Raw genomic sequence first — 72,089 nt, 5'->3', positions numbered from 1 at the left:
ATGAGGATATAATGTTGAAACCTAGTATTTATACGTGTACTCACCTATTTTACTTTGAGCTGTTTGACGAGAGTTTTCATTCAAATAGTCTTTCTGAACCATCCTTATAATGTTATCACTCCTCTTAAATTTCTTTGAAAGATATGAATAACTATTATCATTATTAAGAGGCGCACCGTCATCTTCTTTTTCTGGCAAAACAAGAAAATGTAAAGAGGTGAAAAATAAGTAAGAACGGTCGACGGTATAGTCAGATAGCAGGTAGGTTAGTTCCAAATAATTTAAAGTTTTTCTGTCTTTCTAGACACCTACTTATCAACTTGTTCTGAATTAAAAGTATAAGTAGCAAGCCGGGCATAAAGTAAATTTAACAGACAAGTATAGGTAGGTAAATACCTAAAAGTTCATCCACACATAAGTAGATAATGTCACCCGCACGCACAATGCGATCGTAAGTATAATAGGTATCTACGCGAAGTGAATGATTATTATGTACCATTAGCTACTTATCTACAATAATAATTACTCACCACCATCTTCTTTTTGGCCTGCATTTGTTCTCTTACGAACACTTTTTAATATTGAATCTTTTCTATTCATTTCGAGGTTAAAGACTAAATTTATTAAAAAACTCGAATTACCTACTTAAAACCACAATATAACAAATCAACAATAACAATAACAATGATGTATTATAATAAATTGCACTTTTCTTTATTTTTACTATGTAACAAATTTTATCACAACCGTTCAATACACGAGATCATTCGAAATGACGAGGCGCACTCCCCACTCCGCCCGCTGCAGCCGTTATGCGGTACCGGCGGCGGCGGCGCGAGTAGGCAAGTTTCTTAAAGTACCTACCCACAACCTAATAATGTTTGCAATGAAGGCAATTTTTCGTTTTAAAGAATATTTAAAATTATCCATTTTTAGTTAAAACTTTGCGAAGTGAATCGTTTTGTTTATACATTGAAAGTATAATATGATTTTTATTTCATAACTACAAAAACGTTTCAAGCTCTGAGGTTCATTTTTGTGTTAAACATTTTATGAGAAAATCGCGTAGCTAAGCTTTATTGCAAAAATGATTCAAATGGTGAGAATCGTTTTAGTAAAATTTTAACAGTAATCTTTGATTGCGCTTAAAGTTTTACAAAAATGATCCAGCTCACTAGAATCATTTTGGCAAAACTTTAGCGCAATTAAAAAGTTTGATTTAGGAATATGCATAAATGATCTTCAATAAGTTTAAATATTATTTGCAGTCGTGTACTACAAATTAATTGTAAATTGTGTGCAATACATACAATTTGATTGAAGGTACAACTATATTGCAATAAAAATAGCAAGTTTAAATAAATAAATGCCTACTTAATTAAGGTTTTTGGCTTAAAAATAATATTTTGTTTACTTTAAAGGAAAGATATTAAATGTAAATTTTAGATTTTACCGTGAATCGTTTTTAAGATTTTTTTTTTTTCATTTTTCTATATTTATATAGATATTCATGTGGTCTGATTCAGTATTTCTGAAGTCGGATGTTATTAAGAATTGGGTTAAAATGATTCAAGGTGTCTGGAACATTTAAGCATAATGATTTTCGTAATATTTCCCATATTGTATAAAAAGCATAAATGTTCCAATTAGTTTGAATCATTATAGCAAAAAAAAATAACACATGTCAGGGCAGTCAAGAAAATGCAAAAATGATTCTAATAGCTTGAAACACTAATACATAATAAAAAATTATTTTTGCCACAACAGCTGTGGTTTGGATCATACGGATTTTCCTTAATTATTAACATAGAGATCTGAGTCTTTGATATGTTAAAATATACCTTATTTAGAGTCCATAGGTCACAAAATCTCGAAAATGTCGAGTTTGTGGGTTGGATCATTTTTGCAGAAAGCGGTCCAAATGATTGCAGTTACGTTTCCAAAGGCATATTAACAAATAAATGCCATTATTACAGTAACAACCTTTCATTCTTCTGTTAAATAAATATAATACAGCCTAAAATATTTAACCTGTTTTAATAAATGTGATTTTGTAGTCAATCACTTAGCCTGATTAAAACGAACCGAAGATCGGCTACCAACTGTATTTAAAAAACTAGCTTCTAGAATAAACATAGTAGCTGTCCGTAGAACATAAAGTTCGAACGATTTTTACTGCTAAACTGCTACCAAGCATGTGATATTCAGATTTACTTTTAAAAGAAAATAGTTCTTGCGAAAAACACCAGGGGCGCTGACAAATTAACAGTCAATAGTTTTTCAGCAGCAAAAATCGTGCTATGGAATAATAATTAAAACATTAATTGCTTAAAGAACACGTAAGTTGTTCCAACGGAATCCCACACGTTGTTCCCCAACAAAATAAATCAGTATTCACATTACCACCAAAGTTAACAAACTTACTTATCACAATTCATGAGAAATGCTAATACTAACTTAGTAGCAGTTCTTCAAGTTGCTCAGCGCTTCTACAATTAACGCTGATGTTTATTAGAAAATATAATTTTCCCACACACTCAGGCATTCGAGGCACGTAATACAATTATATGACAATACACTTTGAATTACTCCAAGCAGCCCGTGCCAAGATGTCTCCCAGTATGAATATTAAAAATACCTTCACTGTCATGCGAAAATATACTCTAGTCCACAGATATAGAGTTGAAATTCTTTTGTGTAAAATTTTGTTTTAAAAGGTAGTATCTAAGTGAGGAGCGTACTGAATTTTAGGTTACATAAACTGAGCTTATTTTGAGTGCTTAAAAATGATAAGTTGATATGAAAAATGTTGAGAATGAAAAGGAAACATGATAGTGGTATTTGTCGAGACTTTTGTTTATGTTGACTGAGGAGATAGTGGTTGTATTTTTATATGCTTTTAATTTTCGGGAGAGGTAATTTGTTTCACAAATATATTTTGAAATTGGTTGCTTAATTGTGTTTTTCGATTATAATATTGTTCAACTGTTGAAAACTGTGTTCACAAAAGAGACTGAGACTAAAACTTAAAAAAACTAATGACAGAATTAGTTCTTGTGGGATGCGCTAGGGGCGCTAGTTTATTATTATTCAAAAATCGACTGCTGCGTATACAAAAACTCATTAGCAGAACCTTTTTATATCGCTAATCTCATATACATATATTTTAATGTGAAAATAGTAAAACATCTAGTATCTTCCGTCTTTCTATGACGTAGGCCTATTTAAAACAACATCTTGAGATGTCGTTGTAACAGTAATTTATTATTGGAGTTTTTATCACCTTTTAAAGAATAGTACTTCATCATCTTCACGTCAAGTCAAGTTGACGGGCGGAATATAGAAAAATTTATTTATAATAAACTAGAGTTCAACGAACTATCAATAAGGTTTAGGATAGAGAAGAGATATATTATCGTGGTAGATTTTGAATACATATTAAACTAAGAAAATCTGTTTCTTCATAAAACGTTCAGTAAATTCATAAAGAAACAAATAAGACGGACATTTTTCTACCCCTATACTTTGGCTGTTACCCTTGATGATGAATATCATCATCATCATTGGACAACTCACACACGTTTATTTGATTCCAAACTAAGCAGAGCTTATACTAACCTGGTAACCAAATAGCTGATAAACAAACTTATATACTTCTAAATACATAGCTATATAGATAAATTGACAACCAGGCACAGAACAGATTCTGATACTCGTGCTCATCACACAAATATTTTGTCCGGGTTGGATCCGAATCCACTACACGCGGCGCTACGGTTATTGCAGCGAGGCGACTGCTTTAACCACTGCGCCAAACATGCAGTTAAAATCTGTCCGTTAGTCGGAAAACTGGTTCAAAATCTATGATTTTACCGAACAACACTCTCCCGTCAGCAAAACAATAGCAACAAGAACTTACAAATTTGGGCCCACAGTCAGCAACTACCAAGTGTGAAATTAATTTAAGAACCAAGTTGGTCCAACTTCGTCAGCATATTGGGTTCAACACCCGTGCGAGTTAACAATAACCTGCCTTTGCTGTCTAAGAGAATAGGTGCAAGTTGGGATACGTTTATTCAAGGTGATATGAAAGTCTTTGTGGAAAACGTCTTGAAGTTAATGTTTGGGTTAATAAATTGTGTAGTATTGATTTGTACAAGAAAAAGTTTTTAAAATTGTGTATTTTTTTTCCTTGCACATAAATGGACTGACTGAATTTGTTTGACATTTTGATAGGATTCTGATTGATTGCATTCACCGTACTATCATACTAATAAAGAATTTTAATTTGAGACAGAATCCGTTTACATTCAAAGATTATATAATAGTAGTTTTAAAAAAAAAATACCGGGCTGTATGAAACTGCCTAACGTCTCCTCTTATTGCATAATGTAAAAAAGTATACTCCTGTCTCCAAGGCACAATACTTTTCACAGTAACACCCAGATTAAAAACAAGCAATGAAATCAATTTAAATATTCCAAAATACTAATCACTGTTTACCTTAAAATGTATCTTGGAAGAGAACACAAACATAATAATTAATAGGTCCCAACCCTTCCACAGGAAGATAAGCTAATAAACTTTTTTCCAACATTTAACACCGGAGAAACAAATTTAATATACTTTTTAACCCTTCGCAGCTCTCTCGATGGTAATTAACATAAAAACGCTTATATTTTATTATTTGCTTGGACCCTCGTGCGAAAACGTCTTAACAATTATCACGAGCATTTAAGTAGCCCTTTTGATTCGGAAGAAAAACAAAATAATAGAGGATTTTTTTAAATATATTTATAATAGGCTTTGAATATGAAGGTGATTTCCATCTTCGGGGACACTTATAATTTTATTTAGCGGTGAAAAGAATCGTACACATCCGCGCATCATTATCATGATGTCAAGAAAGCCAAGGCATATATTTACACGAGGCCAGATTCCAAACGTTTAATTTTAAGGACCAATTCACTGCTTATGTCAAAGTCCAACGTAACTAGGATATTAGATAATGACTCAGAATAACTCGGAAAAACTAATAGGTTCAAATTCTATGAGCTCTTTTTACCAACTTCCTTATAATCAAAGTTGATCTTGATACTCAAAATGAGGTACAAAAAACCAAACAAAACCACGAGTTTTCATCTATAATGTTCATAATTTTAAACCCCAAAAGTTTGTCCATTTCGTTCCGAACATAAAATGTTGTAATTTTATTAACGTAACAATAAAATGTACCTCCTAGTACCTAATTAAGCAGAAGGGATAAAGCGTTAATTTTTATAGCAGCTTATTCCGTAATTTTAATGGCCGTAAGAAATGTTCAGCAAATACTCTTGTTTGAAGAATGATAAATTAAGTAGTAAGTATCTTGCAAACTGCTTTACTTTTATACTGCGAATAAAAGTATCAAGACGCTTTTGTATAACTGTTTATAGAGGGAACTAATGATCTTGATGTATTTCAACAGTGCAGATTATGTTATGTTTTTTCTTTAAACAATACGAAGATTTTTATATACGATATATATTCGTTGTTATTATTTATCACATTGTCAGTGGTCAATCCAGTGTTAAAGCCGCTCGACGACTTGTGCCGAGCCTTTATGCCTTTAAATCTTAACTGGCAACCTTTTTTTTCGTACCTTCTGAAGCTCCAATCTAAGAAATAGCCGTAAAGGAAGTCGCTTACCACTAATAGATTACCAGTTTGATAAAATATGAAATTTATCAGATTGAATTTTTACAGCTCCGTAACGTTCCATCACTTTGTCTAGCAGATAAGTTATCTGGCAGTTAGTTTTTTTACCCAGAGGTTATAAAACTAATCCTTAATTTATTTAAATTATCTTGTTTCATACTGAACTCACCATGATATTAAACGCCAATTGACGACACACGTTAGACCTTCATAAATAATGGTGCAGCCACTTACAAGACTTAGCGAAGTTTGCATGTAGTTCCAGTAGTTATGCGGGAACGATAATCTTTTGACTATCGAGCTAGTATGTAGGGGTGCTGTTGGTTCTAATCAAAAATCAAGGATATACACTCGATAGAAGGCTAGGCAGTTCAATTCAATATGCGTTAAGTCTGCTAAGCTTAGTTAACAACAGCCGCGCGGATCGATCTCTGAGGTTAAGCAATGCTTGCCGAGGTTGATTTGTGGATGGGTGACCATCTTATAGAAATCGAGTTCCTCCGTGTTTCGGAAGGCACGTTAAATTGTGGGTCCCAGCTGTCATTTTCGAAGATCTTTGACAGTCGTTAACAGTAGTCAGAAGCTTGAAAGTCTGACAACCAGTCCTACCGAAGGGTATCGTGCTATCCCAGGTAACTGGGTTGCGGAGGTCAGACAGGCAGTCGCTCCATGTAAAACACTGGTATTCAGCTGCATCCGGTGAGACTGGAAGCCGACTCCAACATAGCTTGGAAGAAAAGGCAAAGCTGATATATATGCGTTAAGTCTTTTAATAAGTACTGCTCCGTCTAAAATAAAACTAATATATGATTAAAAAAAATGTAAGCTATGTGAAATGTGCGTATCGCCGTCACAATGACATAGAAAAAAACATCCTCTGACCAACAGCTTCCGTAAAAGAAACTTATTAAATATGGCACCCGAAAAATCCCAATTACAATCAGCGCAATAAAAAATTACCAAGAGTAAAAGAGATAGAAAATAAAAGATAAAGACCCAAACACCTCTAAAATTTCGCAACACCAATAAATTTACTTTTCACACAAATTCTAACCCTTTTTATACCTGTACAACGTTCAACGAATCTTTATAGCGAAACATTATCTTAATTAGTAAAGAGGTGTAAATTTTGTCGTTAAGACGTGTTTTCAATGGTTTCTTATTCAATTGCGGCTAAAAGACGTTTTTGTGGTCGATTCGGTTTTGTTTTGTTGCGAAGATGGTTTTTATACTTACACTTTTGGGACGAAATTAATGTATGATTATCCCTTAACTGTAGTCGTGGGTCCAGTGGACCCATATTCAATCTTCAAACGCGTGTAAAAAATAAGGCGCGTGCCTTAGCGACTCCCACTTCTAGGTACCTTCCGCCAGCACGCCGGTACGCGCAGGGGAGAACGGACGCGTTTCGCTCGCAACTGCTAAGGTGAGTTTTGATGAGCTCGTGGGTCCATGGGACCCACGACTATAGAAACGTAACTTTTTAGTTGTTACTCATTAATTTTACTATTTTATTTTTTTCGGTTATTTGTGATGTCAGACCAAAGAGATATGTCTACAAATATAGATAATATAATAGAGCAGTGGTTGAACACAGAATCGAATTATGATGAAGATGAAACTAGTGGAAATTCACCCATATATCGAAATAATGCTCCAACGACTGTTTTGTTTAGAGTATTGGACATGAGTGCGGTGAATGCTTTTATCATCAAGCAAAGTCATGAAAGAGCTGCAAAGATGACAAGGATGATGTTTTCGAAAGGACTCGCAAAAATATTGTGTGAGCTTACATGTAAGAAAAATGCTATACCTAACCAAAAACTTCCCACACAACTGAGGACAATTTGCTACAGCTCTCAATCTAAAACCAGCACCAACTTCGTCATCTGCAGATAAAGAAAGCCTGAAATTGGAGAGAAATAAAGGGAACAGGTGTTCTGTCTGTCCACCCAACAAGAGAGCGAAGAGCCTACACTTATGTCCTAAGTGTAAACTACCTATTTGTATGACTTGTGCAAAGAATGTATGCAATTCATGCTTATAATTTGTTCTTCAGTTTGATATGTCAATTTTTTTTAGGAAGAAGATTTTTAGTTTTTATGATAACTTTTTCTAAATTTGTTATTTTTTGTACACGAAAAAAGTTGTATTTAGTTTTTTTTATGTTACGTTTATATTTTTTACGATTTTTAAAAAAATATATGTTTTTAGGTTAATTGAATAACAACTGATTGTAAAAAAGAGCCATTTAAGGAGAGAATTAAAGTTCCTATTGTTGATTTTCTTTAAGATTCTGATTCTTAAAGTTTCAATGTAGAGTTTAATAAATATAAATGCGTAAAATATAAAATATTTTTTGTTTTATTACGTCAAAAGTAGAATATGGGTCCCCTGGACCCACGACTATAGAAGTGTGATTATTTTTCACGACTTCAGTTAAGAGTTATCGGTGTAGAAGGTTTTTGTGAAATATATTTGGGCATTTTATTAACGCTTACCTGATTCCAAACTAAGCAAGGCTTGTATTATGGTAACCAAACAAATTCAAATTGATATTTATTTATTTTAATGCATACAGGAAAATAATACTGCGGGGTCATAAAATATCTCTATGCCAAATGTAATTTTATTATAATCTGTTCTGTGGTTTAGCCGTAAAATACATGTAATAAAATATATACCTGACCAACAGTGTTTTTGTGGATTATGTTTATTATCCATCCATAAAATAAAAGTACGGTTACAAATAATAACCACTTTAAAATACGAAAAGTACTCAAAATTTTCACATTTTATTACCACTAAAATATTTTAAAATAGTATCGGAAAATACCGGGAAATTTCATCGTAAATGCATCAAAATCAATTTCACGTAATAACATTAACGTCGAACGAAAATTAAATCTGCGTCGATGTACACTCAGCCTTACGTCCAACTCGCTTATTGTTGCTACACGAAAAAAATACAAAAAGTCGTTACAATAATAATTTTCACTGGCAATCCTTTGTTTTTTTAGAAGAGGCGCGATAAAAGTTTTTTTTTTCTTTCAACAGATACAAAAGTAACATTAGAATTGAATTAAAGAAGTTTTTTCTGAACAATGTTTTAATTTTATTTCTCAAAGTAAGTTTTTATGTAATAAGTTTATGTTTTGGAATACGATAAAGGTGTTTATGGGGCTGTTTCGTAAATTTTATGTTGAGTTAAAACTAAGAATGTAAGAGAAGAGTTTATTTGTTTTATTTAATAAAATATAGGTAATAATGAGTTTATGAGTCTAAGAGAAACGTAGCATTAACATACAAATTTTTAGTAAGGTCGAACAAAGATAATGTTACCATATTTTTTTTAATAATATTATGTCGTCTTATTAATATTACTTTCTTAGCTAGTGGTACATTCAGTAATTGTAACGACTGTCATTAGTGTCAACATTCAACCATTTCTTTAACATTACTCCTTTATTTAAGTAATTAATTGTAGGCAAAGGTGTGTGCAATACATCCACGTTTCACAGATAGTATTGTCTCATAGTTCAATAGTCTCATATTTATTTATTTATTTATTTATTTATTTAGGACAACCAACAAGGCATACACCAGGAAGCATGCATAATACGATACATTCATAAAAACTTAAACTAGGTGTTGCCTCAAATAAAGGCTGCCACGGCATGCAAAGTAATAAAATATTACAAAAGATCAAAGCAGATCGTGAATACAGATTTATGTTACTGATCGATTAATAGTTTTTTTTGTTATTATTTAAAAAGCCGAAAAAAGTGCTAGTAACAATTTTGAAAAGCATGACATCAAAAGGTTAACAATGTCGATTACATATTTTTTAGTTGACTTATTAATTGTTTTTTAAATTTGTATAGGCTATTAAACATAATATCATTATCGAGGCTGCAGGAGCGTGTCAAGTGATTATATTGAGCTTGTAATCGTTTCAAAGTTGAGAAATGACCCAAGTTAGTTTTAGAACAGCCAGCAAAGAACGGTTGGTACCTTGATAGACGGGCGAGCCTGTAGGGTACATTGATATTTATTTGACTTAATAAATGTGAACAGTCTATGTAGCCATTTAAGACTTTGTAAAGAAACAAATGATCCAGGAGCAAACGACGGTCCTCCAAACTCGACATATTGAAGTGGTGTAAGCGAGAATTATAGGAGGGCAATTGTTTGGCCAGATTGCACTGATAAGAAAGGTGCCATAGAAATCTTTTTTGAATGGATTCCAGACGGTGCTTGTAGACGTCATAGTAAGGAGACCAGACTACGCTACTGTATTCTAATCCAGACCTAACTAAAGAGTTAAAAATGCAAATTTTACTTGAGGCATGTTTGAACTCCTTACTATTACGTAAAACAAAACCCAACATTTTGAACCCCTTCTTAACTATGTGATCAATATGAACGTGAAAACGAAGCTTGTTGTCGATATGCACACCGAGATCACGAATAGCTTCAACTTCGCTTATTGCTCTGTTGTTGATCAAGTAACCTTGGAAATGAGAACCTTTTTTCCTTGAGAAATGAATATGATAGCACTTATCTGGGTTAAGCAGCAATTTGTTATCTGAACACCATTTAGAGAAACGATTGAGATCTTCCTGTAGTAGACCAGTGTCACAGCGTTGCTCGATTCGTTTTGTAATTTTGAGATCGTCTGCATACAAATGTATACGAGAGTATAAAAAGCACTGTGACACGTCATTTATGAAAATGTTAAAAAATAAAGGTCCCAAATGCGACCCTTGGGGGACGCCAGACGGCGTCTCGAAAGAGTAAGAGGTGAAACCATTAACGACGACCCTAGAAGACCGGTCAGCAAGATAAGAAGCGCACCATTGTAAAAGGCTACCTGTGATACCATAACTATGTAATTTATGAATTAGTATATTGTGGTCCACCTTGTCAAATGCCTTGCTGAAGTCTGTGTAGACTACATCCATAGGTGTTCCACGATCAACAGCGTCCACTACTTCAGATATGAAGCATGCAAGATTAGTTGCTGTTGAACGTGCTTTGACAAAACCGTGTTGGTCGGGCATTAATACATGTTTTACATGCCACGATATTATAGGGTAGACCAAACTTTCAAAAACCTTACCAAATATAGACAACATAGACACGGGTCGATAGTTACTGGCGATAGTTTTATCACCCGATTTGAAAATAGGTACGACTAAGGCAGCTTTCCAATCCTTAGGAAAATAACCTGTACTTAAAGATGTATTATAAATCATAGCTAGAGGTTCACCTAGGACTTCACTACACCGGTAAACAAAAATTGATGGAATTCCATCTGGGCCGGCGCCTTTGGGTGTGGCAAGTCTTTTTAACGCTGTTATGACTGAGTCTATAGAAATTGTGAGCTGATTTAACACTAGAGGAAATTGGTTCTCGTTCGCTGCGTTACTTATTGTCGATGTTGTATAGCCTGAATTTACAACAGAGCTAGAGTTGGAATCATATACTGAAGAAAAATAGGAAGCAAATAGGTTACATATGTCAGATCCTTGGTCAGCTACCTCGTCACTATAATGCATTTTTGAGGGGTAGGTACTCTTTCCGTTACGTTTTTGTTTAAGGAATGACCAGAACAATTTTGAGTTACTAGTTATGGATGATTCAATGGCGGCAATATATTTTTTGTAATTCGAACGAGCTAACTTTAAGACTCTGTCCTTAAGAAGACGATAGGAAATATTATCCAAGGGATTCTTATATTTAGAAAATAGTATACGGTATTTATTTTTTTCTTTAATTAATTTAATAAGATTTTGGTCAAACCATATTGGATATTTATGAGATTTAGGTTTAAATTTTGGCACGTGTTTATACGTGTGCACTTTGTATAGTATATCATAAAATAGTTTCGACATATCATCAACATTTTTACAATCCGAGAAAGTATCCTGCCAGGAGATTTCCTTCAGTTCCTGAATAATGTCACAATAATTTGCTTTATGAAACTGAAACAAAGGCTCTTGGTTGGGTTTTAATCTATGTTCGCACATATTTTGTTTTATTTGAAATTCTAAGGGCGGATGGTAAGCGTCAACATTACTTAGTGAATTCTCAGATGTAGTTAAGTTGCATAATGAAGTATTACTCAAAACTAAGTCAAGAATTTTATTTTTATTATTTAAAATACAATTAAATTGACTCAGATTGTTTAGGGATATAAAATCCAAAAAAAATTGTTCAAAAATGCCGTATCTTCTTAGGGAAGTAACGGAGGTTGAGTCATCTGTGCGAGTCCAATCTATGTTACTAAGATTAAAGTCACCAATAATTAATACTGGGTTAGAATTTTCTAAAATGCGATTTGTGTTGTCTAGAAATGTGTCGAGTATATGTTTTTGAATTGGTGGAGGGATATACACGGCACAAATTAAAAATTTTGTTATCCTATTATTCAAATAAATATCAATGCCCACCCACAAATCCTCACAGGCACTCTCATAATTGCTTAATCGACACGATGAATAGCGCTTAGACACAGCTATCAAAACACCACCACCTGATTTGGTGTTATGGAAACCACTTGACTCGCGATCACGCCTATATACAATGTATTTATCGCAAAATAATTCGGAACTATAAATGTCGCTTGCTAGCCAAGTTTCACTTAAAATAATAACATCATAACAACATGTTAACACATTCAGATAGAAATCATTTGTTTTGGTTCTCAAACCTCTGACATTTTGATAATAACATTTTATATAATGAGAGAATGTTTAAAGTTAAATAGTTATAAACACTAGAAATAATAATAGCATAGTTACGAACAATTAAACACTTTTTAGGTTAGTTTATTTAAAGTATCCGAATTACGAATATAAACCGATTCAAACTCGGGACCTTTACGAACATAAATTCGGCCTCCGCGTACCCACACATATTTATAATTTAACTGCTTCGCACGAAGTCTGGCTGCAGCGTGTAAGCTTTTGTTCTCCATCGTGAGATTTTCGGAAACATAAATCGCCGACTTCTTGTCATCGATTCCTAGGCTGCTGGAGTTCAATTTCTCCTTCGGATGGTCCTTGTTATACATTATAGTAGAAGCTAGCAGAGAGTCTCGGAGACGCGGTGTAATTAGTTTTACAAGAATGGTCCGCGGGCGTGAAGATTTGGGATTATTTTTAGCAACACGAGAACAGTACAGGATGTCACTATCGTTAATGGGACAATTTACTACTCGTCCAAGTTGTTTCACTGTGTTCAACAGGTTCTCGGATTTATGTTCAGGAACACATTGAAGTTCTAAGTTCGACGACCGCGACAGCTGATCCATTGTTCTGACTCGGCTAGAGAGAATATTTAATTCAATCCGCAAAGACTCATTTTCTTTCTTTAAATGTTCCGTCACCGATCCATGTTTATGCATTTCAGCCTTTATATCGTCAAACTGAGCACTCAGAAAACCAAGCGACTCCTTGAAATCAGTTAATTGGTCACTCAATTCCCGTAGTTGTGTATTTAGCGAACTTTTTATTTCACTTAGGAATTCACCCATGACGGCGCGCATTTCCTCCCGTATCATAAGTTGTATGTCGGAGCGCGAAGCCCCATCCAGCATTTTGGGTACAGAAGTTTGCGAATTATCCAGTTTATTAGGAACCTTCCGACGTGTAACGTTAAACGTTAAGTCCGCGAGCTCGGTTGGTGTTGACGGACGCGCAGGATCATTCGGGCCCTTAGCCTGTTTGTTGCAACAGCCATGGCACAACCATTTCTTGTTGGGGTCAAGAGCGAGGTTTTCGTAATCCTGCGTCGTAATGTTTAGGCAAGGATAGTGATAAGTCTCAGCACAACGAGAACATTCCAAATATTCGTTTAACACTTTGTTATGGCACGATCCGCATAGCTTCATTCTTATTCGGTGCAAGCGCACTGATGCACCGGTAACAAGGACAAAAAATGTATACTGTCTCTTATCGCAGGGGGGTTGAGGTATGACGCCCCGCGGCCGGCACACACAAACTCACTGTTTTTATTAGAATTATGAGATTACGTTGACACCCGATAATGACCACTACAGTAGTGTAATAAGTATCACAATAGCGTATTCGACAACAGTAATTTACGGAGCAACGAGTAGCACGTCTGCTTCAAACTGTGATTACGGACGAGAGTTTTGAGAGAGAGAGACAAGGGCGAGCCTTTTATTATGTTTATGTTTATATAAATTAGAAAACTCCAATCGCATTTTTCACACACCCTACCGTCTTCACCAGAAAGGTAAAATAAAACATTTGATTTTCATAAAATTCATAATAATAAAGTTTAATTGATACATATAACCAATTACTGTTCCACTGCTTGCCAAGGGTCTCCGTCCGTAATTAGGCTTTGAGTCCACCACCGCCGCAGAAATGCAGGTTGAGAAACATTTACATAAATTATGATTTAATAAATAAATAATAAAATGTTCTTAAACTACTTATTTCTCAACAACAATACCACAACAACGTCATATTTTCTAACAAGTCTGTTTGTACACAATGATCTCTGAACTCGTAATAGCACAATTACTAGGTCACGACTAGCGCTGGCCTAGAACTAACTAGTTTGTACCTTGACGTACAAGACCTTAGCGGTCAATCTTTTTTAATAAGTGGATAGAATGGATGTAAGATTTCCTAGATCTGTATCAAAGAAACGTGTTTTTTTGTTCCTTGATTTTTTGAATAAAAATGTGTTTTATCCCACTCTGGTGGGATTTCTTTCCGGAATGAATAAAGGGTTGGAGCTCATCACGCTAGCTTAGTTTAGATAAGAGAATAAGTTTTCGAAAGTATTTAAATTGTAATAAAAAAATAGTAATCTTATTCTAATAGCTTAATAATAGATAGAAGGATTTTGGATAGTGGTCAGTATCGCAATATTTACTAACAAATAAATTCAAATATTCGTAAAACTAAAGTGAGCATCAAAAACAGCTGGACCGATTTTGAAACAATCATTTTAAAATTTAACTCTATAAAAGAACAAAATAACAAAGCTTACACATTTCGTCTGAAAAAAAACAGCTTAACTTGATTTTGATTAAGATGCCATGAGATTAATGCCCCACATAAAACTAAGAGAAGTTTTAAATATATATACTATTGCTTTCTTGAATTTTATAATTATAGTAATAAATGATTAAACAGGTTATAAATAAATAAACCGTATTAATGCATAGTTGCACTTCAACGTGCTTCTCAAGGGCTATAGTCAGTGGAAGTAAAGTACAAATATTTGTGAGACTTAGCTAATGTTTACATTGTGCTCTTTACATAAGACTTACTTTAAGGTTAAAATGGAATCACGCCTTGGCTAAGAAATCCAAATAATGTCATGCTTGCGGCTAACTGCTAAATAAAAAAATAAACACAAAAACATCTGCAATTTTGTGGTTGGCCAGCAAAGAGTAAGCCTCGTGCGATGTATGTATTTGCAGGAAGTGTAAATGAATATAAATATATCAAATTATTTATAGCGGTATTGACCATCGGCGTAAATTTTTCATATGTTTTTGCGTGCAACACGGCAACAAAATTAATCGTAGATATCATTGTTTACAGTTGTATTTTGAGAAGAGCAAAATTCACGTTAAAAATACACCTTAAAGTGCGTTTATACTGGGATACTCTAGAGTTTTGGAAACCATTCCTAAAAGGTGCGAATGCTATAGTATCAATGTGATACTTTGATTTTCTTTTGATAGATTGTTTGTGCAGGTAATATCGTCATGTTTGGTTCGTGCTTATGAAGCGACGTCGAAACAGTTTTTTCTTGTTAGAATTATTACAAAAATCAACCCTTAAACGTCTTTTTGACTCTACTTATTTATAACGCGAGTGCAACTGCGCGGGTTACCTAATGTTTATCCTTATAAACTTGGCTGTATACTTCATGTGTCCATATAAACAATATCACAAAGTTGCACAGTTTAATGCATCGCCAAGCGCCAAGTTTTGGAGGTCGCATTCATTATTCATTTGTAGGTGCTTGGGGTCTAATTGAGCCCCATAACTCGTCCCTAGGGAGCAAGTATGGGAACTTGGCAATTTTCGGTTAAAGGCAAACATGTGTACAGTGGAGGTACGAGTATATTGTGTATTTTACATGGTAGTGACTCAGTGGCGCAGTCGTTAGTATCCGACTGCTGATTATGAGGTCTCGAGTTTTAGTCCCGGGTTGGGCAAAATACTTTTGCTATTTTTTTATTTAAGTATATTAGAATATTTCTTAATAGTAGCCCGAATTTTGGTAACTTATCCGGTAAATTGCCCCCTATTACATGGGACTAATATTGTTAATGACGGAATGTACATAAATTTCATGCACCTCTGCCTACATCTTCGGGCATAACAGCCCTCATAATTATGTATATGTAATGAAATGACATTTCATTCAAATTTGCCTAAGTTATCTGTGGTTTTCAATGGCAGATGATTGTCAGATAATTTTGTGCAATTTATTGATATAAAACTTTTGATTGTATAGATTCCATTTAAGAAACGACATAATTCAGGAAATGATATAAGTAAACTTTAATTGTCGTTTCTTTGTGTTTTCAGGTGAGATAATTGTTATAGTGTTAGAAATTGATAATTGTTTTGTTATTGTAAAGACGTATTAAATAAAACAAACCTTTGTGTTTTCAGAGAAACAAATTATGGTTTATTTTTGAAAATCCTCAATAATATATCTTATATATATATGGAGATAGCCAACATCATAAGCAACCACTTGTATACGCACGATATTGTTGCCTCTAAACTAGAAATAACTGTTGCATGTAAAAAAAGAAATCAGATAATAAATATAATTGAATTAACAGTTACTATATTTATTTGCGATACTTCTTATGCGGTCAAGAGTTTAATCATTAGACCAAATATATTGAGGACCATTCACATAGATCTTAATAAAAAAGCACTCAGAGTGAAGTAGTTATTTTGTGTCTGATGTGTCTATATAATATAGTATGTAGTGACTAGTTTTTGCCTGTGGATCCACCTAAATGCATGACCGGGTTTGGGTAATAAGTAATATAAATACATTATTATGTAAATGATTACTTATACCTTCTGTATTGGACGATGTGATGTTATGTATGTTTGTTTGACTTAAAAGTAACCTGCATTCAACCCTGGAAGATCCATAGTTTTGTCGTGAAAGCATAACAGACATACACATTTAATATTTTATGTATTTCCGGTACCGCTTGAGCAATTACAATTTTTGAATTAAATGCATGTAGCAATTTGGCTTGCGGTTGCAAAGGTCCGTAATCAAAACTAAAAAAAATGTCTTTGTCTAGACTGACTTATCTAGTTTCCTAAAGTGTTTCCAAAAATCTAATACTTGTTTTATAAACCCGTTTATCGTTGCCTCAAAAACATTTCATTTTATTTTCATAGCTACACCAACGTTACTTGAGACAAAAATAAATAAATCACTTGACCTCTAAAACTCTCAGAGCAGTTTTTAGTCATAACGAAAGCAGCCAAACTACTCAGTAGTTTATAGTGTCCCATATTATGGTTTTTAGAGTCTTCCTAAATAGTCTTCCTCCTCTGTGAAACGGTATATAAAGTGTTAGAGTACAAATCGGTCGGACCTAAAAAATAGTCCTAAGTTTTTCTGTCAAGAAATTGTCAGTTACCCGAAATTAGAGTGTTAGTCGACGGATTCGGGTACAAATCAGTTGGACCTTATATATAGTACTATGTGTTCCTGTCAAGAAATTGTCAGTTTTCCGAAATTAGAGTGTAACTGGTCGTTGAGATCGAAGTCTTCCGTGCCTTGTAAAGCAAACGGGTTTGCTTCTACGCACGACTTTCCAACGATTTGATTTCCACTCCAACGGGCTACGAGAGTGATGGAATAGAGAGTGCACCTGTATTTTGTACATACACTTCAAATACACACACCATAAATTAAGCCCAAAAGAATTGATCCGTTTCAATGAAACCGCCCTTTTAAACCGACTAATTAGTAGAAGGACATTATGAGCGCCCCGACATTATGGGTTAAGCAACCTTTGGCACGGTCATTCCATAGATGGTTGATTGCGTAGTGGTATTTAAACTGAGCGTCTCTGTGCTTCAGATGGCTCGTAATACATTGGTATCAGTGGTTGTCAATCAAGATAAAAGTCGTTAAGCCACGTCAAGGACCTGTCGGGCGGCTTGAACAACTTTGACACTAGGTTGACCACTAACCGTACGGTAAGAAGAAGAAGAAGAAGTCAGAATAAAATCACAATTTCCAACAATTTTCCTCAAAATGTCATGGCCGCGAAAAATCAGCTTCACCTAGCGTATAAATTACATTATTATGCAGTACTTATTATCATTAATGAGTTCTCTAATACGCTCAATTAGTATACTTGCAGTTAATTTCCTATATTTATTTTCATAACTTATAATTATGAGACATACTGTTCTGAACTTTACCTCCGTTTATTCAATAATTTCTTAAAGAAATAGGTATGTTATGACTGCCTATGCGGCTTGGTCGATAATGTATCCGAGGGCTCAACATGCGGTCTCGCATACAATTCTCGGTCAGGCAAAGTACTGTTAGGATTTTCTGATTTGTACTGGATATTTTTTTATTCGCAGGTAGTGGGGTGCAAACCTTAGCTGAATAAAAAATCTAGTACCCCGGGGCTTGATTGATTATATGCCATTCTATCCCGCACTAAGAATTTCTATTAATTACACTAATTTGTTTCGAGGACGTCCACAAATCTACAAACAACGGATACAAAGTACAAGCATACCTGAAAGATATTTACATTTGTGGATTGCAAAAAAATATATTTATTTAATATATTTTATTATATTTGTTCCGTGTGGGAATCCTCCAGATCCTTTCAGACGCAATTTTAAAACCATTTAGATCAAAGATTATGTGGACAGATACGTTAATGTACTAGCTATGTAAAGTAGTAGAAGTAGAGCAGCTTAAACTGCTCTCGAGTCCATAGTTTAAGGATGCTTTTCTACAAAATAAGAGATGAACAAAGTGGAAAGTAGCAGACCGCGAATCGCATTCTCTACAATTCTATACCTACCTTGCTCTATTGAGTTCAGCTTCTACGAAAATGCTCCCTCATTCCTATAGTCCAATTTTCTACTACTATCGAGCATCGACAACCGGCGATATATCGAGAAAAATGTATAAAAATCGAATCAGCGCCTCTAGCGGGCGTCGTAGAAACTATTTTGGCAGTATATTTATTTTAAATATCAAACTTGCGATACTCGATGTTTCCAATTGTAGAGAATTGCGCTACTGTTGTGCAACCATTGTTGATAAAATATACTAAAAAGGACTTAAAATGCTTTGTTAAATATTTTAATATATTCACCACAAATTATGGAGGTATTTATGTTTTCAATACAAATTAATTGTTTGTGACAGTAACGTATTGATAGAAAATATTGTTTATTTATTGAATAAAGCATATTTTGTGGTTTTGTTCCTGTCGTTTCAACATTTTGTTATTTGTTACAAAATATTGTATAATATATAATTGTTGGAAAATTGCCTAGTTTTAAATCGGCAGTACATACGTCAGGTGGATTATGAAAAACTATTATATTATTATACGTATTTTTCGGTTTTACTCTAATAAAAAACACGCGATAGATTGAGTTGCAAAGTCACATGACGTCACGGTTTTATACTTTACTAGCTATCCGCCCGCGGCTTTGCCGCATGGATGTTTCAAAAATCCTCTTTTCGTGCTCCTCTACACATTCTAAGGAATCTTCATATCAAATTTCAGCTTTCTACACTCGGTAGTTTTAGATGTACGTTGTCCATCAGACAGTCACTCACACACTCACTCAGTAAGGGAAGAGTTTTAGCTTATTTAAAGGACATTGGCGCCATTAGCACCCTCTCCGTTATATTTTATTGTGAGAAAAAATACCTGTCCTTTAATACAGTTACCTGACCGTCACACTAATAAGAATTCCGGATTTGTAAACATCCTTAGTATTACATAATTTGCCAATAAAATACCAATATTTACAAATTTACATATTATTATAAGCTTTTTATTCGCATTTTAATTCATAACTCACCGAACAATATTTATTACTGGTTAAACTAGTTTCTACTATTTAGGGAACTCGTTCCCAAACAAGGTTGGGTAAACAATTATTTTTTATTCTTATACTCTAATTTATAATATAGCACGTGCCATTTTATATTGTATGTCTGAAAATAGCAAAGATTCGCTGTGGAAAAGATGTATCTGCTGAGTAAATTGGGAGATGGAAGAGATATTTCGTGCCTACGCCTTGGGGTATAACAGTCGTGATGCTATTTATGTAGGACAATGTAGGTACCATTTCATCATTATTTTCACCTTACCTCAGGTTGCTTACAGCTTTCACAACCAGCCGCCTGTCTAACGTAAACCCTTCTTGGGAATCCTATGTGTAACGCAAAATTTTGAATGTAAAGGGCGAGACCTCTGGACAGGGCATCTGTGGGAAAGGCTGCAGTGGCTCAGTTATTTCTACGTTACGACTGATCTCTTGGTAATGATATCCCTGACCTTAAGTATGTATTTGTATTTAAAGCTGAAAACCAGCGGTCAAACAGGTTACTACTATTGAAAAAAATACCCAGAAGCTGCTGCAATATGGAGCGCGTGACCGGTTCGAATATCTTGTACTGTCATATGACTTCTAAAACCACGAAGGTTGTAGGCACAATACTAGTTTATCCTCATTCGTATCTACATACATAATCTTTTCTTATTGACCGGTGTCAAGTAGTTGACTAACATTGTATTGCTTATTCTTGTGACAGCCAGTCGTAACACATCAACCGGTGAGTGTTCTTTATTTTAATTTATTTTTAAAAAATATAACAGACATTTTTGGAATGTTTTTAAACAATTATTTTTAAAAAAACTGTCATTTGAAACTTTTAAAGTGTGTTTTTTTACCAATGGTGAATTATTTTTTACATTGGTCCTCCAAAAACTTTTTTTTTAAGTTAACGTTAATGCAAACGAAAATATGGTCTGAATATAGACCATATTATATTTGTTTACTTTCACCAGTTTATAATAATTTTCTATATAAATATAGACTGCAAATATTATTTTGATTGTAATAGCTATTAGAGCAATTGTTTTTTTTTATTACTGGTTAGTGAGGAAATGAATATTATATAATATATAATATGTAAGTGACTAACGTACACTTGTATTAAAGAAGTGAAATTCATTAATTACAAAATTGGTTTCAATTTTTCATGAATTTCTGAGTAAAAGCCTTTTTCGTGCAGGTAACAAAAAAATCTCGTCCCGCTTATGTCTATTTAAGGTGTTTTACAGGACATTAGGATTTTCAAATAACTTTTACAGATTTCACTGCACAAGTGAATTAAAATCTATTATTTAATTATTTTATTTTTTGCCGTTAAATATCCATTAGAATATTATTAAGAAAAAAAATTGGATTAAATTTTGCATAGAGAGATTACTAAACCTCCGCTGTCTGTTTATCCGTCAGTTTTTAAACTTTGGTTGTCCAAATTACACACGAGTCCTAGCGGGAGTCAACTAGTAATTCTTGCAGTTCTGTGTTATTTCACATTCTTTCGTATTTATAGTATAAGTATAACTGCAGTATACAGCACTATAGACATAAATCGTCACATAAAAGCCTATTAAATAAAAGTAAATAAACATGAGAAATAGAAAACCTATTGTTCGTCTGTAGTGTCTTATTATTGAGAAATGTTGCATATCACAGATTGTATCGGTGATGTCCTGCACAAAGGCGAGGTGCGTAGTACTCGTGACCGGTGATCCTAAATGAAGCGAAAGACATTTGTAGTGATTGTAACAAGTGACGTTCTTAGCCGATAAAGGATTGGCGGAAAAAATAACTATTCAGTTTCGATGTAGTCAATCCACGAAAATCCGTTTAGAGGCCTTGCAACTGAATGTTTCTGCATTTTGGGTATAATCATAATATAATAAATATAATTTGACTGCTTCCGTGGCGCGGTTTAGGTCGCCACGCCGCTACCGCCGTCGAGAGGTCGTGGGTTCGATTTCCACACGAAACAAATATTTGTGCGATCCACAAATAATTGTCTGGATCTGCTTGTACTTTGTGTCCGTTATTTGTATGTTTGTAAAAGTCCCGGCAACAGTTGTCTATGAAAAAAAAACAATTCTGGAATAAATAACACTTTTGGAATAAAATTATTTCTTCAAGAATCGGAGAAGTTAACAATATATTTTTAACCTTAAATACGAAATGATGCAACCGTGTAAGAGTAATTCAAATATTATGAAAAATAAATAAGTAATGCAATTTTGAATCTGCGCTTGCAAGAATAATTTTGCTTTTCTCAGTGCGTCAATGTATGACGTCACAACGTTTAAATAAATGGATTCCCATTTAATAAAAATATTATAGTATCCGGTAGCCTTTAATATTTTACTCAATTATATGATAATTACCGCAATTTATAAGTAAATAATACTTTCGAAATTACTTGTGGATGTAATTAGCAGTTGTAATTTCTATCATATTTTTCGCATTTGGCGAAACTTAAGCTTTACGACAACCAATTTTAATTTAGTTATATTCGCCTTTGAGGAGTTAATCGAACTTCCTTTAAACCTTATTTCGTTATTGTAGAGTCTCTTGCATCCTTCCGTATGCTGTCGCGATCATTGAACAACGTTACTGATTGTGACATTTTTTTGAGTAGACCTTAAATAAGGTATCGCTTGTTTTATGACAATAGGAACCGTATTTCTTTAAATAATAATTATGGTCGAAATTCAATGGGACACTAGTGACACGATATGGAGCACAAATGATGCCAAAAACTAGCTATCTTACGTCAACTAACTATTAATTTATTTACCGCATCCCTGTTTGCCACCGTCGTGGTATAAAAATAAATAAATATAAAACTAACTAGTACCTCTTCTAAGCAATTCAAAAGCTTTGTTTCTATCAAAAAAAAAAAAAAAAAAATTTAACCCATTACTGTCCCACTGCTGGGCAAGGGTCTCCTCCCGTAATGAGGGAGGGGTTAGGCCTTGAGTCCACCACGCTGGCCAAGTGCGGGTTGGGGACTTTGCATGCCCTCAAATTTTAGGCATGCAAGGTTTCCTCACGATGTTTTCCTTCACCGTTGGAGCATGTGACAATTATTTCTAATACACACATAACTTCGAAAAGTCATTGGTGTGTTGCCTTGGTTTCGAACCTGCGACCACTTGCGTGGGAGGTGTCAACTTATACCACTCGGCTATCACTGTCTATTACACTATCAATTAAAAAAAATCTTTTAGCCCATTTTTTTGAGCATATAGGATTCTCTGAACAAGGTTTTATTTTAGCTGTATAAATTATAAGTAAATAAGAAATTTACTGAATTTTATTTCGTACACCCGAGACTAAATCGTGGTTTAAGAATTTGACTAACAAGACTTCTAAACGGAAAAGTCTTTAGGAAGCCAACTCAAGGTCATTTCAATTCGTTTCGTTACAATATATAATGGGTTCTATGCAAAAACCATACAAATGGGCATTAATGATCTGTGTAATAAAATTGTAATTAAAGCATGTTTTGTGAGGATTCATTATGGATATCGTAATATTAATGATTTAATAGCATCTTAGGATTCCGTAACCGAAACTTATGTAGGTATATCCATGTATTGTTATATTAGGTCGGGTAAAAAGTCTTTTCGCATTATAGTATGTATGAACCTGTAATAAAACCTTTTTTCTACATAAAAAAGCTCGATATTTGGGTACCTCACGAGCTCACTGAAAGAAACCTAATGAACCGTGTACTCATTTGTGATATTTGAAGCCGAGGAGATTTTATTACAAGTTCGTCATATACTATAATGCGAAAAGACTTTTTCCTCGACCCAAATACGTTCGTCCTAACGTTTGATATATGATTGACCGACGAATTGAAATCTTTGTAACCGAATAATCGGCAGGATGGCCAAAAACATAGTCATTTGTAATAAGCTAATTTTCAAAAATACAGCCGTGCGGGTCAGTTTATACTTATGTTATACGGAACCTGTAGCAATAGTTCAACGCACACTAACGATTTCATAAATCATTTATCATTAGTTTTTTTTTATTTATATGGAGTCTCATACTCATTGTTATTAATTTGATGAATGTTCAAATATGCCATTGATTGCCGTTATCCATAACAATATTGTTAAGAAAAAAATAATTGGATTAAATTTTGCATAGAGAGATTACTAAACCTCCACTGTCTGTTTGTCCGTCTGTCACCAGCATGTATCTCATAAACCGTAATAGCTAGGAAAGTGAAATTTTCACAAATGTTTTATTTCCGTTGCCGCTATTAGAACAAATACATTTTTTTATATGTATTTTTCGTATTTTGTGGTATGGAACCCTTCGTTCGCGAGTCTAACTCGCACTTGGCCGGTTTTTTAAACTTTGGTTCTCCAAATTACACACGAGTCCTAACAGGAGTCAACTAGTAATTCTTGCAGTTCTGTGTTAATTCACATTCTTTCGTATTTATAGTATAAGTATAACTGCAGTATACAGCACTATAGACATAAATCATCATATAAAAGCCTATTAAATAAAAGTAAATAAACATGAGAAATAGAAAACCTATTGTTCGTCTGTAGTGTTTTATTATTGAGAAGAAATATCACAGATTGTATCGATAATGTCCAGCGCAAAGGTGAGGTGCATAGTACTCGTGACCGGTGATCCTATATACCAATATGATGATCGAGATGATTCGAAGATGCGAATGAAGCGAAAGATGTCTGTGATGATCGTAGTAGGTGGCGTTGCTTATTTGATAAACGATCAGTAGGTAAAGTAACCATTGATGCAGACAATCTATAGATGTCCATTTAGGGGTCTTATAGCCGAACGATTTCGCGCATTGGCTAAAATTTGTAAAATAATAAATAAGGAAATAAATTATTTCTTCAGGAAACGGTGTAGTTTTTAATATATTTTACTTCTGATACAAAATGAAGTAAAAAGTAATTTAAATATCATGAAAAATAAATAAGTTGTGCCATTTTGAAGTTGCGCTCACAAAAATAAATTTATTTTTCTCAGTGCGTTAATGTATGACGTCACAACGTTTGAGTAAATGCATTTTAAAAAGGATTTCCATTTAAATAAAAATATTATAATATCCGGCAACCTTTAACATTTTACTCAATTATATTATGATAATTACCGTCATTTGTAAGTAAATAATACTTTCGAAATTACTTGTGGATGTAATTAGCAGTTGCAATTTCTATCATATTTTTCGCATTTGGCGTAATATGGCGAAACTTAAGCTTTACGACGTCATAGCTTTAATTAGGCTATATTAGCCTTTGAGGCGTATATCAAACTTTCTTCAATACTTAGTAGTTATTTTAGAGTCTCTTGCATCCTTCCGTATGCTGTCGTGATCATTGAACAACAGTTTACTGATTGTGACATTTTTTTTGAGTCGACCTTAAATCTCTTGTTATATGACAATAGGAACCGTATTCCTTCTAATTATGTCCGAGATTCAATGGTGGACTAGTGACACGATATGGAACACAAATGATGCCAAAAACTAACTATCTTACGTTACAAACCTCTTCTAAACAATTCAAAAGTTTCGTTTCTATTAATTAAATAAATCTTTTAGGCCACTTTTTAGCAATATAGGATTCTTTGAACAAGGTTTTATTTCACCTGCATACATTATAAGTAAATTAGATATTTATTGAATTTTATTTCATTCATCCGAGACTTAATCGTGACTTGAAAATTTTGACTAACAAGACTTCTAAACGGAAAAGTCTATAGGAAGCAGATTCAAGGTCATTTCAATTCGTTTTGTTACAATATATAATGGGTTCTATGCAAAAAACTTACAAATGGGCATTAATGATCTATGTAATAAAATTGTAATTAAAGCATGTTTTGTGGAGATTCATTAAGGCTCTCGTAATATTAATGATTTAATAGCATCTTAGGATTCCGTAACCGAAACTTATGTAGGTATATCCATATATTGTTATATTAGTTCGGGTAAAAAGTCTTTTCGCATTATAGTATGTATGAACTTGTAATAAAATATTTTTTCTACATAAAAAAGCTCGATATTTGGGTACCTCACGAGCTCACTGAAAGAAACCTAATGTACTCATTTGTGATTCTTGAAGCCAAAGAGATTTTATTACAAGTTCATACATACTATAATGCGAAAAGACTTTTTCCTCGACCTAATACGTTCGTATTAACGTTTGATATATGATTGACCGACGAATTGAAATCTTTGTAACCGAATAATCGGCAGGATGGCCAAAACCATACTTATTTGTAATAAGCTAATTTTCCCAAAAATCAGCCTCTAAGTGACGAACAGCTGATAAAACTATACATAAATACAGCCGTGCGGGTCAGTTAATACTTATGTTATACGGAACCTTTGGCTATAGTTCAACGAACACTCTAACGATTTCATAAATCATTTATCATTTGTTTTTTTTATTTATATGGAATCTCATACTCATTGTTATTAATTTGATGAATGTTCAAATATGCCATTTATTAATGTTATCCTAAAAAAATATTTAAGCAATATAATATAATTGGCATGAGCCAATACTTACGGTAGCAAAACTGTTTTTTTATAATAATAATGTAATAAAAAAAATGGTATATTATGATGATTTGGTTATATAAAGAGCATGAAAAAATGTAAAATGCCCAACAAAATGTACTGTCGGCAGTAAATTTAAGCACTGAGGGAGGATACCTTAGAAAGACATGCCTACAAAGATCATAATATATGAGTAAAGTCTTTCAAAAAAGTCAGGTGGGTCTTGTATGGCAAGCATGGATACGAATGAAGCAAAAGAAATTTGCAGAGATCATAGCAAAGGACACTTTGGAATGGAATGATAGAAAATCATGTGATTTTATGTATTTGATGTCAAAATAAATAATCCCTTGAATAAAAGCCTAACATGTCAGAATTATCGACACAAAATAGCGCTAAAAATAAAATAAACATATAAAACTAGAAAAAAGCCGTGACGTAATGATGACGTCAGTTCACAAGTTGGTCGGACACCCACTTGCGATGTTGACACAGCCATTAGAGTCAAAGCCATGGTCAAGCATAAACTGTTTGTCTTTCAACTAGCAAGTCGGCAAATGTTTGACATAAACACGTGTTTGAACAAACGTAAAGGCTTGATCATGATTGGGCTAAAATTACGTACATATGTAAATAATCTTACGCCTTTTTCGATAGTAGTAGAGACTAAAGAACTCTATAAAGTTCGCTTGCTTAATTTATATTTATACATCTTGTCATATAGGGTTGTAGGTTACGAATGCTACGCATGTGATCCTTTTCAGGACATCATGTGTTAAAATGATCGTACTAATATTATAAATGCAAAACTTTGGATGTTAGGATCGAAGAATGATACTCCATGACTTCAAAACGATTGTACTCATTTGAATGAAATTCGGTACAGAGATAGTTTGAAATTCGGAAAGAATATAAATTAGTTTTATGGACAAATCATACGTGATAAAAAAAGGGGAATATTAATCCGATAATACAGGCAAGAGCGAGTATTATAAATGCAAAAGTTTGGATGGTTGTTTGTTAACCAATTACGCAAAAACTACTGAACAATTATTTTATAAAATACACGCTTAGCTTTCATACCAGATTACCACATAATATTATATGATATTATATGATATTTTTACCACAGAAAATGGGCAACAAAGTGAATTTTTTTCCCACTTTTTATGAAGAAATTAAATGTTAATGATGAAGAATTTCATGCTTTTTAAGAGTCATAAGATATTCAAGGAAAATGTTTCTAAATGTGATTTGGCAAATACCTTGACCGTTAGCAGTGCAAAAATGGTGTTTGTGACGGTCTTACCATGTTAAGCGCTATAAGGAAAATCTACATGGTCATGTTAAGTTACAAATGTAAACTATAATGTCTTGGACACTATAAACGAATTCTTGCACAATTTGCTTGTTTCAATGAAACTGTCTACTATAGTCCAACAACTTAGTAAAGAGTCTTGTATGTAAGTTTCGCGGACGATGTAGATAAAAAAATGCAGCATTTAGAAACATCAGTGACCCGCAGGTTTTTGCAGCTGATGGTGGCTTATTTGTTACAGCTGCGTTATTTGAGAAGTAAATCAGGCTTTCTATTGAGTTGTCGAACCTGAACTACACATCGGTAAGGAGGACTTTATTACTAGCAGAACATTGTACCTGCAAAATATTTTGGATAAATGGACGTTTGAACAGCTATTTGTTACTTAATCACGCCAAAACTACTAAACATATTTTCATGAAATTTCGCACACGTATAAACTAAAGCCTGGGTTAATACCCAAGATCTTTTAATCCTGGAAAACCGGACGAAATCGTGAGCAAAAGCTAGTTTTTAATTCGAGTATATTATAATTTCTTGTCTCCATATAATGCAAATAAAAACAATTTACTAACGGAAGCATAACACAACTTCCTAGAAATTAGCCAGTGTACAAGTATTTTAATTACGCGTGTAATTGTTGTAAATCCCCAGTGTGGACGAGAGCCAACTAATTAGTATTGTTCGCGGTACCGATGTCATCTCGTATCGGGTGAATAGATCACGATTCGATTGTATCGTTGAATCTTAGTTGCTTAGTTTTATCGTTATATTTTGATATTATTTGTAATTATATTTGTTACATTACAAGGGTACTATGTTCCAAATCATTCTAACAAATTGATTTTTGAAAAAGAAACTATTTTAACTCGGCTTAACCATCTTTTTACCTACTATTACTATTATTTATTTATTTTTCAGTGTTTTGGTACATAATCGTATATTTACATAGTTATTAGTTAACATTTTTTATAGTTCACCTTATATGATTACCACTAGGGCTGACCATGTAAGTTTTTTTTGAAGCATGAAGTCACTGAGCTCATATATTATACCGTATTGTGGTCACCCATCTATATAATACCAGCAGTGACGTAGCTTAACCCACTAATCGTTTTGTTGAGCACGACTAGGTAAAAGGGCCATGGAATTGAACCATGTCAACTTGCAATCCCATACTCTACCACTCGGTCAATAGAGGCAGTTAATAAATAAATGTTTCAAGGTAAACAGGTATAATTACGCAAACCGACATACATCCTTGTGACATACTTTATTATTTACTTGTCACTTGTCTTGTGGACTCTAAAGCTTGTAGCACACATAATCTGAGGCACATAAAACAAAAGCCTAATAACTTAGTAGAGAATCTACACCTAGGAGCAGGATTAGTCTATAGTATAATTGAGATTCCGTTGTATTCACGATTCTTTGGGCGTAAACGAAACGTCGGACCATCGTGTCGAGCAGTTTGAGCTATTTGTACTCAAATGTTGGAGGCAGGGGTGTTAAAGCATCCTCATTTAGCCATTTCAAATGTTAGTAACATGTAAAAACTGGGGGACCCTACGTTTCTATACCGGACAGGGGCTGTCAAGCAGTCCTCCTCAAATTTACTGACAGACAGATACTATTACTACACTAAATTTGATATTGTTTGATTTCTACAATACCAGAATTGCTGAACTGTTGTTCACGTGTGAATGTGATCGTTTCCTATCTGCTATGTGTACAACGACCTTTACATGTCATTGTTCTTGTGTATGTTTATAATTATCGTATTAATGTCCTATTGATAATCAGAAAACACTTTATAGAAATGATATGGTATGGTCATAGACACTACACGTGTCATAACGTACTAGGTATAATCTGTGTGTATGTGTGATAGTATGTTTGTTGCTACACATAGGCATTTGAACCTGCTTTATGCCCAGTTCCTGAGGCACATTTAGCGATAGTTTATCTATTCAAACAGTCTTTTATATGAACTTAAACGCTATTGAATAGATAAACTACCGCTAAATGTACATCCGAAAACGGGGGATGATAATGTAAAAAGTTACTCTGAAAACCGAAGCGCAACGACTTTTTTTTAATCCTCTTTCGTCCTCTAAGCGTCCAAAAATTGATTTGTGCATACTATATACATATGGTTGACCTTTATTACCTACCGTTATTTGTATGTTTGCAAACATTCCCGCAATATAACATTCAGAGTACAGTAGATTTTAAAATTTTGAGGTTCCTGTCCGAACTATAAAAATCCTCCTAACTGCCTCTGCTGGCCAGGCTGTGTCTCATGAAACGTGACAGCTAGATTGTCGGAATTTCGGTATATTATGTATTTCTAGTGCCGATATAAGTACTACTACTAACTAACATAGTCTTAAGATTTATTTACTAATAACAATATGATATATTTAATATATATGTTAGTTTGTAAGGTATATATCTATGAGCCATTGTAGCTTGAAAATAAAATGATTTATTATTTATTATTATTATTTGTATGTCTGTTCATTATCTCGGGACTATGGAGTCCCGGACTTTTAGAAGGCTTGCGTGGGGCCGAAGCCAACACGTAGAGGCCCATTTAGACAGCTTTAATATTCAAACGATGTGTAAGGTGTCACAATCCGGTGACTATCCCTGTCTACACTATAAAATGCACCCAAGGACAGTCACCGGACTGTGTGGGACTATGGCAAAACTAAAGGGAAAAACTACTTGGACTATTGGATGAGGTGCTTATGGACTGGGAAACTGGGAAATTACGGGAACTATGGCGCCTGCCGACGACAATGTTGAAAACACGTGAAAATGGCAGGCGGAGACTTGCCAACTCACAAACTGGGCCACCCTAAACAAGTCGCATCAATAGCAACAAGGGGGCAACAGGGACGTGAGCGGCTGAAGGACGGAGAGGCCTCGCTGGACGTTAAACTCAGCTCACGCGCCTTTGCTAGGCTCAGGCATCACTGGCCCACTAGCCATCTTACGCTCAGCATCCGTCCTCCGAACAGAGTGGGAGCTCTGCTCTTGCGACTCCACTCTGGACGGCCAATGAAGGCAAGCCAGAGGCGGGGGACCGCTTCCTCGTCAGTTTTCACTCCGACCAGCCAACTAAGGCAAGCCGGAGATGAGGAAGGGTGACTTCCCCCTGGAGCACTCAGGTACCGCGGGGTCGCTACTCCCCGTCACCTCGCCTCAAGGTGCCCTGCGGCCTTATTATTATTATTATTATAAGATCATAATATTAAACTTAAAACCTAATAAAATAGATTTCAAAAGACGCTCCAGTACAACGAACTTGTTTATTGCTATTTTATATACAGAAGAATAGTATGGGACCCGCGCAAGTCTGTCTAGTACTTGACTCATTTTTTTTAACCCTAATTCCATTCAGTTACAATTTTATCCCTATCTAAATTTTATTCATACATTTTATCGTATGTAAATCGAATGTCACTGCACAAGCTTTGAAAGCATATTCGTATAAAATTTAATAACCCAGCCATTACACGCCCGTTGTTGGCGAATTTCTAAACTATTGTTGCGGTAAAAGTTTTAACTAGTTCATAACACCATCAAAATATGAATAGATTTTAAACTGGTTAAGGAACAAATGTGATGCATTTAAAAGTTTAAGGGTATGTTTGTATGGCGTTTTTGGAATAATAAACGATTCATATTCGAACAACAAATATCGTTGTTGCGATATCAAAACCACTTAATGTTTAAAAATGTTTTTTTTATAATTTATTTATTATTTATGCACATGGGTGCTTTTGCATACGAGAAGCGGTCAAATTTTGATTTGAAAGGTGCTACAATACGGATTTGGACGTGAAAAGTGACGCATGAGCTATTTTATAGCTGAAACGACAAAATGCTGTATTTACTAATCATATGATTAATCAACCTAGAAGACTGACCAACTATGACATAGTTGGTCAGTCATAGTGTCATAGTCGTGTTATCGATAACAACCGAGACCAAATTTTTACGTGTCCAAACGAAGCGTGGGGTCGCAATAGGGGAGTTTGTTTTATAATAATGTAACATTATTTCTTCTGATTCCAGTCCAAAATGGAGGAGATCCCTCATCATCCTTTGATAATAGTGACAAAAGAAAGCATTAAGAAGGTTCGTCAATTATGTGAAGTTGATGATCCGAAGCGCATCAAAGAAAGCGTGGATGCTGTTGAAGAATGGGTTAAGAAACAAGAACATCTGGCTGGAGCCATACCTTATTTAAGTAAGTATTTATTTTTGCATGCTCCAAGGCGCAGTCAGAAATCATTGACCCCCGGTTTCTGAGATACATTTAGAGGTAGTTTATCTGTGCAATAGCATGAAAACTCATATAAAAAAACGCTTTTGAATAGATAAACTACCTCTAAATGTACTCAGAAACCGGGGGTGAGACTGCACGTTTGTGGCAGTGGTTTAAGCAGTCACCTCACCGCAACAACCGTAGCGCCGCGTGTGGTCGAATACCACCCGGGACATATCTTTGTGTGTTGAGTATCGTATTTGTTCTGAGCCTGGTTGTCAATTTATCTATATAATTATTTTTTTAGAAGTACATATTATATAAGTAGCTCAGCTTAGTTTGGAATCAAATGACCGTGTGTGAGTTGTCCAATACTAATTATTTATCATTATTTATTTATTTTTTGAGACTGCTTGACTGGATTCGATGGAACAGCGGGCTTATCACGTATCATTATATAACACCGACTTGTCAATCAGGTTTTTCCGGGACGGCTAAATATTTTGAAAACGTAAAACTTGTTTTGAATATTTTAGCATCTGCACTTTTATTTATGTGTCTTGTGATCTGGAATATCTCTTTCTATTGATCTTCCCGACGCGACAATATAATAGACACCGAACCGAAACTCGAACCTACGACATTCCGACACAGTATGAGATGCGACCCCCTAAACAGGGACTTTCTGGTCGTCAAAATTGTTTTCTAAAATGTAGCTACCTACCTAAAGAGTTTTTCGAGATAGTAATAAAATCTTATTAATTTCCAGCCAGGAACATAATAGAGCGAGTGTTCATTATCGCCAAGGGATCTGTGGAACTGACGAAGAGAAGGCTGGAAAGATTGCTGACGTCACGAGGCATGATGCCTGAACTCTGTCTGAACAGAACCGTTGAGGAATTTGAACCACAATGGGAGGTTGTGTAAGTAATTTTGAGTATTACCTACTTACTACCGGAGATGCAGTGCATGTCAAAAATGTTTAAAAAACAAATTATATATTATTATATTTCAATTCAAAAAAGGAATCTAGATTCAAAAACATTGCCATAAAACTGTGTGGGTGTTTGAAAAATGCAAATTAATTTATTGAAACTAGTTTGGCAGAAATAGAAATTACGACTTAATTTTCAAAAATTGTAGCAACTTGAATGTCACTTGATATAAAAAAGAAAGGTTTTGCTGTTTTTATTTTATCGATAGATTATTAAGTATTTATGTTCGTTTTTAACCAAAAAAGAATAAAAATATCAGAAAAATCTTATTAGAAGCTTTTATTTTACGCATACTTTTACATTTCCGATGCTTTATGTCGATGTTCTATCTAACTGCCTATGTTGCTTGGTCGGTAGTATACGACTACTGATCACGAAATTTCGGATTCAATTTCCGAGTCGGGGAAAGTGCTATTGATCTTTTCTAATTCTTATTTTTTTATAGTAGCCCGGAGATTGATAACGTGTCCGTTATATGCCAATGAGTTTTCCCCTAATTACATGGGACTAACATTGTTAATGGCGAAACATAAGTACCTCTGCCTACACCTTCTGTTATAACATGCTATGTATGTTACACTGTATTTAGATAAGTTCTTACAAATCCCGTTCCTTATTGCAGAAACTACGTCCCCCTACCTAAGCTGAACCCGTCAGATCAAGCGAGAGTGATGGTCACTCAATTCACCACAGACAAGCTGGAACCCTTCAGTATACTGACATACTTCAGATATTGTTTTCTGGTAAGACATTTTACAAACATATAACTAATGGAATTGTCCACGGGAGTTTTATAAAATGTTTGTTGTCACCTTATTTGTTAGCCTAATAGCGTACTGTAAAAAAAGCGAAAGTGGCCTTTTATATTTACTTTTCTCTGTTTATCATACGAAGTTTCAATAAAAATAAACGCCTTACATAAAAGTCATAGCTAGTGCACTTTACACGCAAATAGTACTATAATTTAAAAATAGATATAAACATCACTTCTATTGTAAAATTACCCATAAAGACATAAAATAAATAAATAAGTAATTATTTCTAAATTGTTATTTTCTAATGACTTATTAATTTCAGATTGGAGAATACAGAATAAACTTCGACTACACTCCCTCGGAACGGTTCGTGATTGACCTGACTAACATTCACTTAGGTCTACTTAGTAAAGTGAATCCGATAGTCATAAAGAAAGCTGAAGTTTTGTGTACAGTAAGTCAATATTTTATTTATTTATAATCCTAGCCCCTTTTACCTCGACAACGATATAATGCGTTCAGCTACCATTTTTTTCGATTTGGGAAGAAAACAATGATTATGATAACACTGCTCAACAGAGAGACACTTCAGACCAGTAAAGTAGAGAAGAAGGAAAAATTGTAGGATTTCAAATTTTCGTGTATAGTAACGATTATTGTTTAAAAGAATACAAAAATAAACTTGAATAAAATGTCTTGTTTTTGAGGATTTGAATAGTTTCGGCGATGATTTTAAAATTGTGATTGCTATCATTTTATTATCAGGCGCAATAAGGTTTAAGTTTTCATAAAGCAGTAGTAGTAGTAAGCAGTTCTGTTTAATTTTAAGTAAAAAAAACATGTGAACAACAACATACAAATATATTCTTATTTACAGGAGGGCATCGGCACCAAAATCAAAGGCATTCACATCTTAAACGCTCCTCCTTTCATCGACAAACTGATCTTCCTCTTGAAGCAAGCTCTTCGGGAGAAGGTGGCTAACAGGGTGCATGTCCACAACAGTTACGAAGACCTTCACAAGCATATACCAAGAGAGATATTGCCGAAAGACTATGGTGGTGATGAGCAGTCAGTCTCCAAGTTAAGTGGTAAGTGACTTCAAAACTGTCTGGTTGTACCGGTCTCTCAAACCGTTTTAAAATGGAAGTATTACTAAGATTCCGTACTCAAAAGGGTAAAAGGGGAACCAAATTTAAGCCTAAGGCTTTATTTTTGTCTCTATGTCTGACGTTCTGTCTGCCTGTGTATGCCTATATTACCGAATAGTACCAAGTTAAATTGACGTATCCTTATCTTCAATAATATCGGATTTTAACTAGTAAATACTTAAATAGGCATTTTTCTTAACTTTAGTACCTTTTCTTTCTTAGCCTTAGTCCTTTCTTTACCCCTGTATTATATTCGTCATATTCTTTTTCTATAACAGTATTGTCCATATAATATTATAATGTATTAAACACTTAAATATAACGGTTACATTATAATATTATGTGTACACGTCGCGAGCGTTTAAAATCGTTAATTAATAATGTCCATATTTTCAGATCAATGGAAGGAAACGCTCAGAGGAGAGGATGCAAAGAAAATCATTAAAGACTCCGAGAAATTGATCAGTGATGAGTCTAAAAGACATACAGCGAAGTTCAACGAGGAATACATGGGAATGCCCGGTTCCTTTAGAAAATTGACAGTGGATTAAAAAATAGTTCCTTTTAAAAGCTTTAGTATAATGGGGTAGTTATATTTTCAAGGACGGACGGTACCGGCGGGATAGTTCTGTTAAGAAATTTGCATGGGCAGTATTACCTCCCAAAATATCTCCAGTTATTATGAAAAGACCCTATATTTTTGTGGTCAATTACAAGATGTTGTCAAACTATTGATTGTCGATCAATATCATTATAGACTTTGATTGACGATCGATTGACTTATTGTGAAAGAAACTGTGGATTGTTTTACTATCCACCATAAGTCTAAAATTTTAATTTCTTATTCTATATATGGCCCACATAGAATGGTTTTGTTTATTATAATGAGTACAGTAAAAAAATATATTAGTTAGATGAATTACAATCCAGTGTTATATTTGTGATTTTTTTTTTTTTTTTTTTCTGAGTTATTAATGTTTATAAGGAGCACTTCCAATAAAAACCGTATAGCTTTGGTAAATTATCTAGATGGTATTATATTATTTATACTTCTTAAAACCAGTGCGATTTGTTAAAAAAAAATGTAAGGTGTCTGGAAAGTATTTTATAAAATAAAAGTATTGTTTTTAATTAATTCTTTGATTGACAATAGCCCACTACAGTTCCATTACTCAAAACGTCTAAGATCTCCTTAAGTAATAATTCATTCATTCGTATGGTTTTAAATTTAAACCTTCAATCACTGCGTGTGAAGCGAATGCTTAAATATTTTTTCTATACTTAACTATTTCAAAATTAATGTCTTTTAATGATAACGACGGTTTTTTCTCGTCTTCATACCTTTGTTGAGCAAAAAAAATCTGCCTTATGGTTCACATTATACTTTATCACTTTATACAAAATAATAATAATAAAGATCTATTTATAAATATTTTTTGAGAAATAACGTAGGCATAAATAGTTACTTAGGTAAAGGACTTCGCACGTTACGACTTACAACTAAACTCAACGTCAACTTAAGTTATAGTGTGAAGTTCAAATAATACAAAATAGTGCATTTTCTACTATCTGAACTCAGTCAATGACTAAACAGGGAGTGGACCATTTTTTGTCATCTTCTCACCGTCGCGTCGTTGGGAATTGCACCCGTTCAGCTTTTACAGCCAAGCTCAGATAACCACATATATTATACTATTATGCTACTTAACTGTATTATGAAAAATCACGCAAGCTATGTCTGCTAGTAATAAAATAAACAAAATATTTGGACAGGTCACACACGGTCATCTGATTAAAGACTAAATAGAGTGCTGTAAACAGATAACTGATAAAAATTGTGTATTTCTTTAAACTAAATGATTTTATATAGCTAAACTTAACTATATGTATATAACCATACTATATTACTATACTAACTAGTAACTATTATATTTTATAATATGAAAATCATCGTTTGGCGGCAGTGTATATATATGTTGTTTACGAGGCTTAATAATAATAACGGATATATTGTAAAGTGCGTATACGTACATAATTTTGTCCTGTTTGTTTATAACATCCTGACTCGAAACAAATGCTAGTGCTTACACATAATTATACATAATAAGAATAAATATATAAATGTAACCCGTGAATGTCCTACTACAAGGGCCTCCTTCCATAATTAGGGAGGGGTAAGGCCTTGAGTTCACCACGCTGGCCAAGTCTGGGGGACTCCAAGAACACATAAATTTTTATTTAGTTTTGAATCCAGAAAAAATACCATAGCACCAAGCATTTTACCCTAAACATATTATTATTATTATACGTACTCGTAGAATACCTTTCTTTATAAAATATCCATCCAAATGAAGTCGTTTACAAAAGCTAGTATTTTTAGTAAGTATTTAATAATAATTATATTTAAATTTATTGTTTCATCTTGTCATGCGAACATTGATAACTAGGCTATTACGTAATGTACAAACAGAATTTACTTACTAATGATTTTGTTCATTAATGTACCTAAACTACTCATATCAGCAGTATATTTGAGTATTTCATTGTGTACGGATTTCACAATCGGAGCTGGGAATATAGTAAGTACCTATTTATTTTATACTTTTATTATTTAAGTCTTCTTTGTTAGAAATTTTATTAAAGTTAGTGTCAAGGTTGAAATAGTGTTACCTATTACTTTTTGTAAACTAATTATGGAAGTAAAATACGAACGATTTTTTTTCTATTTAAAGATAAAAAATAGTTTAAAATTTTAATTTATTTCAATAATATTAATTCATATTTGCTCGGTAGCAAGACACGTAATTGACATTTTAGATTGTCGTGTATCTCTATCGCTGTGTTAGGAAGCCGTGGGTTCGATTCTCACGAGAAAAATATGCAATCCACGAATAGTCGTAGTATGTTTGTATTATTGTAAGAATATTACCTTCATACTTAAATAAAACAAATTGTCAGTATTTGTAGCAAAGACTTTTACAAACAAACAAACAGTTGACACAAAATATAACTAACACTAAAACCTCTTCAAACCACAACTTTCTAGATAAACAGCAAATCTTCAAAACATATATATAAAGAACATCTAAACATTTTATACCGTTACTAAAGAGTTCTATACGTTCTCTATTAATAGAATTGAGGTACATTTGTATCAAATTGCGAAACCTGTTCCAAGGCCATAAGCTTGGCCTATTCGTCTAATAAAACCGACTCATTTTAATAACATACTTTGTGTAGGCAACATGGAGCGGTTGATAGAGACCCCTCTTTTGAAATTCAACCCTAATACCCTGGAGGAAGTGAGGAAGGAGCTGAATTTACACCAAGCAGGAGTCCTGGATCAGATGATAGCGAATTTTGAAGAATGGATCTCTAAGCAAAATCATTTTACTAGGAAACAGTTCGGTAAGTTTGTTTTTGTGCGTTTTTATTATTATCCTATCGTTTATTCAACAATAAAAAAGGTAAGAGCATGTGATCATTTTAGATATTAATTATGGTGAAGGAAACAGCATCGTGATGAAAATTTGCATGTCTAAAATTTTTTAACACACTTCCTGAGCACATATACAGGGTGTCCCAAAACTCAACGATAATCCGAGACACGATAAAAGGCCAAGTCATACTGGTTCTAGGAAAAATAAAAAAAAAATTCCATATCACTTAGTTTAGCAATAATAGACATTTTTCAAAAAGTTGAAATTCCACCCCCTTGGTCGCATTTTCAAGTCCTGTGATCACCAATGTCACAATTTCGCTGTGTTTTTTTGAATTTCGTGATCTTTATTAAATATGCTATGAATCGTAAAACAAATTAATGCACAAAACATTGTTAATTTAATAAAAAAAGTTAAGTTTTAGTGACTCAACAGAAAATTGACACAGCGTCAGAGGAAATAAGCAAAATTTCTTGCATTTATTTCCTCTGACGCTGTGTCAATTTTTTGGCGAAGTTCTGATAGATTTTGTATTGATTTTGAATAGACTTTTTCTTTTATGCATTCCCAGTAAAAAATGTCTACTGGATTTAGATCGGGGGAACGAGGAGGCCATAAAATTGTACCACTGCGTCCGATCCATTTGCGAGGATACTCTTCGTTCAAATAAAAATAACATTTTTAGCGGCAAAAAAAGTGGCAAGTGTTGCACCATTTTGAAATCTTGATTAAATGCGCCAACTTTTGAAATAACTTGCCAAGGGTAGTGTAGTACATTTTTTTTTCAATATGAAGCGTCAAAGTTAACTAACGATATTTTTGTGAACCATGAGTCACTAAAACTTAACTTTTTTTATTAAATTAACAATGTTTTGTGCATTAATTTGTTTTATGATTCATAGCATATTTAATGAAGATCACGAAATTCAAAAAAACACAGCGAAATTGTGACATTGGTGATCACAGGACTTGAAAATGCGACCAAGGGTGTGGAATTTCAACTTTTTTGAAAAATGTCTATTATTGCTAAACTAAGTAATATGGATTTTTTTTTTTATTTTTCCTAGAACCAGTATGACTTGGCCTTTTATCGTGTCTCGGATTATCGTTGAGTTTTGGGACACCCTGTATAATACATTTCTTGATGCATACCTAATCCTCACTTGAACATCCTGGTGGTCTCTAGGCCTAACTTCTTCCTCGTTGGGGAGGATACCCTTGCTCAGTAGTGGAACAGTAAAGTGTTAATATAATTTCACTCGAAATTTTTTTTTACTTAAAAGATAATCTCACGGCAGTAAATAAATATGGGTATGAAAATACACTTATTTCTTCTTTTTTGACTTGTTCTTATCCCATGATACAAAGGGTTGGGACAATATTTAGTTTTCTTAAAAGCTTGCTATGAAGGGGATTAATTTGCTAATGTTTTATTGTTTTTTCAACTGACGTCAACCTTCCTTATGATGCGATATGGAATTATGTACTTATTTAAATCAAATGTTTACACCTATGATAGTAACATAAACTTTGACTTGAACTCAAACGTGATGTTTTGTTTGTATGTTACGTATGATAATAAAGTTAAAGTTATCTCATCATCAACTAGGGGGCTATTGTGTATCTTAATTGTAAATTTTCGATAGCCAGTATTCTGTTCATTGTTTCTTTTCTAAAGTAATCGTGAGTAGGTAATATGTTGTGGAAAGCTGTAATGTACTGCACAATGGCTATCAAATTTACAAACACTTATGTTAACTAGGATACAATATTGGACAACATTATGGGGCCCAAATTCTGGGGCGACTACAACGCACACAAATACGTCACACAACTATCTATTTCATCTTATTACTCTCCCATTCTTCTTTTTCCAGCAATTCATATAATAATATACCATTGCGTGTATGATTGTTTGGTTTAGCGTAGTTAAAACATTGTTCATCCATATTTAATGCAAATATTTCCTTATCAATAAGTGTAAACTCACTAGTTAAATAAAGTTACATATCTTATCCTACCCTTTTTCAATTACAGACATTTATCATAAATAGCCTTTACTTTCAGGTCGTCATTACCTAGAGACTTCAATAGTTCTAGGCAAAGGATCACTGGAGCGAGCAAAGAAAACATTGGACAAACTGTGTACACTGAAGACGTTACTGCCACAATTCTTTACAAAACATGATGCAAAGAATGAATTAGTCGATTCAACTAGTTTTGCGTAAGTACAGCAGGGAGATTTCAAAAGTCTTGGTTTTTTAGTTCAAGTGTTTTCGAGTAAGAACTCCGGGATAAATAGTAGCCTATGTGTTATTCTGGGTTTTCAGCTACCTATGTACCAAATTTCATCGTAATCGGTTCCGTAGTATTCGCGTGAAAGAGTAACAAACGTCCATACAAACATACTTACATTCACACAAACTTTCGCATTTATAATATTAGTAGGATAGTAGGATGTTTTTCGTAGTATTTATGTGTGCGGGCGGGCGGGCATTCTTAAATGTGAGGCTATAAATATCTTAGCAATATCTACTAATATAGTGTCAGAATATTTATTGCCAAATTGCACTGAATAGAACGCAAATTATAATATTATAAAAACGGGTTATGAGATCAAAGTACACGGAAACCTGATTCACATGTTTATATTGAATTAAGCTAGCATATCTGTCTTTTTGTCTAGATTTAAATTATAATTACAGGACATAATGATGTAGATGCAAATTTCAATTGCGAAACAAAAAAGCTTATTATAATATACATATGGAAGTGAACACAAACATTGCATTATTTTGTTATAACAAGGATGAATTCCATGTAACGTAACAGTTTTTTAATTATGACCGATTACTGAGGTACATTTAACTGTAGTTTATCTTTTCAAATTGTCATGTTTATATTAGCTTAAACGCTATTGAATAGATAACTTACCGCTACATGTACCTCAATAACCGGGAGATAGTCCGTCAGTCAGATAATTAAAACATATGATAAGTCGAAATAAATGCCTTGGCGGATACATCTAATAGATCATTATCTATACTAATATTATAAAGCTGAAGAGTTTGTTTGTTTGAACGCGCTAATCTCAGGAACCACTGGTCCGATTTGAAAAATTCTTTCAGTGTTAGATAGCCCATTTATCGAGGAAGGCTATAGGCTATATATCATCACGCTACGACCGATAGGAGCAGAGTACCAGTAAAGAATGTTACCAGAACGGGGAGCAAAGTTGCGCGGGTCAGCTAGTTAATTATAAACCTTTTAGACATGCACTCTTTCATCAAAATATAATAAAAAAGTGGCTTAGTTTGGCAGAGAGTTTTCAGCTCAATGTATCGCCGTAATTATTTGATTTGATGAATAATATGAACTAACAGTCTACCGGACACACAAAAAGATTAGTCTAAGAAATAGCGTCATTAGACTACAAGTGAACCCAAACAAGGAAAATACACACACATGTTTTTAACTTGCAACTTTTTTCTTTATTAAAAACAAGTAGGTACACAACACAGCAAAAAGTAATCTAGCTAAAATTTAGTTTTTGAATAAATAAATGTAGCTAATTATTTATCAACCTTCAGAATTTTTAATGAAGTAGTTTAGAGGTTTAGCGGTGAATGCCTGATAAATACAAACAAAGAGACTGCTACTTCCGTATTATTAGAATTTAATATAAATTTGCATTGATTTTGTTTGTCATCTGTTTTTGACCATGAAATAAAGAAAAAAAAATCCTATTTAACACAGGTAGAGAGTTAGGTAAATTAGGGTAAAAATGGGGTACGATATTGAAAAATATATGTACAATAAGCCAATGTCCAAACGCGTGCCCTCGACATTGATCATTTATAACCTCCATTTCATATAAATCGGTTCCAAACCATAGAAGAACTATAGAAGCTGAATATAAAGACCTCGGTAGCCCCAGAGAACAGACCCACTGTTTTAAATCTGCTTGTAGAAGAAATAACACTATAATATATTTTAACTACAGGTCACGGTGCACGGATAACCACTGCCCAATCCTGGTCACCGCGCCGCAAGAACCGTAGTGCCACGTATTGTGGGTTCAAATCCCACCCGGGACAAGTCTCTGAGTTTTGAGAATAGTTGTTAATCTATCTATATAAGTATGTATTTAGAAATATATAAGTATGTTTATTAGTTATTTGGTTACCTTGGTAGAGCTTGTACTATAACCCTGCTTAGTTTGGAATCAAATGACCGTGTTTGAGTTGTCTAATGATATTTATATTTATTTACTAGCTGACCCGTGCGGCTCCGCTCGCGTGAATTTCGTACCGTTGCTTATTCGTTTGAGCACGCGAATTGCGAAGCACTCGATACACCTACACATAAAAATGCTAACAACTCTTTTGTCATCTAATGGTTATTTACGAAAGGGACCCGAAGGGCACACAATGTGACACAGGCTCAGGTAGGCCTGATTTCCTGTGGTTACCTTCTTTTCCGCTCTCGTCTGTATCCGTACCAGTTTACAGTGTAAAATATAATACCTTCTTATAGACTAACCATTGCTTACCCGTCTGGATTCAGAATATTATTATAGCTACAGACAGACCTATCTGCGCCGGAGCTCTTCACACGCGTAATAATGTATATGTTACGGTAAATGTGGATAGTGCGGTTATTATGTACAATTACCGGGAACTCTGCATAATTACCAGTGCTCGTGGTAAAGGTTGTAAAAAATTTCGAATTAATCACATTTACCCGTAATTATATAAAATTACCATACCCCCTTAGTAAATGTAGTAAATAATGAAACCAACCATCGAAATCAAATGTTTATTAATATAAAAACAATTCTAGTCTTAATTATAATAGCCTTACTACTGCAACGAAAATACAACGGACCGCTCCCAATCGCTATACGCTAGCAAATGACAGGTCACGACGTGCGTGGCAGCAAGTATCACCCTCCCCGCGCCGGGTCTATCCCACTAGTCCCGTTGAGTTGTCCCGTGACGGGACAACTGGCACTATTTTGTCCCAGTTGTCCCGTGGCGGGACAAGTGACACTGTTTTGGTGCCAGTTGTCCCGTTGCAGAAAAATCACGGGACTAATGGGACAGAAGGAAGGGTCAAAAGAACTGGTTCCATTCAGTTGTTGTGTGACAACAGATACTTGGTACTTTGGTAAGATAGCAGACGTTATACGTTATGTTGTAGTACATTTTTACTTCATTTCTAGTAGATAAGTTGAAATTACATTAAGTACATGTTGAATTGACTTGAGTGTTTGAGCTGCTTCAGGGGCCTGTTAACAATATATTTTTAGTTTCCTTACATTATGTTTTTTCAAGTAGGGAATTTCGAATAAGCATTTTACATTTATGGAATGGAAGGTCATAGATATCACACTAACACTCTCGTCAATTTATTTATAAAGTGAAAAGCCCAAATGGTAAAAAAAAACTTCGTGTGAATTTAAAGTTTACATAGAGTAGCGTACAATTCATCATCTGCTATCTTACCGAAGTACCACGTACCTGTTGTCACACAGCAACTCAATGAAACCAGTTCTTTTGACCCTTCCGTCTGTCCCAATAGTCCCGTGATTTTTCTGCAACGGGACAACTGGCACCAAAACAGTGTCACTTGTCCCGCCACGGGACAACTGGGACAAAATAGTGCCAGTTGTCCCGTCACGGGACAACTCAACGGGACTAGTGAGATAGACCCCCCGCGCCGAATGACAGGTCTAGACGTGCACGTCTGCAAGTATCACACTCCCCTCGCCCGCCCGCGCCGTTAGCATTTTATTTCAAAGCTTAAATCAACATTCACCATGGTCGCGCGGAAGTTTTATATAATTACCGGTAAATGTGGATAATTCACTACATTTACCATGTGCGTAGGTGATTATTCATAATTACCGGTAATTATAGATAATTACCGATTGCTTACATTTACCGTAACATATACTTGCGATGATACGTCCGAAACCGCGTAACCCGTAATTATTTTTTATATATCATCCGTTGTTTATTTTTTAAAACTTGCCACATAGTCTGTTTTATAGCTATCCAATTTATTTCCCTAATGCAACCAATTAATTTCGTTGTGTTTCGAACAACAACGCCATCTGTTAGTTGCGGCGAACAACGACAACAAACGAAATTACTCGATTTGCCATCTAGGATATCCCGACCGCACCGGACCCACGTAAATCAACATTTTTGTGTAATATATCATACAACATTTATGTTTGAAAATCTTATAAATGTATAGCATGGTTCAAGGGTATTTTTTTTTTACAATAAAGCCATTAAAATAAATTAATTAGAAAAAACATGCTTTGTTGCGGACTATAACGCCATCTATTGGTTGGTGCGAACAATAGGTATCGATACGGCGGGCGCTGCGTTAACTTTATGCGAATGTTGTGAAATGGATTGGAAAGCCATCTATGGTCTCTATAGGGAAACGCAGGTTCAAACGATTTTTACATATTTTTTTCAATTTTCTAAAAATCTTTGAAATTTTATGCTATAAAAAGTATCCTAGAAATTGCTCCACTACTTATTCTATGCATATACCAAATTTCAGTGCATTCTATTCGGTAGTTTTTACGTGATAGCGACACATACAGACGGAGGACAGACAGACAGACAGACAGAAAAGAAAATTATAAATTGCAGATTCGGTATCAGTATCCGTTACTAAACATCCCCCATTGGTTTTTTTTTAAATATATTCAATGTACAGAATTGACCTCTCTACAGATTTATTATAAGTATAGATTTGTAAACTTATTTGTTACAGCATACAAGCCACCATGCCAAGATTAACTAAAGATAACTACAGAGTGTATTGTGTAAAACTTGCATCGTCTAATTTTGATTCGACCATGTTGTTTGATTTTCATCGATTCGCTATTTTGGTAAGTTTCTTAGCTTAGACGTTTTGGAGTCTTAAATTGGATCTCTGATCATGATTTATGAATAGGTTTTTTTTTTTGACATTTCGCAATAGTGGCCAAAGTTTATTAACAGTTCTAGTTAATATTAGTAAAGTAAATGCTTCAGTATATTATACGAGCATAATTCTGCTGCCCAACTGTCTCAGTGGCACGGTTGGTGCTGTATTCGATTGCCTTGCAGAGGTCTCGGGTTCGAATCCCGGGTCCAACCAAAAAGTTATTTCTGAGTTTTCTCTACAAAGTAATTCTTAGTGGCTGCCCGAAATTAGGTAGTTGAGGTTCTAAATTATCATGTTCCTAAAAGAGCGTTAGGCGATTCGTTCTGTTTCTCACCAACCGTGCCGTTATCCGTATCACCTATGCTTGTGATGGGATAAAAAGTATATCTGTGTAGTAAGTAAGCTCTTGGATACTGTAAATAAAGTCCTAAACAGTTGGCTATCTTCAATAAAAACCAGCATTCGTAGACAAACGACGCCTAGGAAGGCTTAATAATACAAGTATGTTAGTATAATCTCCCACTTATTTTTAATTTTCTTAATTATATTTTCAGATGTCTGAATACGTGAAGTCTAACGATTATTCCCACGGTTTCGTCTGTGTCCTTGACTGCAGAGACGTCAACATTGTGAACGTCGTCACTAAGATCAATGTATTAGATCTACGTAACAGCATGTCGGTGTTGATGGTAAGTAAAATATTTTAACTTTTACACAATAAATCATCAATGCGAAATTGTAACAAAAATATAGACATTTTAAAAGAGCAAGCCGCCGAGAGTTTCTTGCCGTTTCCTCTCACGAGCAACCAGCTTTCCCGAAACGGACAAAAATACAATATAAAGGATATTTTGAATTTGAATTTAACTAGTTTTAAAATCCATTAAGGTATCACTTGATAAAACAATATCTCTACGTAGCGTAATAGTTCAGATGGGCCATTCGGCGTGATTATGGGTTCACTTACCACACGGTACAAATATTTATGTGACCCAGTAATATATTTTTTGGGTCTGGTTGCACTTACGTGCTCAGACACAGGAACAACTCCTGGTGTCGATTAGTTATAGTTGGGATTTTCAATATAATTAAAACAATATTAACTATACGAAATATATCTCTCTTCATAATTTTTAATCAATCTAATGCACGAAATCGCGATATTTAGTAGCCATCGATATTTAATTTTTCAGGAAGGCTACGGAATGAGAGTAAAAGGCATCCATATAATTTCATCTTCAAAAATGATTGATACCTTCGTGTCTCTTCTGAAACAAGTGATTAGTGCTAAAATAGCAAACAGAATTAATGTCCACGCGACTGTTGAAGCACTACACGAACACGTGCCGAAAGACATATTACCTCAAGAATATGGAGGGAACGAGAAACCGCTGAGAGAAGTCCATGGTATGTTACTCTGATATACCTTCCTTATAGACGTTGAAGTAATTGATATATATGTACCTTCAAACTAAGTAATTAAATAAATATACATATGTATAGTATAGGTTGACCCTCTATACACTGTTGACTAGAATGTTTTCCTGTGTTGGGCCTTGAATCCACAACCTTAATTTGTAAACATCTACTGCATAAATACCTACTAGATTTTGCATTATGTTTCTAACGACCCAGCATTAGAGGCAAATGTTCTATGCCTTGGGTGTATTTAAAAAAATGGTTCTTCGAAACAATATTGACAAATACGTATATTACAATAGCAAACAAGACTAATATAATAAATGTAACCAAGTATTCATGTTTATTTCTATCTCTGCTCGTAATTTCAAATAAAAATATTATTACTATTACCATTAATTACTGCTAACTTTTTTATCAATATTTCAGAAAACTGGCTGAACGTCCTAAGCCAGAAGGAAAACGTGGCGTTCTTCCGCGAAATCTGCAAAGCTGGTACAAATGAAAAGTTCCGACTAACTGCCAATTACAACGACCAAATATTAGGCATGCCTGGATCCTTTAGAACTTTGACTGTAGACTAATATTTATAGCAAACATCGACCCAGCCCGGGATAGTACAATTTTAAAACCATTCATCCCACTCCCGTCCGAATTTAGATCCCATCTACCCCAAAACACCTTCTCCTGACAAACATACACATTAAAAATCAATTTTAAATATTGTTTTCATATGCATACTTTGCGATGAATCAGTTTTATTTATATAGATGAGACTTTGTATCATTAGATTCTTTAGTGGCCAAAAAGCAGGTTCTTGTTATTATAATTAGCGTTTTTGTAGAATAATGCCATCTAGCGGCGATTACCCGAACTACTTGGTACGATTATAAATCGCGATATTTATTTTTATGATTCTTACGTCGGGTAAGGGTTATTAGTCATTTTTATTTCTTGCCCTGTTTTAAGAAATAGCATATAAATAAGTATATATACAGTGACCGGCACTTTGATTCTTGATCTACCAATATCGACTATCAACAACCAGCTAGCTACCGAAAAATGTTTGCATGAAAAATTGATCAACTATTTTGGCAGTACATTTTGAATGTCAAACTCTCGATACTCGACAGTACCGACTGTAGATATTTGCGCTACTAAACGTTCGATCAAGTGTTACTTTGAAAAAAACAGTGTGTCACTTTTTCGTTAATTACGCAGATATTTGGTGTGTATACTATACTTTAAAAGTGAATAGAATAGGGAACATGCAAATACGATATTTATGAAAATTTTATGATTAAAATGTTAAAAAAATATAAAAGAAGGACTACTTCAACATTTTTATTTTAAATTATGTTGATTTTTAACAATAATTACGAATTAAAATTACGTAAAACGAAACGCATTTCAAAACACCAATCAGCGTTCAGTGACGTCACTCCTGCTATGTCAACTTTTGAGAGGTTAACTTTGCGTGTAAAATTGATTATTAGCAGTGAATATTATTTACGTTTTTAATAAAAATGGAAGTTGAGTTTATCAAAGCAGACTCCAGGAATTTACCAAAAGTTAGTGTCGACATGGTAGTAACTTTTTTTGTCGTGAGTCCAGAGTTTTCAAGTGTAGAAATGAAGGGGACTAAATTACTACGGTATGCATGAATCATAGTTGTTAAACTTTTTTTGCATTTTATTCAGCGATTTGTAAACATAGCAGTTTTATTTTAATTTTCGACGTCGTTCTCCAACTGTCAAATTAAAAATATATTATTGAGAAGTTTCGTAAATACTTAGGTACAGTACCAGCAATAATAACAAGTATTCGCAAACTCACGTCAAAGTGGTCTTCACAGCATCGAATAATAGTCTTTGGAGAATAATAGTCATTCCTCTTTGCAGCTTGAAACCACTTTCTTCTCAGTTTTGGGTCAGAAGGTCCAGTCAAAAACAATTTATTTGGAAACTTTGTTGAAGTAGATGGACACATTGGCACAAAACATGAGTCAACACGACTTTTTATCGGAATTTTATGGGTATTATTGTGATCACCTGATGTTGATGGATACTCCATTTTAAATTATTACAAAAAAATAAGTAGAAAGTCGAGAAAATTTGCAATTTATGATAACCGACGAAGGCAAGCACGACCAGTGACAGACAGGAGTGACGTCATCGCGAGTGTAGGTCTGTTTTGGCGCGAAAATTTAAACGATCCGTTTAAAACCGCATTTTTTTACGATAAATTAGATTGTTTTAATTTTTTAATATGGTTATGACCTATTTTACATGGAATTCTTTAAAATGAAATCAAAACTAAAAATATTGCATGTTCCCTATTGTGTTTACTTCATTGAAGTTCCAACTACCTATATTTTATTTGTTATGATATTTTTTATCGTTGACCATTTATGTTACATTTGCAGTGTTAACTAGAAAATTATATTAATAATTAACTATGTGATTAATGTATTGTTTATTTCATTGGAATTATACTGTTATATACTGTTAAGTGTACCAAGTAAAAACGAATTAAGATCTCGTGAGATAAACTTTTTGATGTTTTGTGTTTCATTTTAAATATTTATATTTTACCCTACCCTTACTATTCCTCTTTAAGTTTTGATTTCATAATCTCCAAATAAAATCTTCTTACAACATTATTGCTAAAAGAATACAGTCCGAGGAACCAGTCATTACTCATGTTTGCGTGAGATTAGGTATATAAATACAATAACGGGTCAACTACCCATAACTACGTTTACTTAACATGATATTATTATCGTTTTGGCCTTTATCTTGAACTCATCATAAAAAAAAACGTGTGTTTTCTTACTCAGTATAAATACGTTGGTAAAAGGGCATGATTATATTAAAAAAAATTTAAAGTACTATTTTTATTTTTTGGCCATTGTTGTACAGCTGTTGGGCATAAGTTACTACAGTTTTACTATCAAATCTTAGTGCTATTAATCGTTATCACAAGCAAGCATTGATACCCATTGATTCTCCAATCAATATGGACGAAATCTGAGAGATCTCAAGTTACACGGAATTGCTTCTAAGCCTATCTATGAACGTGCTTAAGATTCAGTTTCCTTGAATACAAGGCTTTCACTGCAACTCCAAGAGATTGAACAGCAATTTTCAATTAATACTGTTTGATCTTGCATGCATCTTGTTACAGTCTTCGTGGTCTAATTCGTAGCCTTTTTTTCAGGCTTTTTGATATAGCAGGTCTGTATTATTTGTCTTATTATTACGGTAAAATAAAGATGTCAAGCCCTCGAAAGGACTTTGACAAAGCTTAACGACTGTTTCCTGGTATACAACACCCGGGACTAATATTTTACGTGCGTTCCAAAGCACGAAGTCGCTCAGTTCGAACTAAGCAGTCTACTTACGCCGACTGTACTAAACGAAGGGCTGGCCTAATTTTGCAATTGTGTGAACGAGTCCTTACCAATAATTCAAAGAAAGCATTTGAAAGAGAATGGCGTTAAATAATTTAATTATTGTCCATGTGCAGTGTCAGGTTTAATGTCAATAATGTTCATGTTTTTATTCAACACGGTGAACCTAATTGAGGTAATCTCGTAAGATGTTATCCAAACGGATATGTTAGGGCAATCAAAGTGCTACACAAAGTAATTGTAGTCACGTTGACAGACTTATATCGTTTAATATCATGCAAAGTGCCATGATAGAAAGTAATACAAGTTGTCGCACACAACTTGGAAAAATAATTATATTTAAAAAACGGTGATGTTATGTCATTTGCAAAGTAAAAGTCCACCTTCGGGCGGCTCGAACTACTTTGACACTAGAATGACCACTAACCATACGATAAAGTAATAAAAAAGTTTGAAATCATTTAAATATCCCCTAATAAAATATTTCTTTACGAATATTTGAGGTTAGGACACAGATTTTATAAAGGCCTTTGGCAAGGGCAATGATTCAAAATTATTGGAACAAAATTTTGGAAAACAAAGGTCCGATTATTAACTATAATTTTGAGGTATTACAAGTGCATAGTTAGTATTTTTTGTATGTCTTATATTATGGTCGGTCATTCTAATTTGGGTGTACCACAGGGCACCAATCTTTGACCTTCCCTTTGATCTGTCAGTGGTAAAGACAAGTCTGCCTATACATTCGGGTGTCACAGCCGTAATTGTATTTGAAACTGACCCTTAATGTAACAAAACCCTGTTTTAGTATAATAACGGTGAATAACCTAATAAAAATAAATGAATAACCTTTGCCAACCTCGTAATAAAAAGAATAAATCATATGAAAGCTTGTTTCAAATGTTTGTAAACAAAATGCAAGACAAAACCAGTTTTTATTACGGTCAGATATAAGTTAAAAAACATATTTTTCAAGCCCTTAGTTTTAACTTGCAAGTGGTTGTGGGCAGTTGTTACTATGGAGAAATTACAGGATGATAGAATGTTGGAATTCAGATCAGATACATTGGAAGCTGTGAGGAGAGACGTCAATTTACACATGCCGGGGAGAATGGATGAAGCGATAGACATTTTGGAGAAATGGGTACAAATGCAACCGCATTTTGTGAAAAAGGATTTTTGTGAGTATTTGATTTCATTCAAGTAGGTTCATGTGGGTAATTGCGAGTACGATAGTTTGTGAATTCAATATCAGAGTGCAATGCTCCTATAAGGAATTATTTTTTATTATACACGTCTCCGATAAGGCATATATCAGGCTTTGAAAAAAGGTCACCATGGATCGTCAGATTTATCTTATATTAATTGAAAAAAGTGTATTATAATATGGGTGTTATTCTGAGGTAATAACAATAAAAGAACAAAAAAATATTTTGCAGATTTCGTTAATTGATAACAATGACCGGACAATGCTATTAAAATTTATGATTTTTTTAAACTTTTAAATTCTACTACAGTTTACAAAGTCAGTTATCGCACACTATTTAACACAAACACGGTAGTAACAATATAAAGCTTCATATTGCTGGTTTTATTCATCAAGAACTTGATAGCATACAGTTCAGTAGTAGGTATATTTTTATAAAGGGCTATATTATTAAAACCAGTTTATAGATTCGTAAGATAAACCGAAAAAGATTGATACCCTAGTTTGAAAGCCATACCTTACTATAACCTTATTGTCAGCAATTTTATCTCGTGGTTCCATTAAGGTAGGATTTTTTATCCCATCAATCCTACGCACAAATTGTCCCGACAGTAACAAACATATATATTTTAAGAAAATCTATTTAGTTTCGTATTTCAAAAGTTATGCGCGTATATTCAATTTATATTAATTTATAATGATGTTTCATAAACGTTTTCAGCTCGAGACTATCTAGAAAGAACTCTTATCACAGCTAAAGGTTTGGTGGAAAGAGCTAAAGAGAGACTTGACAAACTATGTACATTTAGGACCCTGATGCCTGAATTCTTTGCTGTTTCTGACGTGAAGAAAGAGTTTTCGCCGCTACAGTCAATGGTGTAAGTAACATACATAGATATTACATAATATACTGACTGTCATACCTCATGGTGTAGGCTAAACCGTATGAAATACACTTAAGTTTCGCCATTGACAATGTCAATCAATGCCAATATTTATAATAGGGAGCAAGGCACGTAACTAGACGATATTAATAAATGCGAAAATTGGTGGGGATCGATGGAAGTGGAGGAGGGGTGTTACTCTTTCACGAAAAAACTATAAAACGGATTTTAATATTTTTTTTTGCTCTAATGGCTTATTATCTGGATTGACATATTATAGGACACTTTTTGCCCCGGGTAATCCTTTCACACGGAAGAAATCGCGGGCAGACACAAGTCTAACATTAACGCAAGACTAGTAGCACTTTGTCAGACCTGGGTAGCGAACCCGGCACCTCATGATCTGCAGTCACATACAATACCTGACCGCGCTACGAAAGCAGTCAGATTTTTATTATTTAAATTATGTTCAATAATGTTTCAGGTCGACAGCCCATCTCCCGAAACTTACGCCGGAGCATTACAGAGTGTACATGTTCAAAATGGTGTCCGACGTTGACTTCAGTTCATCAATAGTATTCAAGTTGTATAGATATTTAACTATGGTAAGTCTAATAGTAGAATTTTAGGTGAAATGCATGTTCGTGTAACAACTTATACTCCCTAACTGCATATGTGGTGCGCTAGGTAGTGCATCTGACTTTGATCATGATGTCTTAAGTAAAATTCCTTCGTCGGACAAAATTAAATGGGCATTGGTCTTTTCTCATGTATTATAAGGATATATATTAACTGCACGTTTGGCGCAGAGCGGTTTAAGTGGTCACCTCGCCGCAACAACCGTAGCGCCGCGTGTGGTGGGTTCGAATCCCACCCGGGACAAATCTTTGTGTGATGAGCACGAGTATTTGTCCTGAGCCTGGATGTCAATTTATCTATATAAGTATGTATTTAGAAGTATTTAAGTATGTTTATCAGTTATTTGGTTACCATAGTACAAGCTCTGCTTAGTTTGGAATCAAATGACCGTGTGTGAGTTGTCCAATGATATTTATATTATTATTTTATTTATTTTTAAGGATATAATATATATTTATTTTTAAGGATGTATTAGGGAGCGAGCCTAATGCCATTTAATGACCACGTAACCAAACTCTGGACTACTATTGCGAATAATCTAATTAATTAAAATTGGAAAAATACCAATAGCACTAGGTTTGAGCCGGAAATCGAACCCGGGACCTCGTGGTCAGCAGTCGTTAATTACTAAAATGTATAGGTAATACATTAATGGCTGGCTGGTTTGCCATTTGGAATGAAAGTTTGGGCCTTGATTATATTATTATAAACAATTGGGTTTTTTAGTTTGTTTTCCTTTACCTACCTATACCGCAAGGTTATAAATACTTAATTTATAAGAATTATAATAAATCTTAAGTTGGTAAACATCGAGGTGCAAACTGGCTTATTCCCTTCAACGTATGGGTAGGGTTTCAGGTTAATAGTCAACATGTGACAAATAAAAAACAAATAGTCGGTTAATAAAAAAAATTACACATACTAAATAATAAAATAACGTAATCAAAACAGTATCACTCTGTACAAACATTCATTCATATGTACGTATCACTTCGCAATGAATAGAAATGATTACTTACGTGTACGCTGGAGCAACAGCGGCAACGAAGCAAGGCTCGCGAGTTCGGCGCCGGCGCGTCTCGATCCTGTGACGACACTGACACTTCGTGCGGCGAATGCATAACTACCCACTTACGAGTTATTATCACTTAGATGTTGTTTCTAATTAATCATCACCACGTGTTTAATGTGATCGCCATTTTGACGGATACAATTGCTAATAACAAATCTCCCGCCGAACGTATTAGGTACCGTGAAAACAACACAAACACTCACTACCTAATAATGATAAACCATCAACAACACTATGGCGTCCTTATAGCAGTAGGCAAACACTTATTATTGAAATGTTTTTATTACACAAAACAATTACTATTGCCTTCTATTTAATAATACTAAGAAATAAAACAAAACCGAAAATAAGCTTCTTTTGCGTATGGTTAACTAAAATTTTAGTCTTTAGTGCGTGAAATGTACCGGTAAGTGTGTAAGGGCCACAGGTTCGGGCGGCACTGGGCCCCTGGGGTAGATCAAAGTATATCAAACAGAAAGGCAGCGTCGCATGCGCCCGCCCCGTAGCAGAGTTGCTAGGAAATAAAAAAGAGAGGCTTTATTGTCACAGCATTATTTTCATTGATTCGAATATCATATTATTATGAACGAACTTAATGCTATAGTTGATTACGTACAACCTGTGGAAATTTGTTAATAATTCGGTAATTAATAATAATACAAATTTTGTATTTTACATGATTAATGACATCTAGCCCTACCCATGCGTTAAAGGAAATAAGCCATAAGCGGCTAGTTGTATAATAAGTAATTAAGGCACAAATTAACGATGATTAAGGCACTCGCTTGTTTTATTGATGATTGACGTATTGTTATATTCATTTTCTTGTTTTTTCAGTTATGTGAATACTTCAAACGAGTAGAATACTGCAGTGGATTCGTGATTATATTGGATTACAGTGATGCAAATATTTTGAATGTTGTGACCAAAATGAGTCCAATAGAACTTAGGCAAATGATCACTTTGATGACTGTAAGTTATTTAATTACGCATTTTTAGGGTTCCGCACCCAGACGGTAAGAACGGAACGATACGGAGATTTGCTGTCTGTCTATATGTCACCAGGCTGTATCTCGTAAACCGTGATTATTACACAGTCGACATTTTCACAGATGACGTATTTCTGTTGCCGCTATAACACATTGACCATATATTATACAGATCTTGACCCCCTCTTAACTTGACAGTGCATACCTTTTAGAAACGTGTTAAAGAATTTAAGGCTAGATTTAATCACGATATTTTTCTTCGAGACTATTGTCATATTGTCTAATTCATTTTACAGGAAGGTTACGGTTTAAGAATCAAAGGAATTCACGTGGTAACAGAATCTAAGATGATTGATGCAGTACTATCATTGTTGAAGCAAGTGTTCAGTACAAAGCTTGTCAACAGAATTTATTCGCACAAAACTATAGAAGGAGTCAAGGAACTTGTCCCTAAAAGTATACTGCCAATTGATTATGGAGGGAAGGAAAAATCTTTGAAAGAACTTAATAGTAAGTACTTTTTATGATTAAATTAAAATCCGTAATATTTAGCAAAGGTTAACGAACATACATTACATAGGTTAGGTACATACATACATCCATCCTCATAAATTTTCCATTGATAATATTAGCAGGATGTTATGTATCTGTGCTTTGCTAGGTCTATGTAAAAGGCGTACGTGACCTAGCGGGTAGATCGCCATTTGTTAAACGTCAATAATCAAGTATGATTTCTGTAGCTCGATTCTCTACTACTAACGACTACTGACAACCGGCTAGCTATCGAGAATTTTGCACGAAATCAGCGCATCCGGTGTTTCGTCTGACCAAGTGTTTCTTTCCGAATGAGGGAGAAACACAATAACAGAACAGAAATCATTAGATTAAAATATATTTCAATTAGTTAGAAAGTGCTGTTAGCATTTTATAATAAAATACTGACAAAATAGCACCTGCTCCATAAATACTAGCAATAACATTTAAAAACATTTGCAGATGACTGGCTCGAGGCAATCAGCTCGAAGGATTTCCTTGAATACTACACAATGATGAACCGGGCAAAAACAAATGAATCCTGTAGACAAGCGGACCAGTTCAATGAAAACTATCTCGGCATGCCTGGATCTTTTAGAGCTTTGAGTGTAGACTGACAGTAATCGGGACGTGTTGTGACAATTTTATTTGTTAAACAATCATAATTGAAAATGAAATGCTAATTCCCTTCACTGTTTATTTTATTTAATTAAACCATGACGTCGAAGCAGGTCGAGGAAACGTTGGTGTGATGATTTGGACTCTTATCTGGAAGGGTGGCAATAAATGGCTCAGGATAGAGACCAGTGGAGAAGTTTGGGGGAGATATTTGCCCGACAATGTAACAGTACAGCTTAAAAAAAAGATTAAACCTATAAAAATCATTATGTATGGTAAGGTCTGCTCTTTCACTAGGTACAAACGCAGTCGAAAGGGATTAAAAATCCTTTGTCCGTTTTTTTGGTATTAAGCTACATCTTCACCAACTTTTAGCTCAATCGGTTTGGACGAGTTCTCTATATAGAGAAAATAACACGACTTGTTTATACATATAATTAAATATAGATATAAAGATAAAGCGTGTGAGTCAAGTGGTACAACTTTAATCGGTCATATATAAAAGTAATGAAAGTAAGTGAATCTCGGATATTTGGACATATTATTATTAGGTCGGGGAAAAAGTCTTTTCGCATTATAGTATGTATGAACTTGTAGTAAAATCTCTTTGGCTTCAAGAATTACAAATGCGTACACGGTTCATTAGGTTTCTTTCAGTGAGCTCGTGAGGTACCCCAATATCGAGCTTTTTTGTGTAGGTATAGAAAAGATTTTATTACAAGTTCATACATACTATAATGCGAAAAGACTTTTTTCCCCGACCTAATATAAAACAAAATTGTGAAATATTCAGTAAAACAATAAAAAATCCATTTCAAGTAGCATACAATCATAAGTTTGTGTCGTAAACTATACGCTAGTTTTGATCTTGCGTTCTTAAATTATCGGGCATTGAAGTGTTACAATAAGAGTCTTTATTAATATATCAACGGAAACCATTTTACAGGAAGAAACCTAAAAAAAGGTTTGGTGTTTTTTTTTTTGTGTTTTTTTCTTAGTTAACTTTCTTAACGTTGACGTTAAGTTAAGCTTGCAGAGGCTGTTTTGTTAATGGGTGATCTTATACATAACAAATTCCTCCGTGTTTCGAAAGGCACGTTAAAGTGTGGATCCAGTAGCTCGATTCTCTACCACTGTTGACTATCGTCAACCAGTTAGCTTTCTAGAAATGTTGTTTGATCAATCTATTGATGCAAACCTACTTTTACTATGTCAATTTCTCTGTTTGCAGCTCAAAAGACCGGCATCATGGTCTCCCCTCTATCACTGCTAGCACTGTTATCAGTAACACGTGCACCAGCGAGCGCCTTCAACAAACAACTCCGCGTGATCGCCGGCATCGATGACATTCACTCTAAGTACTCTTACGTCGTCGCGTGGAAAATGGCTGTAGTGTTTGAGCGAAAAATTTGTACCGGTTCTGTCATAAAACCTAATTGGGTGCTGTCAGGTGCACATTGCTGCCCGGACTGTGCTAAGATAGTGACTCATCTTTACATGCAATGGGGAGATATGTCACTTTCCCTGAGCGACACAGACACTAAAAGTGTAGTGCTTAAGATAATAAATCACCCAAACTATTCAAATTTTCGCAACGATATCGCTTTGGTGTACGTAAAAACGATAACAATGCATCATTACGGTACTTTATCAGCGATAGACTTCAGGGCACTAATTGGTTTCGCAGTTGAGTACGCCGGCTACGGAATGACCTATAATCCGTTTGATAGAAAAGTTAAAGACAAAAAGAAAAAGAACGAGTTGGATGTGACTCGACCGTTGCAGATAGGTGAAGCAAGTATAACCTCGTGTCGTGGTTGGGATCGCAATGATGAAGTATTATGTCTACAACCGAAGTGTTCCTCTAAACAAATGATTAGCTTAGGTGACTCGGGTGGACCTATGTTTCTTGGGAATAAAATTATAGGTGTAGCTGAGTCGATAGGTGCTATTGGTAAATACTTAGCCAGTAATGTGTTCATTTATACGCCAGTGAGCCCGTATATATCATGGATTCAGAAAACAATTGATACACATAGTGATCACTGATTTTGATATAATTAAAATAATTAAAAAAATAAAAAATGCCTAAAAATAAAAAAAAATAATGTTTTGGGTGGACAACCCTTATCACTAAGGGGTATGAAAAATAGAGGATTGCCGATTCTCAGACCTACTCGATATGCTCACAAAATTGAATGACAATTGGTCAAGCCGTTTCGGTGGAGTACGGTAACTAACATTGTGACATGGACATTTTATTTATAAGGTATAGATGTTATATTTCATACAGATATTATGGATAAATATAAAAAGATGCAACTCAAAAGTTTCAAAGGTATGATTTTCCACTCTTTTTTACCTAAGCGCTTAGAAGCATTATTTATCATACGTACATACATAAAATCACGCCTTTTTCTCATACTACGATTCTTACAAATTTCCCTTGTCTCGTTCACATTCATAAATTTACAGGACCGCTGGTTACGAGTACAATGCAAGTAGTTTCCTTTAACAATCATACTAAAATACGATTGAAAATTAAATTACAAAATATTTATTTATATACTAGCTGACCCGACAGACTTCGTCCTGTCAAAAAGATTTGTGAATGTTTTTTTGCCTACGTATTTAAAAAAAATCTCCTGAACAGAACCTTCACCCTGGTGATAGGACGTTGTGAATAAAAAATAATTAAATACAACATATATAAGGATTTAAAAGTAAGTAATCGCTTTATTGTTAATCATGTGAATCATAATTATTATTATTATCATTTTAGTGCTTTGTGGTATACGATGTTTTTTGTTTAATTACCAGGCGCATAGATAAACAAATCTGATGGTTTTCCAACACGGGAACAGGCAACATACAATTGACCATGTGAGAAACATGGGTTTTCTAGATTAATACCACAAACACTTAATGATTGCCCCTGGGACTTGTTTATAGTCATAGCAAAAGCAAGCCGCACTGGAAACTGTAGTCGTTTAAACTCAAATGGCACATCAGTCGGAATCATTGGGATGCGCGGTATGAGAACATCTTCTCCTTCATACTTTCCTTTGAGTATAGTTGCTTCTATCACATTGTTTAGTAATTTTTTTATCGCTAACCGTGTACCGTTGCAAAGACGCGGTTGGTTGATATTTCGCAACATTATAACCACCGATCCAACCTTTAATTGAAGATTGTGAGGTGGCAATCCTGGCAAATCCAGCGAGTTTAAAAATTCCGGTGGATAGTTGACTACATCATCTTGATTAGTAGCCGAATCAACTGATTTATATATCCTCAATTCGCCTGTAATTTGTTCTTGAATTTTGAAATTTAATTCATTTACATCTATGTTTTTTGCAGCCAGTATAGCTCGTTCGCTCAACCAATCATAGTTTCTGTAATTTTGAGAAACATCTGGAAACACCTTTTGAATAAGTCCATCTTTTGATTGAGTTAACTGACAAAAACTTTGAGGAAAGTTAATGTAGCCAGTCAACATGTCTATAGGAAATTTGCCATTACCAATGTCAATGAGTTGTTTAGAGAATATGTTTCCAGATTGGTCATTTTGCAACTCGACGCGCATATTCTTGCTTAAATGTAGTACTTTAACATGTTTCCACAAATTGGAGGACTTTAGACATGCATTGAGTTCATCAGCTGGCGTTGATCGTGGAATCACTGGCAATGTTTGACGAAAATCTCCTGCTAATAAAATCATTGCACCACCAAATCGGTTATTATTGCTCCGTAGATCTTTTAAGGTTCTGTCTAAAGCCTCCAAAGATTTTTTATGTGCCATCGTGCATTCATCCCAAACAATCAATTTACATTGCTGCAAAACCTTTGCCATTGCAGAGTTCTTCGAAACGTTGCAGGTTGGAGTTTCATTGCTTTGCATATTTAATGGCAATTTCAGTGCTGAATGGGCTGTTCGACCACCTTCAAGCAAAGTTGCTGCGATTCCTGACGAAGCGAGTGCAAGTGCAATTTTATTTTGTGAGCGAATTGTTGCTAATATTAATGAAATCAAAAAAGTTTTTCCTGTACCACCAGGTGCATCTAAGAAGTAAATCCCTCCAGTTTCATTATTTGTTAGTTTCATAAGAGTTTCAAATACATACTTCTGTTGTTCATTTAACAGTGGAAGATTTGTTTGAATTAATTCTTTCAAAGCGTTGAGATCATACAGTTTTTCTCGATGCAACTCTTGGTTAAAAGCATCATGCATTGGACGATTGGGCGCGGTCAGGCCTAATTGAATTAATAGTTTGTTTGACATTATCAAGCACATGTCCTCAATTGAAATCAATGCTTCATTGTAAATTTCTTCACTGATTTGTATATTTGGATTTCCCATTCTATTCCGTATTTGATACAAAATATCATCACACATATAATCTTTGTACTTGATCCACAAATCAATTGGGTTTGATGGGAAGCATGTAGATATGATTATAGAAAACAATGTTCGTATTTGATGAGCGTGAGATGATATTACAGCATCATTGAGAGTTTGATCCCAATGAGCGTCATTTTCAAGCAATTGCAAACGTTGACAGGCTTCTCTGTAGGATCCGCACAATTCACCATCAACAGTTCGTAACTGTTGGAATGATGTTGGGCCACGTACATTGACTAATAGCAGTCGTAAATAAAAACATTCATCATTGCTTGGATGTACTGAATAAATCCGGCCAATCGCATCGGTGGAATATACATCTGTATATCCTGGAACTGGTTTTCCTTGTTACCGTCGTATAAATCTCCTTGAGGATTGATTCCAGGTATAATATTTTGGCATTTCAGAATATAGCAATGTTTGTGCGAAATCATCGTTTTGGCATGTCTCAAAAAAACTGGTTAATGTAGTAGATGGTGGCTGAGCAGCCCTTTGTACTGCGTTCTGTGCTGTAAAATACACTCTTTGTCCATTTTCTAGCTGACCCGACAGACTTCGTCCTGTCAAAAAGATTTGTAAATGTTTTTTTGCCTACGTATTTAAAAAAAATCTCCTGAACTAAAACTGGTTAATGTAGTAGATGGTGGCTGAGCAGCTCTTTGTACTGCGTTCTGTGCTGTAAAATACACTCTTTGTCCATTTTCTCTTTTTCATTTTCATGTGCTGTAATATTGCTTTGAATGTCACCACGATATACGAATTTGTTTCGTGTATTAGTTGACAAAAGCAAACTCAATAGGTTAGGTCACAGACAATTTTTTTTTTTTTTAATTTGATATGACTTGAAGTCAAATCCTTTTAAGCCGTACGAATTATTTTGTTTACGTAAAATTTGGATATTAAAAATAATAAAACACTGTTGGTAAAGCGATTTTTGTTTGACTGATGTAATGACGTGGAAACTGATGCATTTTATCTCGCGTGCCGAAACTAATACAAAAGAAACGCGAGTTTCGGAACGCGACATTTAAACTCCTCCAACTATGTATTCTGTGCTCCAACGAACACACGCACATTGTTTTGACAGATACGATCTTTGACTTTAGGAACACACCTACATTGCTTAGACAACAGTGAGTGCATGTAATTTTGATATGAACTTTATACCATAGCAATAAAGCTCAAATTGACTACGTTTTAGTTACAAATCATTTGTATGAGAAAAAGAAAAGGGTTATTTTTAGGATTTTTCCAGCGATAATTCTAATTTTTCTCGCCGTAAAAACCATCCTTAAACTTCAACGAACATTTTAAAAAAAGATTTGGCCAAATTGGTCGAGGCGTTGTTGAGTTATGCGCTTACCAACACATTTTGCGATTCATTTTTATATTATAGATAAGGGCCAGAAACCATACATAAAATTCTATCTCTCATATGAGCGACACAATACAATGTAACATAAGTGCTCATTAAAAAACAATATAAACTTCCATATGTACTGGTTAAAAAACAATGTTCGTAATCAAAAATGATCTTTGACTTCACATGTGACAAGTATAGAATTAATAGTAGATTTTATTAAAATTAATTACACTGAAGGCGTGATTTGATTCATAATGTAATGTGTTTTGAATTACAATCAAAAGGTAATGATGGAACATGGACTAAGTCTCAGTCATTTGTTTTATGTAGAAAATGTAAAGGTGGGTTTTTAGCCTGAGAAGTATAAGCCGAGCAAAAGTTGAGCACAAGCCGAATAAGAACGCTCTTTATGTCAATTGGGTAATTTGGTTTTATAAGCTGGCCTTTTCGAAGTCAACCTAAGTTCCTCGATCCCTTGACTACTCAATTCATTATTACACCGGTCTGCTCTGTCCACGTGCCTCAAATAGCACGCACAAATAATACTTCAAAAAGGGCGCACAATGACATGAGTGCACGACGGTAACGTCGCGGTCAGCGGAGGTTAGGGCGAGGCCAAAATATTGCGTTGCGTCGATGCATCGCAAAGACGACAACACTCGTCAATACAAGATTTATAGACAAGCGTCGCAAATGTTAGCGATACGTCGACGCAACATAGTGTTGTGGCTTCGCCCTTAACGCTTGCCACGCGACGCAAACGCTGATTAGACGTTGGCGTAACGCCATCGCTCGTTTAACGCGAGTGGGATGGGGGCATTATAGTCGCAAAAACGTACGATGATGAAGCTGTAAACGAAAAAGAACGAACATAATACATAACAAAACAAACTCACAGATGTAATAATTAAATGATACAATCTAAAATTTTAGACATAAATTAAATAAAATTACATTTCTTAATACAAATAGTAATTGGTTTTTGTTTTTATACATTGTCTTAAGACAATATTCTCTAAATCTACTTAACAGATTTACATAAAGTTTCTACTAATACACATAGAATAGAGGTTTGCGAATTTAAGGCTAAGGATATAGCCGTAGTTGAGTGTAATAAGTTCTACAATAAAATAGTCCTCTTCCATTACGAGGTCCCAGGGCTTTTTTCAGGTCTTGCAAAGTGTTATTGATTTTTTCTGATTGATATGAAAAGAAATATACCACCCGATTATGTTGGCAACCAGGTACTGGAGCTGTCCGTCCCCAGAAAAAGATCAAAAGTGGGACCCAAGACCAACTGGACAAAAGTGTTGCGGCGAGACATGAAGGCATGAGAGGTTGAGGAAGACGACGTCAAGAATAGGGCGAAGTGGAGGAAAAGTGTAAGGAAGGCTGACCCCACTACCATATGGGATAAATAGCCAGGAAGAGAGAGAGATATGAAAAGCCAGGAGTTTGATATCGTAGCCGGTCTTCTTCTATCTCTCCGAAGCATGGAGACGCCCAGTTCAAATACCTTTGACTCGCGACTAACATTGGATCGGGCAAAATACACCCGCATTTTGCCACCTTCTGACATAACAGGCGTGATATATGACATGTAATTATTGTTCGATGTCATGCGTATGCATTACTTGTGTCATTACATTTTATTACATTCATAAAATAGAGGCTAAAAATATATTTACGAGTCTATAAGTCAAGCATAGATCAAGAGTTCTTAAAATCATCTTTAGATTTGACCATGTTCGTGTATTTACGTTATCTTTTTAGGGTTCCGTACCCGAAAGATAAAAACGGAATATTATTACTGAAACTTCTATGTCTGTCTGACCGTCTCTTTGTTTGTCTGTCTGTCGGTCTTTCTGTTTGTGTGTCTGCGTCCCAGCTGTATTTTATGAAATGTGACAGTTAGAATGTTTCTCAATAATAGTCCCCCTATTACTGGTAAAGTTTTTTAGAGCCCAGGGCCTTTCCATCCCCGCACCAGATATTTGGCTACCGAGGTGGTTTTTTAAGGGGAATCACCACATAATCCAAGACTTCCCCCAGGAAAATTGGGTAACCGAAGGGATTTTTCCCCCCGCAAAAAAAATGCTAGCCCCTATTACATAAGACTAATATATAATGGCGAAACGTGCGTAAACCTTTGGATATATAGGCGTGATATTATGTATGCATGTATATTGGTACAAAAATGTATTTAGGTAAAATATTTAAAATAGACAATAATGTGAAAATGTGAAAGAATTACTCCAGCAGTTGGCCAGTAATGTGCTAGAAATTTACTATCAGGTAATATTATTTAATATAATATTATTGTATACGTATTATAATATTATTACGTCACATTTCCTTCATATAATGGTGATAAATCATGATATTTTTGAATACAATATTAATTACAATACGAATGAAAATATGCAGTTTTAATCGTTTTAGGCTTTTGATGGTGACCTTAAAACGTTTTTAAGTAGATATAATAATAAATATATTTTGACAACTTTAACATTTGGACGAAATCAAATACATATAAAGATGAAGTTGAAATTTTATAAATGTTCGAGCAATGTAAATAGGTAATATAATACCAGTTATATAACGATTTTAGCCCCATGTAATGGGGCGATCTTATAATCTTATACCTACATTTATTCATTCAGACATAGGTGTTACAAAAATATCAACAACCTGAGACCTCATGGTCAGCAGTCTATTACAGTATCAACTGCGCCATAGAGGCAGTAAGGGACATATTTTATGCCTTTCTTGAGGTCAAGAGGACCTTTGAGTATTACAGGCATGATGTTGTGTATGTATGTAAAATCTCAATAACTTACATACATAGTTTCCATTCAATTATTGATCACTCAGTATTCAAGATACAATTAGTAAGTAAATCAATGACATGCTTCTTAATAGCTCAATTCGACACGTAATCTTCATTTATCTAATAATAAGAAGATCTTGATTGTTCTTTCTAAACATAGTGGAATGCAAGTAAGTTTAGTGTACGATTCCCAAATTTAGTAGCCTGATAGTCTTTTCGTCTTTAGGGTTTTCTTTGTAACTACATCTATGGCGCAGTAGGTAATGTATACGGCTGCCGCGTAGAGATGTCGGGTTCGAATCCCGAGTTGAGTCTAAAAGATATTCCTTTTACGGTTAAGAAAGTCGTAGTATTTGCCTGGAGTTAGGAAGTTGAGTTTGTAGACCTCCGTGTCCCGGAGAACATGTTAAGCCGCTGGTCTGGTCCTGGGCTTCATCTCTCACCGGTCGTCGGTCCCACCGGGCTAAGAAAATGATGGACTTGAAGGTGCGCTTGTTAAATACACACACTCCCTGCACAGATTTAATTAAACAGATAACTGAGAACAAACCAAAACAATTAATATTCGATTTTACCTATCTCCAAAGCGTATAGTTGCATCGGCCACGTAATTCATCAATAAACTTAACAATGACGTCACTATTGTTAATACTATTAACTATTTTATAGTCATAGTAAGATTTGTAGCTACGATATTAATTGTGTACTAAAAACATAAGTGCGTCAATGCGATGACCACTAGTCTCTACTCTTATACGTTTCTTACTTGTTTAGAACCACACTATTGCGGTTTTCGATTCTATATATCTATCTATTGAACCCACTTCTACCTACTGTTGAGTATAGAAAGCCACCTCAATGCGTTCTGCCCTGCGATTGTTTTTTCTGTTTCGATTATAACAATATATTTACTACAGCATATTTGAAGTTTAGTTGTTCTAAATTTTTATTGAATATTGCTGTTATAATGTCGTCATCATTACCAATGCATCTGATATTAATACCACTTTGTAAACCTATTATAGTATCTGTTTCTCATTTTTTTTTTTGAAGAATACATAGTATTATAAACGAAATTAATAACTGTCAACTTTAATAAATAAATTTGATAATTCTTCGAACTTTTTTATTAACAGTCAAATCTTAAAAAACTTTGTTCAGACTATTAGTTTAGGTTGCAATTCCATTGCACTTATTGAATGCCCTTCAAAAAGGATGAAACTTTATTCAAAATAAAGTCATCAAAAGCTAATTCGTATAATATATCACTGTCTATAATAACCTCGAAAAATACATCCAAAGTTGTCCGAACAGCGCATGAGTGTGGACATAGAGTATAAGTAATAAAAAGATTTGCTGTACATGTCCCTATCTCAGTTGTAATTCTACCGTTGATGTGAAAAATTGTAAATATGGAAGGAAAAATACTTGAATTCCATCCCGATACGATAGACGCGGTGAGGAAAGAAGTCAATTTGGATACAAATGAAAGAATGGAAGAAGCAGTGGACATTCTAGAAGAATGGGTCAAGAAGCAAACGCATTTCGTGAAAAGAGATTTTCGTAAGTTCTTTTTTGTATTTTTTTTTGTGACATTCATTTTATTATTTGGTAGGAGTACTTACGGTGGCCGAGACCAGTTTTTAGCTCTTCTAATATTTATATTACCTAAATTAGGTTTTTGCATAAACGAAAGTTTTTAAATTGGTGATTCGCGGTTTTTAATTCGATAAGATAATTTTGAAGGAAAAATGGGATGGCTTTTTGCTCAGCAGTGTATTACCGACTATCAATAAATATTCTAACAAAAAGAAATTCGTTTTGCTTGACCTGGGAATAGAGCCTGGTACCTCTGCAAAGCAGTTGCGTTAGCTACTGAGTGTGCCACGGAGGCAGTTATAATGTTTTTTTATATTTTAATTTATATCGTGGGAGCTATTGTTTAGTAAAGCATCAAACTTAATAATATGCACATAAAACTAAAAAAAAAATATATTAGTAGTATCTAGCACGTGAATATATTTAGGCAGTTTTTACCCAAACACACCAATTCGGTGCCAGAAATAGTATGAAGGCGATGAGATTTACATTACGATAATGAAACAATGGTTTTATTTGAGTCGATGGAGATGTTATCATTTATAATGTTATAAAATTTATACATGGTCTATGCGCAAATAAATCACTTTAATTTGAGATCACAAACCTTGGTACCTAACATAACTTTAAAGCCTTCGCCATACTTGTTTATTGTATCATAGAATACAGGAATTGAAGTGAACAGGCATTTTAATTTCGGTACTAAGCAAACTCTTAAGTCTTTAGTCCAACCACCACTTTTTCTTGCACAAACCAATCCAAATATTTCCTTCAACTGAGCAGTTTTTTTCATTGATAGCATCGAATTTGCTCATTTATTGGGGAGCTAGGATATAACAGGTAGACATTCGGCAAACAATTAAATTTATCGTCGGAGTTAAAGATAATATTATATGATCCGCTCTCTCAAACAATTATTTTAACAAAAACCATAGTAATTTTTGTTCTTATTTTCACACAACCTTATTTTTTACAAAGGTTAGGCACCACTAAACATTAAACCTTAGGTTGCTTGACATTTTGGCATTGGTCACATAGACTCAGTTATGATCTTTGATCTTACAAAGTGTCATACAATACCTCGATGAGGTCATTTAATGTTTTGTGTGCATAGTTATTTATTTAAGTACTTGTAAATCTATTTGTTTAAGAAAACGAGAGGCGTAGGTGAGAACATCTCAATAGAACAAATACTTAAGTAAATTGTAGGGAAATACTTTAACTCAATGTCAAAATATTTTCTGAGGTCGACATTCTACGAAGGTCATATTATAAAGAAACACTATTACTTTAATTTGTCTCACTGCTGGACAAAAATATGCCCCGGATTGAGGGAGAGACTTTTAGTCATCAGCGTAGGCCAGCACGATAGAGATGTTGCATATGATATTATTTATTTTTACTTTAAACTTTAAAAAAAACTTTAATTCATGTAGGGTTTATGACAATGTTTGTCTTTACCTGTGAAACAAGTTTTGGTAATAAATAACATTAAAAGTTATTGGTGAGTTTCCTTAAGTAATTAATTGACGTTCAATAGTGTTCAAGTAAAATACACAATATGCAAGCTGGATTTGGTTATACATTTCCTCTTTGCGTAGCTTTTCGTATCACAATAATTATAATTTTATTGTGTAGGAAGGGATCTTGGTGACTAAATTACGATCAAATTTGATGCTACAGAATAATATTAATAAAAATAATATTTTTATTCTAGCACGAATGTACCTTGAGAGTACATTGATAACAGCAAAAGGTCTAGTGGAACGCGCAAAGCAGAGAATTGATAAATTGTGCACATTTAAAACATTGATGCCAGACTTTTACCCGAGCAACGTTACTAGAGAAACATTCGCAAGCATCGATAATGTCGTGTAAGTACTAATTTCTTCAATCTTTTCATTAGTAGCGTAATCCCTACAGACAGTTCTATGACGGTACTAACTGTTGTAGCGTGGTCACAAGAGGTCTCGGTATTGTGCACACACTTGGACTTAGTAAACAAAGTCTTACATAGTTGGCTGGTTTTAATTATACTGGCCGCCGTAGCCGAATATCGGCCAGGACGACGTTATTACCATTGACTACCGGCTTGCTATCGGCAAATTTAGCATGAAAAATTGATTGCAGGAAATCACGATATCGTAAATTAAGTAAATTTTTTTTTTCGTCCGTTCTTAATGGCAATAAGTAACTTTATGTACGCTCTCTACAAAATTTCATCGGATTATTATCGTCTGTACTTTTTTCAGAACTCATGCACATATACCAAAGTTAACAAAGCAACACTACAGAGTGTATCTGATGAAACTTATATCAGAAATCAATGTAGCAGCCGTACTAGGTTATTACAGATATCTTGTTGTGGTACGTATTATGAATACATTTAACAAAAACTGTCCCACTGCTAAGTATGAGTCACCTACTAGAATGGAGAAGAGCTCTTCGCCGGCATTTTATGCAATCTGGCCTTTTCTTCAAGAATCATAAAGAGCTAACAAAAATAACAAACCAGAAAGAAAAGAAAATATCATGAGTACAGGAGTTTATAAATTTGCTTTTACAGCAGTTCTTGAAGGAACAGATCAGTGTAGAAGATTCGAGCTCTCGAGTGGACAAGTGCACGGCAATGGGACAGTACTATGGTACCACTGACTTGCTTCGATTTAGATGGTCTAAAAATCCTGAAACACATTTTATTTTGTATTTTTTTTACAGGCCAGTGAATATTTAAAAATGAATGACTACACCGCAGGCTTTGTCATCATGTTAGATTTTAGAGACGCAAATATTTTGAGTTTTGTTACTAAAATCGGTCCCGTGGAACTTGGACAGATAGTGACTCTGATGACGGTAAGCATATAATACTATCAATTTGTTGTTGATCTGTTGGCTTTATGTGCGAGAGATTATTCATGTAGTAAACGAATGTAAAGGAGAAAATAACTGAATAAACAGTGTGGAACTCACGACCACCCGACGCACTAGTAGTTGCGTGGCGACCACTTTAGCTACTATACCATGAACGTCACAACAAAGACGACGATCTGTAACTCATTTGTGATAATACTTCCATTATTTATGATATCTTAAGCATTCCAATGCTTAAAGCAGCGGTTCCCAACCTTTTCTTAGTCCGGGACCACTTTTATATTATTCTTGTTAACAGGGACCACTATGTAAGTATATTGAAAATAAAATCTAATAATCATCCAGAAAATTTTAAATTTTAAAATCATTTGCGGACCATATTTTGACTTCTAGGTACCACTGGTGGTCCACGGACCACTGGTTAGGAGCCATTGGCTTAAAGATATCAGTTGTTAAGGCATGTGAAAAGCTTTCAGACGTCTTGGCCAATTTTTTTAGTAAATTGATTACAAACTTTACGCTATAATAATAATACACTCCTAATCATATATTTCAGGACGGCTACGGCATGAGAATCAAGAGGATAGACATAATTTCAGACTCTAAAATGGTTGATTCTTTAGTATTCTTATTCAAGCAAGTGCTGAGTGCTAAGCTTAGTCAGAGGATACAGGTGCACAAGAATCTTGAAGTTATACACGAAGTAGTCGGTAAAGATTTATTGCCTGAAGAGTACGGCGGTAAAGAAATGCCTTTGAGGAAGTTAAATGGTAAATATCCTTATACTCATACTTCTATTATTTCATAATCCTTTTAAAACTCGCTTCATGTACTGGTAGTCGGCAGCATTAGGTAAGACTGGAAGCCGACTCCAATATGGTTGGAAGATAGGTTAGACTGATGAACGCTCGTATTTCCTAAAATTTTAATGAAAGTGGAGTGGTGGTTATTTTTTTTGTGTTTATGAAGATCCATTTGTTTTCGATTAAAGTTACCTCTTTAGAGATTCAGCTTCTTTTTAAGATAAGATATATTTCATATTTGTTTATTTTAAACCATACAAACATACATACATAAACCTTCTTCCCTAGCGGTAAGCAGTGTACCAGAGACTATATTTCCTTTTAAACTTTTTTTTTCAGAAAAATGGCTAGACATCCTATGTTCCAAGGAAAACGTAGAATTCTACAAAGAAATTAATCAAGCCAGAACTGATGAATCTTGCAGACAAGCAGACAAATTTAATGAGAATTATATAGGCACGCCTGGATCTTTTAGAGCTTTAAGTGTAGACTAAGTATTTATAAGAAACCACGTGAAAACTTTGAATGTTATACAGTAGTATGCCTCTTTTGCTTATGTACTGTTTCAATATTGATTGATAGTAACAAAACACTGTATAAACAATTCAAGCTTACACGGAATTTATTAGTACAACACTTAAAATTGATGCCTCTAGATAAATAAGTAGGTAACAAAAATGTATATTTTATAACTTTTGGTCATAGATTCAAATTGAGGAGTGCATAATTTTTGTTAAATCCTAAAAATATTAAACCTTCTACATAGATGATTATGTTTATTCATTGTTAATAACTCTTTTACTCATTTACTATAATACATCATTTAAAAAAGATAATTGGACCTGGCTATTGTAGTACTAGTTTGTAGATGAATAAATTATTTTAGTCTTTTTTTGATGTTTATTTTTTATCTCCTTTCAAAAATAAATAACTTTGTTTTTCGTAACAATGTCAAAACGCCTGATAAATAAAGGTTAATAATTATAATCAATTCATCATTAGTTGCTTTTGGTCGTTCAAATGTTCTGAGAATTTCAGATGAACTCTGAAAAATACTTTTTTTTGGACTGATTTTACCTTCTGAGTTCAGAATGTGTCAATCAATATCTTTTATAAATCAATTTAATCGTGGAGGTTATCTTTGCGAAACTTCCTCGTTGCCTTACATATCTTTAGTCAAAATGCAACCCTTGTAGTACCTTTTTTGTCTTAAATATGATTACAGAAATTACTTTTATTTGATACTCGAAAAAGCAGTACAAAAAAAATGTAGTTACGTAAGAACAAGTGTTCTTTAAATATTTGATTTATTCCAATATTTAATGTTCATTGTATAAGTGTTATGTCTTATTGAAAGGCAAATATTGACCGTGGTTAGTTTACTTACAATAATACATATTATAAAGATGTCAAGTTTGTTTCTATGTTATGGAAACTATCAAACCGAACAAAATTAAATAAATGTAACTTTATAGAACTGTAGTACAAAAATAAAATAGCTGAAAGTTTTTTTTAATTGTCTGTTCTCGTACAGAGAACTAAAACTTAAACAAAAATAAAAGCCAAAAAAATGACAAAGTAGGTAGCAATTACCTACTGGATCAGACATAGATTAGTTACGTGTAGTGTAATGGGAATCGAACTCCAGACCGCTGGCCTGTAGACGCAGTGCATATTAGCAAGGTAGTCTCAATTATTAAGTCAAAGTTACAGATATTAATAAGTATGATAATATTTTATACCAATAAAAAGGTACCCGAGCTGTATTTCTGCTGTGTCACAAAAAACCTTTGTCAAACCATTTGAACCTTGACTTAGCTTTCAAGGTGATTAAAAACAGTACTTGACAAATTGCGTTAGATTTTAAACTATTTAAGTGCTATGTCAATATTGATATAAGCACTTTAATAAGTGTTATCGTAGTGTTGGTTAAAGTTAAATTACGGATGCTTTACGTACAAGTATTTTCTTTGCTGCAAAGAATGAACTGTCATTTTACGGATTCACATCAAGCAATATGTTTTTAATAGGTGGTTCCATGATCCATGATTCGTCTCCAACTTTTCACCACTCTTCTTCTCCTCCGCGCTTCGGAAGCGAGCTTCGAGCGCGTTTGATTATTTGATGTGGATTCCTCATCACTATACATTTTAGTATAATT

At 34.3% G+C, this 72,089-nt stretch overlaps 5 protein-coding genes across 5 annotated transcripts; all 5 read left to right on the top strand.

Annotated features, from left to right (window-relative positions):
- The first annotated feature begins 20,509 nt into the window (after window positions 1-20,509).
- On the top strand, window positions 20,510-36,023 carry LOC142981511 (alpha-tocopherol transfer protein-like). The gene is made up of 7 exons (XM_076127484.1): window positions 20,510-20,571; window positions 31,799-31,973; window positions 32,761-32,914; window positions 33,609-33,729; window positions 34,064-34,195; window positions 34,619-34,832; window positions 35,289-36,023. The coding sequence occupies exons 2-7, from the start codon at window positions 31,805-31,807 to the stop codon at window positions 35,441-35,443; spliced, it is 945 nt and encodes a 314-aa protein (XP_075983599.1). The 5' UTR covers window positions 20,510-20,571; window positions 31,799-31,804; the 3' UTR covers window positions 35,444-36,023.
- Window positions 36,024-37,345: 1,322 nt separating this feature from the next.
- LOC142981769 (retinaldehyde-binding protein 1-like) lies at window positions 37,346-49,264 on the top strand. Its single transcript, XM_076127873.1, has 7 exons — window positions 37,346-37,471; window positions 38,133-38,300; window positions 40,400-40,556; window positions 45,131-45,248; window positions 45,841-45,975; window positions 46,480-46,693; window positions 47,135-49,264. Exons 2-7 carry the CDS (start codon window positions 38,138-38,140, stop codon window positions 47,287-47,289), a joined length of 942 nt encoding a protein of 313 aa, XP_075983988.1. The 5' UTR covers window positions 37,346-37,471; window positions 38,133-38,137; the 3' UTR covers window positions 47,290-49,264.
- Window positions 49,265-51,135: 1,871 nt separating this feature from the next.
- Window positions 51,136-56,066, top strand: LOC142981899 (uncharacterized). The gene is made up of 6 exons (XM_076128039.1): window positions 51,136-51,298; window positions 52,046-52,202; window positions 52,693-52,813; window positions 54,757-54,891; window positions 55,205-55,418; window positions 55,905-56,066. The coding sequence occupies exons 1-6, from the start codon at window positions 51,136-51,138 to the stop codon at window positions 56,057-56,059; spliced, it is 945 nt and encodes a 314-aa protein (XP_075984154.1). The 3' UTR covers window positions 56,060-56,066.
- An 829-nt stretch (window positions 56,067-56,895) lies between these two features.
- LOC142981781 (serine protease SP24D-like) lies at window positions 56,896-58,458 on the top strand. Its single transcript, XM_076127886.1, has 2 exons — window positions 56,896-57,024; window positions 57,292-58,458. The coding sequence occupies exon 2, from the start codon at window positions 57,309-57,311 to the stop codon at window positions 58,107-58,109; it is 801 nt and encodes a 266-aa protein (XP_075984001.1). The 5' UTR covers window positions 56,896-57,024; window positions 57,292-57,308; the 3' UTR covers window positions 58,110-58,458.
- A 7,556-nt stretch (window positions 58,459-66,014) lies between these two features.
- On the top strand, window positions 66,015-70,818 carry LOC142981832 (uncharacterized). Its single transcript, XM_076127958.1, has 6 exons — window positions 66,015-66,218; window positions 67,972-68,128; window positions 68,507-68,621; window positions 68,973-69,107; window positions 69,682-69,895; window positions 70,268-70,818. Exons 1-6 carry the CDS (start codon window positions 66,068-66,070, stop codon window positions 70,420-70,422), a joined length of 927 nt encoding a protein of 308 aa, XP_075984073.1. The 5' UTR covers window positions 66,015-66,067; the 3' UTR covers window positions 70,423-70,818.
- The last annotated feature ends 1,271 nt before the right edge of the window (window positions 70,819-72,089 follow it).

The sequence above is a fragment of the Anticarsia gemmatalis genome, chromosome 20 (genome assembly GCF_050436995.1).
Source record: "Anticarsia gemmatalis isolate Benzon Research Colony breed Stoneville strain chromosome 20, ilAntGemm2 primary, whole genome shotgun sequence".
Classification (NCBI taxonomy): domain Eukaryota; kingdom Metazoa; phylum Arthropoda; class Insecta; order Lepidoptera; family Erebidae; genus Anticarsia; species Anticarsia gemmatalis.
The sequence above is the reverse complement of the archived record's forward strand: the minus strand, read 5'-3'. Positions and strand labels throughout refer to the sequence as shown.

What these genes read in the sequence shown, in the direction of transcription:
- LOC142981511 (XM_076127484.1), top strand. Translation starts at nt 31,805, where the DNA reads ATGGAGGAGATCCCTCATCATCCTTTGATAATAGTGACAAAAGAAAGC. An exon ending in TGGAGCCATACCTTATTTAA is followed by an intron (nt 31,974 to 32,760) that starts GTAAGTATTTAT and finishes ATTAATTTCCAG; the next exon opens with CCAGGAACATAATAGAGCGA. An exon ending in GAACCACAATGGGAGGTTGT is followed by an intron (nt 32,915 to 33,608) that starts GTAAGTAATTTT and finishes TCCTTATTGCAG; the next exon opens with AAACTACGTCCCCCTACCTA.
- LOC142981769 (XM_076127873.1), top strand. Translation starts at nt 38,138, where the DNA reads ATGGAGCGGTTGATAGAGACCCCTCTTTTGAAATTCAACCCTAATACC. An exon ending in TTCATCGATTCGCTATTTTG is followed by an intron (nt 45,249 to 45,840) that starts GTAAGTTTCTTA and finishes TTATATTTTCAG; the next exon opens with ATGTCTGAATACGTGAAGTC. An exon ending in ACAGCATGTCGGTGTTGATG is followed by an intron (nt 45,976 to 46,479) that starts GTAAGTAAAATA and finishes TTAATTTTTCAG; the next exon opens with GAAGGCTACGGAATGAGAGT.
- LOC142981899 (XM_076128039.1), top strand. Translation starts at nt 51,136, where the DNA reads ATGGAGAAATTACAGGATGATAGAATGTTGGAATTCAGATCAGATACA. An exon ending in TTTTGTGAAAAAGGATTTTT is followed by an intron (nt 51,299 to 52,045) that starts GTGAGTATTTGA and finishes AAACGTTTTCAG; the next exon opens with CTCGAGACTATCTAGAAAGA. An exon ending in ATCTTTGAAAGAACTTAATA is followed by an intron (nt 55,419 to 55,904) that starts GTAAGTACTTTT and finishes AAACATTTGCAG; the next exon opens with ATGACTGGCTCGAGGCAATC.
- LOC142981781 (XM_076127886.1), top strand. Translation starts at nt 57,309, where the DNA reads ATGGTCTCCCCTCTATCACTGCTAGCACTGTTATCAGTAACACGTGCA.
- LOC142981832 (XM_076127958.1), top strand. Translation starts at nt 66,068, where the DNA reads ATGGAAGGAAAAATACTTGAATTCCATCCCGATACGATAGACGCGGTG. An exon ending in GCAAGCATCGATAATGTCGT is followed by an intron (nt 68,129 to 68,506) that starts GTAAGTACTAAT and finishes TACTTTTTTCAG; the next exon opens with AACTCATGCACATATACCAA. An exon ending in ATTACAGATATCTTGTTGTG is followed by an intron (nt 68,622 to 68,972) that starts GTACGTATTATG and finishes TTTTTTTTACAG; the next exon opens with GCCAGTGAATATTTAAAAAT.